Source organism: Peromyscus eremicus, chromosome 6 (genome assembly GCF_949786415.1).
Source record: "Peromyscus eremicus chromosome 6, PerEre_H2_v1, whole genome shotgun sequence".
NCBI classification, from domain to species: Eukaryota; Metazoa; Chordata; class Mammalia; order Rodentia; family Cricetidae; genus Peromyscus; species Peromyscus eremicus.
In genome coordinates this window covers 89,079,509-89,151,597 of record NC_081421.1, presented here as the reverse complement: position 1 = coordinate 89,151,597, position 72,089 = coordinate 89,079,509, and positions in this window count along the sequence as shown.

Genomic DNA, 72,089 nt, shown 5'->3' with positions numbered 1-72,089 from the left:
ACGGCAGAAAGGAAGCACCGAAGTGGAAAACGAGTCATGTTCCATGGCGGGAGGGGAGAAGCTGTTCTCAGGGAAAAGGTGAAACCGTAGGAAGAGTAGCACCTTAGGCCTTTTGAAAACTCTAAATAATGGCCCGTTATTATCGTCATGTCAGTCTTTGTCTGGTCACTTGTTGCATTTTATTTTGGCCAAAATTTAAGCCGCCTAATGTAACCAAGAAACTTCATAGTAGTTACGTGATTTCAGAGAGGGTATTTTCAGGGAATTCTGAACTGTAACGTGAATGAAGCTCAGGCAAGAATGTGAGATGAGGAGAATTATAGTAATGGGGCAAAGTTGCAGTCAGGCAGGAGAAAACTTCCAGTATTTCATCACGCAGTAGGTGAAAATATTTAATGACAGCTTATTATTCCAAATAACTAGAAGACAGGATTTTTTTAAGGCTTTTACCATCAGGAATAGATAAATGTTTTAGACAATGAATATTCTATTTACATTGATTATTCTTTGTATTAATATGTGCATAAATATGTACAATTATGCTAATTTTAAAACATTTTAAAATTGCTACCAAATGCTATTTCAAATGTTTTATAAAACTCATTAAACTTTCTTAAGAAATTCTCTGCTCTCCAAGATAACTGGAAAATGGAAAATCAATGAAAACGTGACATTTGCCTTATTACAGGTATTCACCCACAAGGTCTTAGGAAATGTCTTCAGAAAGCATGCCAAAACTGGCTGCAACTGAATGCCTCTAGCATTTTCTAGGACTCACTCTGAACCTTCAGCTTCAAAAGCTTATGTTTGGGCAAATAGCCTAAGCCTATGGGACCCAGGACCAGCTTCCTGAGCTGGAAATTTATGCAGTTTGGCTGACTTAAAACTGTCACTTTCTAAGAAATGCCCCATGTTTTGATCTGCCCTAAGCTCTACAAATTATGCAGACTATACTATAGACCTATATAAGTGAAGCTCTGAGATCTGAAAAAAAAAAGAAAGATAATGTCACCTCTTCCTTTTTGTATTATGTTTTTATTGATTTATTTCATACTGGAAATTTCTTTGCTTGCTTTTCCTCCATCATGGAATTATATTTAGAGGACACAGTCAGCAATATGCATTTCTGCCTAATGCTTCATCCTTCACCCATTGCTCCTCCTGGGGAATAGTCTGGAAAAATACATGTTTACAGAACCGATTTGTACTCGGGGTATAAAAATGGCAGAAACTGCCAATCCCAGATTAGACAAGTGAGAAGTAAACATCCACTCCACCATCATCGGTATATTTGAACAGCTGTGTTAAGAAATATCATCTCAGTGTCATTTTTAGCACTTAGTTCTACCTCCAGTTCTTAACAGCAGAACACAGGGTCCAGAGCTTTGCAATCAAGCAGAGAATAACAAAGAGAGAGTTGGGAGCTGGGAGATGGCTCCGGATAAAGTGCTTCCCATGCAAGCAGGAGGACTAGAGTTTGGAAAGCCCGAGACCAGATAAAAGCTAAGAAGTTCCAACAGCCAGTCTATAATCCCAGAGGCATGTTGATCCCGGGAGCAAGCTTGCTAGCTAGGCCAGCTGAATAGGCAAGCTCTCGGTTCAGTGAGAGACCTCACCTGAATAAATAAATTAGAGATCAATCAAGGAAAACACCTGGCATCAGTATCTGTCTTTTACACACACACACACACACACACACACACACACACACACACACATACACACACACCCCTTAGAAGAAAAAGAATTAAAGAGAGAAGCTGCTCAAGTACATACATCATCACAAACTCCCACTTCCTTATCTCCTCCAAACTCTCCTAACAGTCTCTCCAGTGGCAGGTACCACTGCCTTCATGTATGTTGACATTTAAGACACACTCAACTAAGCCTGAAAAACATCCATTTGCAATATCCATTTGATCTCTCAATTATGCCCCAGATTAGTAAACAAATGTTGCAATGATCAACTTCTCTTTGTTCATTTTTTTATGTCACCTATTAAAGAATTGTAACATAGTTAATAAATCTGCCACATGTAATATTTCCCAACCTACTGTTGTATTTCAACTTCACTAAAATAACCTCAGTGAGAGCCACAGAGACGCTCAATGGTAAGGAGCACTGGCTACTCGTCTAGAGGGTCCAGGTCCAGTTCCCAGCACCCACACAGCAGTCCATAACTACCTATAACTCCAATCCCAGAGGATCTGATGCCCTCTTCTGCCCTCAGTGGGCACTGCAAGCCCATAATGCACAGACGTACATGCAGACAAAATATCCACACACATAAAAATAACAATTAAGAAAATATTCTCAGAGTATGTTCTGTGGTGTTATAAAAAATGATTTTCAAAACACACACACACACACACACACACACACAAAAAAAAAATGAACGCCTGACAAGCTCTAATGCTGCAGTCAAATTTCAGGATAAATTGGTTGTAAAGCAGCTATAATATTGGAACATAGATGTGCTCTGTGTTATCCATTCTAGACATATTCTATGTAACCCACTCAGACTTTACAGGCATTGTGGCTTTTGTTTACAATAAAGGATTTTTCTTCTTTGCCAAAAATCTTGCTGATCTTCAAGTCTTGATCAAGAAAATTCAAAATTAGAGGACCATTGATTACAAACACACACATACACATACACACAACTGTCTATCTCCAAATAGTTATTAAACTAATCTTATGCTGTTGATAATAACAGCTCACTGTATATTTCAGCATAGGAATATTTTTAATGTAGTGGATTATAAGCTAGTAAGCTTACTTATAACATTTTTATATCATTACATTACTAATTAATAACCAATTGTGTCCTGAAAAGAAAACTGAGTTCTAGAACACCAGAAAAATCAACATTTCTAAAGTATTAAAATCATTATACGTTTGAAGATAACACTTTTTCTTAAAGATATTTTAAAATCAGAGAAAATAAACACCACTTATGTAATATGTTTGTTTGTGATTTAATTCTAGACTACGGTACCGGAACTGCTAAATCACATTCCCTAACTGCTAGAAGATTACATGGCCCTACACGAGGAAGCATATAAAATAAATGAACAGTGTACAGGTATCTTCATCTACATAAAAAGATAATTAAAGCAATATATATTTTGCCTTCGGAAATCAATACACAGGACAGAGACTTTTAAAATATGCTTAAAGAAAATGGCTGATTGCCAGGGTAGTATGATTTAAGCAATAGCATTAAACACAGAAAGAATAATCCAATTAGATGAGGGTAGGTCAGGCATTTAAATACAGTGAAACACAATGTTACATGGGGGTGTGGCAAATGTCATTCTTGTTCAAAGCAGGGGAAGAGTTTCATGAGGGTCTCAGGATTATCTTCCCCATGTAAGGGTGAAATTCCCCGATGCTGTCATGCTCAATTAAGAGGTATATAAATATGTCTGTTCTGAGTCCATGCTCATCACATAAACTCCCTGACGATCTGGCTCTCACCATCGCTTATCTGGGAGGATCGAAAACACTTATCCAATAAGTGTGAATGTCAAGTTGCTTTCCCAGGTGTTTTCATCTTAAATTGACAGAATGGGCTCCGTGAGGTGTCCTCTGTGTCAGTTAGCATCTTGGTCCCCAATCATTCTTATTAGCTGAGACACGGATGAGGCTGGTTTCTGAGCACAGGAAGCTAAATGTCTGTCTCTGGACTATAGCGGCGTCACCTGGTAAACAAATAAATACCATCCTGGGGCATTCTGACGTGACTTGACTGGCCTTCAAAAAGCAAAACTCTTCTTTCTATTCATCCTCATGACACGTTCACTTAGAGGTACTGAAATGAAGCCAGTGAAATAGTCAGATCAGTGGGTAAAAGTGCTTGCCCCCCAGCCTGACAACCTGCGTTCAATCCCCAGGACCCATGTTGTGGGAGAAAATAACTTAGTCACTCAAATTGTTCTCTGACCTCCCTGTGAGTGCCATGGCACACACACACATGCACACACATACACACACGTATGTACACATACACATGAACAAATAAATATAAAAATTTAAAGCTCTAAAATAATGGCCTATCATAGATATGAAAGCAGCATAGGAAGCTCTACCTGAAATGCCTGATGATGAATGAGAGAACAGGAGCTCACTCTTTAGCTGACATTTAGTTATAAGTGGCTGAGGGAGGAAGAACTTTCTAGAAAAAAAGAATCCATTCCAAAGATCTAGAAAATGTAAAAAAAAAAAAAAAAACCCACACAGGAAGAAGAGCAGAGTTTAGAGTGTGTCAAGTATAGACTGGGGGAGGTTGGACAGCTACCATTGGATGTGTAGAATATGACAAAGTTTTTAGAGATTTTATACATGCTTCTGGTAAATTACAAAATAAACTGAGAGCATACTGTGTGCTAGGCCCTAAGGAAGATACTTTGGGTCACACCATTAAATCAGATCTGACATTATAGTATGACAGATGGAAAGAAGGAAGTTTAATCAGAGGACTACTGACCGTGTTTTTAAAAGCCATCAGTGCCCATGATAGTGTCTAGAAGAAAGTTTGTGGATACAGAGTGAAACTTTTATGAGACCTTCTTACAAGACTTTGGACTTGTGTCTTGGAATTAGATTTGAGGAGAGTTCCAGCCACTCCTTAACAGGATGATGTCTCTACCTCCACCATTTATACCAATAAAGTATAAATGAATGCCTCCTTTCCTCTGAGAATCTAGAAATTTTGGTATGTACTAGGCAGACTGTACCTATGTGAGCAGCCACCAATAAAAAGTTGGGGTTTGAATTTCTACTATGCCTGTCTTGTGGACAACATTGTTTATGTTACCTTACTCAGTGTTTAAATAGGTGAATCCTGTGTTTCTCCATGGGGACAGCAGAAAGAACAGACCAGGATCACAAGAGCATAACTTTGCCCTTTGCTGTTTATTTTGTATCCTTCAGTTATACAAAGCTTAGCTGTGACTGCAGCCCACGTCCTCGATGCCTCTCTAAGGATATCAATGAAACTAGAAGAGATTCTGGACACACCCAGAACAGAGGTACTAGAGAAAATGAAGGCCAGACATGGCTGGAAACTGGAAGAGAAGCTCATGATCAGAAATTCAAAACTAATATTCAGAATGCTTAATAAATGGCCGAATATATGCCAACATTATTAAACAACTTTTTTAATTAAATTTGCTTCATTTATTTTACATCCCGACCGCAGTTTCTCCTCCCTCCTCCCTTTCCTTACCACCTTCCCTCTGCACCTCCACACACTCCCATCCATTCCTCCTCTGTTTCTGTTCAGAAAGGGGCAGGCCTCCCATGGGTGTCAATAAAACATGGTATATCAAGCTGCTGTAGGACTAAGCTCCTCTTCTGTGTTAAGGCTGGATGAGGCAACCCAGTGTGAGGAATAGGTTCCTTAAAGCTCAAGCATTAGGGCCAGGCCCTGATACCACTGCTAGGAGTCCCACAAATATACCAAGTTACACAACTGTCACACGTGTAGAGGCCTCAGAGGAAGTACAGAGACCTTGCTCTTGTTAACGTATCTATGAGAGTCTTAAATTAAGGAGAGTAAAACAAGTGTTAATGAAGAAAGTCTGAAGATCCAGGAGAGTCAGTAGGATGACCAAACACAGTTGTATTCTTATGAATTTTCCTAGATCTTAACTTATCAATAAAAGCAATTTAACAAATGCCTTCCGGGTCTAATGTGTGGTACATATTCACAGATGAGACACTAGGCAGGGCGTGTGCATATAGCAAAAATAATGTAGATCAGCCTGTTCCAAACTCATGCAGGAGCATGTCTACCAGTGAAATGACTACACAATCCATTGGTTTTCTCATTTGCTCTTACCCTCCCCAAATCCATTTGGTCTCAAACTCTCCACCCATATCAGTCCCTCAAGAGTGTCCTCATCAACACACAAGAACAAAAGTGAACACAAGGCTTTAACACATGTAACACATACACTGTGGAAATAGACTTATTTTATAAAACAAGAGTCTTGGAGCTAGACAGATGGCTCAGTAAGCAGGAGCCCTGGATGTTCTTGCTGAGGATCTGAGTTCAGTTCCCAGCATCCATGTTGGACAGCTGACAACTACCTATAATTCCTGTAGGAGATCTGATGCCCTCTTCAAATCTTCATAGGTACCTGCATTCACAGGCAAATACTCTACAATCACACACACACACACACACACACACACACACACACACACACATTAAAAATAAAATAAATTTTCAAAAGTGAATAATAAAAGGAATGTTTCCCTCCTCATTCTCTCATGATATCTCATATGATGTTCATCATAGAAACTAATTATAGCTTCCGAAATCTTAAGAATATTTCCATTATTTTATATCATAAATCCATTACGTATGCATGTGTGTATATGCAAGACTTCCAGAGCAGGATGTATTTTATATCTTTTTATGCTCTTTTCTACATTAAAGTTGAATGAATGTATGATTAAGTTTAGTTTTATTCTTTCTTTTTTACAAGATTACCCCTATAAATAAAGGTACAAAGATAACTGTCATATATCAAACATTGGACAGAAAATGAAATCAAAGTGCCTATAAAAATGTGTTCACCTTCAATTATGGCAGAATATGGGAAGAACAGAAGGTCAAGAAGTTAAATTGAAATTAGAATGACTTCAAGTTAAATGGCAAAAAAACGTTTAAGGATGAGTCCCATGCAGTGTCCAATGCTGGCACATGCTCTTACAGCAGGCACCCTGTGCCCTACGGCACTCTGTTATCCTTCTGTAGGGAGGAAAAACTAAAATGTCAGCAGTCATAGTCCAAGAATTGCATTATCTCCTTGTGCTCAGAGTAATAAATCCCATTAATATGCATAGATTTCTATATATCAGGCACCGTAATAACCACTTTGTAATGGCTTGTCTCATAAACTACTAAATCAACCTAATTAATTAAAATCGAGTCCTAGTTCTGTAGATTAGATGAGTGAGACTTAGAAGAAAGTAAATAAATGATCCAGTATGCCTCTGCAGTGAGCAAAGAGGTCAGGACTGAACTCAGCAGTTGCAATGTGATCTGTGCCACAGACGCCGGGACTGCAAAGTTAAAGCCTGGCAAGGAGGAGTGATATTCGTGGGACTTGGAATGGAAGCTGAATTACGTCCAGAGTGAACATTCATTCAGTGGACCTCATAATTACGTGTATAGCGCTTTATCATGTGCAAATCGTCTCATCTCCCTCATACCACATGCCGTTGCCTCACAACAACCCTGTAGACTCCATTCCACAAAGGACTCCTATAGCTTCTGCTCCTTCTTTGAAATTGCGTTTCTGAAGAGCTGACAGAACTCAAGTGTTTTATCCACAAGCCTCGGCTAGCCCCGCTTTAACACATTACCTAGATATCCGTGTGTGTATTAGTTACTTTTCAATTGCGATGATAAGACACCGTGGTCAAGGCAACTTATAAAAGAAAGTGTTTAATTTAGGCTTACAGTTTCAGAGGGTTAGAAAGAATCCATGATGGCAACGGAGCAAAAACATAATGGCAGAAACAGCTAAAGCTCGTGCCTCAGAAACAACCAGCCGGAGGCAGAAAGCACACCGAGAATTGCAGGAGTCCCATGAAACCTCAAGCCCTATCCAGTGGCACACCTCCTAATCCTTCTCAAACGGTCCACCAACTGGGTACGAAGTATCAAATATATAAGCCTGTGGGGGCCATTCTCATTCAAACCACCATAATGTATAATTAGGATAGAAGTCGGGAATCCCCTGAAAGAAAACTTATGAATCACCCCTACGGACATTTTGAAAGCTTAAAACAAATTCATCATTTGACTGTGAGAAATACCATATGTATTGATTCTTTGTCCATAATGACTTCAGTTCTAACTGAAAATCCTTGGAAGGAATCCTAACTTCCAACTACAGGAGGCCTTGAAAGAGGGGGGAATACCTACAGTATAACGCTCTGATACAAAGGGCAAAGGGCAACTTGATACTCTGAGGTAAGGGAACATGGGAGATTTTGGAGAGAAAGAAGGCTCTTGATATCAGACAAATCCCTTCCAGGGCTGACAGACAGTTATATAACATACCTGCAGACAAAGAAACAATTTCGTCAAGTGTTACAGTCCTTATCCATGCTCTAAATTAAGCCCAAATTTAAAATGTGTCTGTGAAACTGATAGCTGACTTTCTCCATCAACATTTCATTTGTAACCAAGTATATTTAGGCATGCACATATGTCAAGTTGCATTATAAAATTAAAATTAAGAAAATGGGGGAAAGGAGAAAGCTTTGAAAGAAAGCCACCCAAAAGAATTTTCAGTGAGCTATAAATAAGAAGCCCCTGAACATGGCTGAAGGAGAAAAATTATTTGCAAAAGTTGCCCTCTGACCTCCACATGTGTGTCATGTACTCGTACACACACACACACACACACACACACACACACACTGCATACACACAATGACTATATGTGTGTAGAGAGAAATTTTTAATACTAAAAGAAATGTATGAATAAAAAATGTAGGTTGCTTTTCTTGTAACCACTGGAAGATGAAAACTCTTATTTATGGAAAAGTCATCTGAATTTTTTGGTTTTATAACCAAGACTTCTGGGAAATGTGGAAAGCACAGGTAGGAAAAGAGCACAGTTAAATATTTAACTGGAACTTAGATGCCACTAAAAGTGTAACAGAAGCTGTTTTTAGTGTGCATGGCATCAGCAACCCACCATGTATATTTGGGAATGCCCACTGAGTGTCCATCCATAAAGAAATCCCCCTTAAGGATGGCTTTCCACTTGAAAGAAGATTGGTAAGCCCCCAAGTAGTCAGCTTATGTCTGTGGTTCAAGGTCTTTAGATAAGTAATTTTCAACCTTCCTGATGCTATGATCCTTTAACACAATTCTTCATGTTTCAGTGACTCCCAACTATAAAATTATTTTTGTTGCTACTTCATCACTGTATTTTCGCTACTGTTGTAAATCAGAATGTAAATATATGATATACAGATGGTCTTAGGCGACCCCTGTAAAAGGGTCATTCAATCCCCAAAGGGTCACAGCCCACAGATTGAGAACTGATGATTTAGAGGGAGTATCTAAAATTCATGAAGGGAAAAATCTACAAGTAGTGACAAGACTGAAGAGTGAACAGAAATGAAGCCATATATTTTGTTGACGAAGGAGAGCTTGTGATGTGCGGAACCACCTAAACACCTTAATGAAAAACTGGCCAGTAAGAACAAAGGCATTCTTGTGTACTTGTGTTGTTTAGAGAATGCATGCAGGTCTGGGTAACAGACACTGTGCCTTATCCTCAGCCTCTCAGAAATAGAACATGGATCTGGGGATGTCTTATATCCATAGGTAGAGGTACTCGGTGGGAAACACAAGAGTGATCCGGCAACTCTCCAAAGCAACTGAGAGCCCAGGTCCACTCTAGCCTTCCATTCCTCCATGTGCTGTTCCTCTGAATTCACGTCTGTAGGTGTTGTGTGACTTCCTGGGGAAATGTGAGCATCTCTTTGTCATAGATAAGATACACATAGACCAAAGTAACTGTTACTTCCAAGTCCTGGTATTATCTAGATCTCACTTGGCTACCTGGTACTTGTTATTTCAGTCAAAAGAATTCACAAGAAACCCACAATACAGTGTAGAAGACAGAATTTATTACAAAGTGAAGTGAGGCATCTTCAAGAGACAAGTGTGGGCAGTGCATTCACACACAAACACACATTGAATACATAGATATATATTTATTTTGTGTGTTTTATAGTGTATATTATACTTTTTATATATCTTGCATATACAAAATATTAATGTAATCCCAGCATGAGAATTTTTTTCCGTGTCTTCATAATTAGACATATCTAAACTGATCTGATTAAGGACCTTTATCACTACCCATATTTACTTTTCACTTTCTGATAACAGAAAAAAAAGAGAGAGTTTCTTCACATTCCTTTTCTTTGATGCTTTCACAAGGCCTTCTCAGGGGACATTCAATGTGGAGGAAGCACATCAAAGTTGGCAATTAGTGTTTTGATCAAGACAGTATGCCACATTTCATTATTCAATTTGTATCGGGTATTTTGACCTTTGAAGAGAATTTTCCTTTCTACTTAAAGACCAAAGGATTTTCTTTCATGTATAATAACCTTCTTACTCTTACCAATTAGAGATTTTGTTGGTGGATTTTTATAAATGCCACTTAAAAAAGTTCAACTCCATTCAACAAAGGAGTCAGTGATAGTTAAAGAAATGATAGTGAAATTTCCTGGAAGATTGTGATTGTCTTTCCATCCTGCACTTCCTGGCATGCAGATAAATAGTTTGTCCCTGAAACAAAGTTCTAAAATCTCTCTCCCTCTCTCTCCCTCCCCCTCTCTCTCCTTTTTCTGTAGGCACATGTGTGAAGTGCAAGTGTGTGTGCATGCATGTGGATGCCAGAAGACAATCTCAAGTGCTGTTTCACAGATGCTGCCCCCCTAGTTTTTTAGACAATGTCCCTCAGTGGTCTGGAGCTTAGCAGAGGAGATGAGGCTGCTGGCTAGCGAGCCCAGAGGATCTGGCTGTCTCCATCTCTCCAGAGCCACAATAACAAGCTGTGCAATATCACACCTGTTTTTTTCATATGGAGTTTGGGAATCAAAGTCAGGTAAGTTCTCACACTTGTACCATCAGCACTTAACTGACTAAGCTATCTCCCAGACCTATGTCCTTTTTCTTTTTACTTTTTTCCCCCAAATGAGTATCTTTAACTTTCATTTACAGGTGTGACAGAAAATTTTATTTCATATTAAACAGAGAACACTTGATTACCTTATAGAGTTGGTGATAAGAAAACACACTGTAGGCACTTACCTCGCCAATATCAGTCTCACTTAATTTTTTTATATTTCTTCCTTTATTTTGTGTAGCACAAATCTTAAAGTATCTTATTAATAAAAACAAACCCAGAGCCGGGTATTGGGGTGAACGCTGAAAGATCAGAGAAACAGAACCCACCACAGCTAACGTTACCTCACCAATTCCTCAGCTGATCTTGTTTCCTCAAACTGGAAGCCTCTGTGTCCTCATCCGAATGGTTCTCAGCTGAACTGCTGCTCAAAAGCCTAAAAGCTTAACCAGGCTCTAGTTTCTGGTTTTCAAGCCTTATTATATACCTTTCTGCTTCCTGCCATCACTGTTTGGGATTAAAGGCATGAATCACCATGCCTGGCTGTTTCCAGTGTGGCTTTGAACTCACAGAGATCCAGATGGATCTCTGCCTCTGGAATGCTAGGATTAAAGGTGTGAGTGCCACCATTTTCTGGCCTCTATGTCTATCTAGCTGCTGTTCTCTTCTCTGACCCCAGATAAGTTTATTAAGGTGCACAATGTATTGGGGGACACAATATCACCACAATTTTGTGTGTGAGTGCCAGCAGGAATGTAGATGCCACAGTGTGTATGCAGAGGCCAGAGGATAATTTATGAGAGTCATTTTCTCCTTGTGTGTTCCACCATGTGGACTCTGGGAACCAAACTCAGACCATGAGACTTGGTGGTAAGAACCTTTTAGACCTGCTCAGCCATCTTGCCAGTCCTGTATCTCATTTTTATTGTGGATAGAAGTCATGCATTTTTCCTTCTTTCATTATAAAATAAACAACAAAAATAAACAGGCAAATGAAACTGACCATTCTAGTGTATTCTCTTTGTGTACTCACTGTGCACGCTGGGAACACCCACAAAGAGATGCTTCTGAGGCAACATGGTGATGATTACTACTTCTTACTTCCAGATACATCGAAAGACAAAAGCTGCAATGGAATTCTAAGTTTAAAGGACAATGGATTCAATTTGCAAGTCTTGAACTAAATGACTAACTAACTAACTAATGCTGAGCTTTTCCTCCATCTTCTAAGCCTTAAGTATATCACAAAGACAATAAAGGTTAACGTTTGGCCATCCTCACACAGCCAGGACCTTCGTGCACGCCAAGTACACAGGCAAGGCCAAGAAGAAGGAACACTCTTGACAGTTGCCAGGATTCCTCTGACCAGGATGTTCTAAGTACAGTAGAATTTCCACTCAACTGTGGGGCGCCCACACACTTTTTCAAACATATGTCATATCACAAAAACTTTCCAGAATAAAATTGTTCATGGAAGCTCCTGAAGAAAATATTATGAAATAAAACAAATGGGGATTATGTTTATATTTGGATTGCTGTGTTTTGAGACTCTGTGATTCTGCAACTTATAAATCTCATTTAAAATATCAGCTTATACAAGAACAGTAATTTAAAATGCCTGCATTTCTCTAGCAAAAATTCCCCACGCTAATTATGTAAGGCTCACAGTTCAGCCAAGACCCCTTGCTTTCTTTTATCTCTTGAAGGGATGAGGTAGCCACACTTCTGTGAGTGCCTGGAATTGCAAGATAATAATAGGATGATTATGTTTTTTCTCTTAAATTTCTGTTTTATATATTTCTAAAAAAAAATGAATGAATAATATGAAACTGAAAAGGGAAACAGCTTCAACATAAAAGCCCTTCTCTTCAAAGAGGAAGGACTGGGAGAAATAAATTGATATGCGGGTTGCTAATTTAGTAATAATAATCTATTTTCAACCACCAGTGGTAATAATGTTTTAAAACAATATGAGATAAGTCTTAAGACAATGTTTTCACAAGAATTGATCTTGGTCATATAATAAAATCATTTGATGTAGCTTCATTGGTAAAAATGCTTGACTATCATGCATAAGGTCCTGGGTTCGATAAATATCACCACATAAACTAGGCTTCATGGTAAATGCCTGCAATACCAAGATTCAGAAGGTTGAAGCAGAGGTATCAAAAGTCTAAGGTTATCCTCTGTTATAAAGAGTTTGAGACCAGACTGGACTAGATGAGACCCTGTCTCCACAAATACCAAAAAAAAAAAAAAAAAAGTCAGAAGGCATCTTTGAAATGTCTTCAAATTTATCCTACAAATGAATTTTTAATTTAATTTACTTTTATGTGTATGGGTGTTTTGCCTGCATATATGTCTGTGTACCACATGTATGCCTGGTACCCAAAGAAGCCAGAAAATGGTGTCAGATCCTGTGGGACTGGAGTTACAGATAGTTGCTAGCTTCCATGTGGTGCTGGGAATTGAGCCGAGGTCCTCTGGAAGAGAAGCAAGTTTTCTTAACTACTGAGCCACCTCTCTAGCCCCCAGACTGCTTTTTAATCTCACTGTTCCTAATTGACTTTGGGTTCTGATGTTTAGAGTTAGATAAACAAATAAAACTCCTATGAAGGTCTACATATCCCCCCAGGATTATGTATCAAGGTTAGGGTTTGTATCAAGCTTTGTATCTATTATGAGAAGTTACAAAGTTACATTTCAGAAAATAAAGGATTTGGTTCAGTTTGCCACCTTGAAATAAAAATGGTTGTTTACTGTGGTGATATATTGTGTAACCCAATAAAGCTTGTCTGGGGATCAGAGGACAGAGCCAGCCACTAAATTAGACATAGAGGTCAGGCAGTGGTGACACACACCTTTAATTGTATCACTCAGGAGGCAGAGATCTGTCTGTATCTCTGAGTTCAAGGCCACATTGGAAACAAAACCAGGCATGGTGGCACACACCTTTAATCCCAGCACTTGAGATCTCATGTCTTTACTTGGGAAGGACACATGCCTTTAATCCCAGGAAGTAACATGGCAGAACACAGAAAGGTATATAAGGCGTCAGGAAACAGGAACTCTCTCTTGAGACTGAGGATTTCGTAGAGGTAAGAACTTGTGGCTGGTTTGCTCTGCTTCTCTGATCTTTCAGCTTTCACCCCAATGTCTGGCTCTTGGTTTTCTATTAATAAGACAATTTGGCAATTCATCTTACAGCCCACAAAAGTTTTCACATGGGTAAGTCTTCAGTTACTGCTGATACATTTTAGTAAAAATGGAAGCTGAATTGCTAAAGCGAAAGGATAACACATTAGACCAAGCAATGTTATCTGTGGAAATTCTCAAGGCTGTCTGTCAGGCGTGCTACTATGGGGTCCCGAATGATTTAATTAAAAAATTCACCATTTTGATGAACACATCCCATTTAGAACAACATCCAGATTAGGAAAGATAGATAATTAGCTATAACTCAAATCCTGAATGCAAGTTGAGCATGAAAGGTCTCTGCAGCTACCTGGCTTCATGAAGGCCAGGCATAACTGACCTATTTGAATCCAGATTTGAAGGCTCTGTTTCTTCAATGGTACCTGCCTTGATCCTCTCCCTTCTTTAAACCCTTCCTCCACCCCACCATGGTGCTAACTCCAGTGTTTTCTGGTTCTTGATGACGTGCTTTAGAAAACACTGACATCTGTGTAATGCTGCTGCCTGGGGTCCCTGCCCAAGATAGTACCAAAACAATAAAACAGAGCAATTCATCCATTCATGAAAACATTTAAACTCCTTCTTGTAGAAAACTAGAGTACCATTAAAGAACACAGGGTTGGAGGAAACAGATGAAAGTCAAAGTCCTTTGCTGAGGACTAGAGTTGTGCTTATCACGTGAAGGAGAGGCAATGATAACAATTTCATAGCTCATCATAAGGATAGACAAGATAATACGTATTCTTCCAATGTAGTCACTGTATCTTATAATTTATAGCAAAATTCTTCTTGAAGACTCCTTAACTTATGATCTCACATCCAAATGTAACAGGTATTATAGTTTTGCTTTTTAAGCGTTGAGTGCTATGATGTGATGGGTGATGTCATTCTGTATGCTGTGAAAATGTGTTGCTCTGATTGGTTGATAAATAAAGCTGTTTGGCCAATGGTGCGGCAGAACAAGGTTAGGCGGGACATTCTAATAAGAGAGAGAGAGAGAGAGAGAGAGAGAGAGAGAGAGAGAGAGAGAGAGAGAGAGAGAGGAAGGAAGAAGACAGAGCAGGGGAGATGCTGCCAGAAGGAGCAAGATGTAAAGGTACCGGGTAAGCCACAAGCGACGTGGCAAAGTATAGATTTATAGAAACGGGTTAATTTAAGATATAAGAACTAGATAAAGCCAGGCAGTGGTGGCACATGCCTTTGATTCCAGCACTCGGGAGGCAGAGCCAGGCGGATCTCTGTGAGTTCGAGGCCAGCCTGGGCTACAGAGTGAGTTCCAGGAAAGGCGCAAAGCTACACAGAGAAACCCTGTCTCAAAAAAAAAAAAAAAAACTAGATAATAAGAAGCCTACCATAGCCATAGTTTAAAAATAATATTAGTCTGTATGTGTTTATTTGGGTCTGAGGGGCTGTGGGACTGCTGGGTGAGAGAGATTTGTCCTGACCACCGCCAGGCAGGACAACAGGAACACTTTCAGCTGCAATGACATCTATGAACCACATCAACAAACAACACAGCACAATAACAAGGGGTCAGTAATGGCACACATACCTTGGTGGTAGCCAACAGCTCTCTTACTGGATTTAAGACCCACTCAACAAGAGGGAAATCATGCTCGGTACTAGAAACTTAGTTAATTACTCAGTGTTAGTGAAGTTAGTGGATATGGTAGGAGAACCTACAACTGACACTGCACTAAATCAGCATAATCCCTAACAACGATCTATATATTGGTCTTTATACTAACAGGTTAAGTGTGGTCTTTACCCCTCATCAAGGAAACTTCGCCTTGAAACGTAGATCCCTACAGGAAACCACAACCAATTAAAATGAAGTTGTGGAGACCAGTCCCAGTGGATACATCTACAAAATAATCCTCACATCTAGGACTCAGGGAAAATTGCAGAAGGAGGGGCAGAGAGATTGTAATAGCCTGAGGAACAGAGTTTGCTGTGAGATTGTCTTCCAGGAATGTCAGAAGCTACACCATAAAGTCTCACCAACATGGCTGCCTCAATATGAGCTGAATAAGTTCAACAATAGACATACCAAAGTGGACAGAGGAAAGACCGTGAGTCCTCTACCCTACACACACACACACACACACACACACACACACACACAAAAAAAAAAAATGTGGACAGCAAGAGAAAAATCTTTCCCAGGGAAGGACCTACCAATTAGTTATCCAATCACAATGGCCAGCCCTGAAAACATACATACAAGTAACGTTATGCAGACTGAGAAGGTTATATTTAGAAATATATTTTGTACATACACACATGTGTGGAGGGGGGAATGTGGGTGTGTTTGGTGCACACTATAACAATTAATGAAAAAAGAGGCCATGAATTTGAAAGCGAACAAAGATGGGTATATGAGATCACTTGGAGAGAAGAAAGGGAGGGAAAATGTTTGTAGTTATTATAATCTCAAAAATGATTAAAACAAATAAATAAATTGACTTGGTAGCCACAGTATGCACTTTACAGAACTGAATAGTGCAGTTGGTTTCCTCTACTTGGAACTCACTTCCCTGGACCATCTTGTCTTTCCGGAATGCAGAGTACTGGTTAGTTAGTTCCCCTGGGCTGGTCCACCTTCTTCCCAAGTAAATGATGTGACCAAACAAGGAGAAAACTGCCGTCAAAACCCATGTGTGTCATTTTCCAGAAGCTAGAACTAATTGAAATTAAAACCAATGTACATTTTAGAGTCAGGGGTTTACATCCTGACTTTGCTATTATTTTTAACTGTGTGTCCATGGACATCTATGTTCTCTGTGCCTCAGCTTTCTCCATTTTAAGTCAGGGAAGATTGTGCTATTTATGGTATGTAAAGGAATGAAGATGTGGGAAGCATTCAGAATTGAGAGTGGTACTTTGTGATAGCCCAGTGAATGTTAACTCATTCTGCTGGGGCCAGCATGAACAGTTCATTATGATGCCTTTAGAAGACATGACTCTCCACTCTCATTTCTTGTGTCTCCTAAGTTTTGAAAACATTGGAAGGTGCATTAATCATCTTCAAAGATAAGGAATCAGTTGAAAGTTTCTGAGGAATGTCCAAGTAGGTTAATATTATGTGATGTTTCACTTGGAGCCATTGCGCTGGAGGGGAATTTTCTCATTACAGGGATCAAGGGCACTATGTTCCCATGTTTAATGAGAAAAGTTTTCAAAACTGCTTCAGTGACTTGTTGGAAAGCTGAGATTTCACACTTTGAAGCGAAGAGTGGCTGTCACTAAACTAAGCAGGTCTGAGGTAGTCAAGGGACCTTGAATGGACAACTGTTGCAATATTTGTCGGTTTTGTTAACATATATTCACACATATTTAACTCTTCTTACTTATGACCAACATGACTAGCAATTTTTCATTTTGTTTTGTTGTTAGCTTGGCCATTTGGAAACTTGTGAGTCAGAAATAGCCATGTTTGTTTTAATGAGTTCTTCTGACTTATAATAATAGAAACTCATGTAGATTTTAAGTCCTGTAAATTTTCTTTAAAACCTCAATATGTAAAGCTACTCTTGACAGTGCTGTGCACAGCATCAGTACTGACTGAGTCCTGTGCTGTAGGCTTCTTTTTAAAATAACTTTTGAGATTATAATTACATCATTTTCCCCTTCCCTTTCTTATCTCTAAACCCTCCCATATAACCATATACCCCCTCCTTGCTCTCTTTCAAATTCATGGCCTCTTTAGTCACTGTTACATGTGTATGTGTATGTATGTATGTATACACACACATAAATAATATATATATATATTCCTAAATACATAAATTTATGTCCTGCAAATACAATCTGAACCCTGAAAAACTTGGAACTTAATTTTAATTTTCATCAACTCTGACTTACATTAAAACAGAGTAAATAAAATTTTGTGCTTGGTCTTTAAATAAAGATTAATACACATCAGTGTACATGTAACCACAAACCCACACATGCATTCTTAGTCTATGTAACAACTTCCAGATCATTTTTGTTCGTGGCATCTTGCTATGATACAGTGAAAGGTAAAAAGTGTTCACTTCCAGTACATTTATAAACCAACTGAATAGATGGGCAGTCAATAGATGGACTATACTTCTGACCCTGTTTATAAATAAAATATTCATAACTTCTATAACATGGGAAACAACACAACATTAAACATATTTATAGAACAATTAAAGAGGTCCATCATTTTTGAGAAGTCAAGTCTCATTTCCAGGAAGCATGAGACCACTCAGTGCCTCTCTCAACAATTTGCTCTATGATTAACTATTAAGCATTTCATGGAATTGGATCAAATTTGACCTACATTATGGATGAGTCCATCATAATGTAATTTTGGTTGCTCTGTCAAAGAAAATAATGCGTCTTCCAATGGGAAAAATAATTCTGTGTAAAGCAAACATGATTACCATTGTATATGTGAGTCTTTGTTTTGAATTACAAATGAGTAGTCTTTCCATTCTTTTTCCTTCTCTTCAACCTGTCCTTATCTCAGGTGCCAGACTGTTAGTTGTAGAAATGTAGAACAAAACACAACAAAAGAAAAACAAAAGAGATTCTTTTTGACATTTTCTCTTTGGAGGAATACACTTAAATCTATTTATAAATAAGATGATCTTTCTAACTTTTATCAGATAATATCAACTACTGAAATATCATAATTATTTTATTACATTTATTCATCTAGAGTATACATGTATGTGTGTGAGAGACAGTATGTGTAAATGTGTGTGTGAGTGTGTATGTATGTGAGGGTGTGTGTGCTTGTGTGTGTGTTTGTATGTATTGTGTGAGAGTGTGTGTGTGCATTGTGTGTGAGAGTATGAGTGTGTGTGTGTATGCATGTGAGGGTGTGTAAGAGTGTGTGTGCATGTGTGTGAGGGTGTGTGAGAGTATGTGTGAGTGTGCATCTGTGTGAGGGTATGTGACTGTGCATGTGTGTGAGTGTGTATGAGTGTGCATGTGTGAGAGTAAATGTGCTTGTGTGTGAGGGCGTGTGTGAGAGAGAGTGTTGTATGAGTGTGCATGTCAGTGTGTGTGTGTTGTACTTGTGGAAGTCAGAGGGAAACTTGATGGATAACCATGTGGGTCCTGGGGAATGAACTCGGGCTTTCAGTACTGTGACAAGTGTCTTTCTTTATCCACTGAGCTCTCTTGCTGGCCTTATTGAACATATATGCGTAGAATTAAATATAAAAGGAGGTCTGCATCTCATTTGTTATAAGTCAGCTCTTTATTTTAGTAATTTCCAACCTAATCAAACATCTACTTATTTTGCTTAGAAAAGTACAAGTAGTTCATAATATTGAAAGTACAAGAAAGAGCAACCCTTCTGTCCACACACACCAGGGGAGAGATCTTCTGGGGGAGAGGAAAAACGTTAAGTACAGATATTGGGCCCAAGGTAAAAGGCCATTCTTTGGGTTTCAGTAATTGGTCCCCAAAGAGACAAACCAAACCAAACACAAACCCAATGCCCTTGGTGGTACAGGAGTTGGGGACAGGTGGGGAGACTAAAGAAACACAAGCCAACTCTGTAAAGCTCTAGTTGAGCGATGTATCTCCTGGCGCAGGACCTCATGCCAGAGCGTCTAGGATTTCCACACACTGCAGGGTGAAAACATAGTATTTATTTTGTACCTGACAGAAGCTCTGTGGTAGTGGTCAGAGCTGTGAGACATGACAGGCAGGTAGGTAAGGTCAGATGAGCTTGGCTGTGAGTCACAGGAAGGAGCTGGCAACTGATGAAGTCTCCAACTGCCCCCGAACACCCTTTAGATCTTACAAACTCCCTCAAACAAACAGGAAAAATCCGTCCACAATCAGGAAGTAAAATTCAGTAGGAGATTTCTTTGCCCCAGAGTGAACCTGGGGACATCACACAACAGAGCTGATGCATATAGATAGCATCTCAGGGTTATGATTGCTAGAGAAGAGTGCTGTAATCTGTTAGCCGATAAAAGGCCCACCTCTTCAAGGAACAACTCAACTCTTCCTTTTGGTAATTAAACACTTCCGGACTGGAAATGAGGGAGGGGGCTTGTGATCTCTGCTCTCCCTCTGTGAGACAGACTATTTTGCTTTCACTTTAACTTTTAATAAATGTATGTTTTTGCCACTGCTTTTCTTCTTCATTCCTGTGTTCAACACACACACAATAATCATCACCACCACCACCATCATCATCACTGCACTACCGAAGACTACTGCTATTACCCTCAGGTAGCATGGTGGGGTCTTGTCAGATATGAACTAAGCAATGGTACTGTGATAAGCAAGCCCCAAGGCCTCATAGGCGGCGGGGGGTGGGGGATGGGGGGGTGGGGGGGCACTATGACGATGGGGGGGTGATGGGGGGGCGTGCAGTGAAGCAACAGAGCAACTGGATCTTTCCATGGGTAGATAAAAAGGTTAATTGAAGAACTCAAAACTGCAGGGGCAGGGCGGCGCTAGCCAGTTTTAAGGATGTGTGTTGTGGGGAGGGGGATGTGGAAGTCTGAATAGCTTGGGAACTGGAGTAGCGGGAGGAAGCCAGAACAGCCAGGGAGCTAGCTTGGGGACTTTGATCTGTGGCCGCTTGTTTGAGTTCACAGGGAACCAGATGCCCCACAGCTATAGGGACAGATAAGGGAAGTAATGACTTTTCCTGACAAACATAAACTGCCTTCACAAGATTTCCAGAGAATGCCGATTTTAGGGTTTTATTTATCTGCTAGCGAGCCTTCCATTTACCTCGTCAGAAGGATCAGGCTAAACTGAGCCCAGACCGTCATTTCGGCCATTGTCAGTGGCACTGTCATTTTGGAGGGTGCTCTTGGACCTAACAGACCTGAGGTCTAGGAATGGTGCTGGGTATCCCTGTGGATTCCAGCTGAGGTCCAGGAGTGGGGCTGGACATCCCTGTGAACTCTTACTGAGGTCCAGGAGTGATACTGAACATCCCTGTGAACTCATGATGAGGTACAGGAGTGATGCTGGCATCCCTGTGAGCTCCAACTGTGGTCCAGGAGTGATACTGAACATCCCTCTGAGCTCCAACTGTGGTCCAGGAGTGATGCTGACATCCCTGTGAGCTCCAACTGTGGTCCAGGAGTGATACTGAACATCCCTGTGAACTCATGATGAGGTACAGGAGTGATGCTGGCATCCCTGTGAGCTCCAACTGTGGTCCAGGAGTGATGCCGAGCATCCCTGTGGACTTGATAGCACGGCCAGATGTCTCCTCTCAGAATCCCAGCACACATGGCGCTGAAACTTACGTGCACTCGGAGGGATGTAGAAGGATCACAAAGTTGGCTAAGCTGAAGCTTTCACCACCTCAAAGTAGAAACTACACATAATTACAGAAAAAGAGAACAGTTTTTGTTATGCGTGAGTGCGGCGGAATATGAGAAATGCATGCCCATCATACTTGTGCTTTAAGTAGGAATTCTGCTTTGTTAAATGATACATTTCTTGTAATTTACAAAGTTACTGTATGTAAAATAAAAGGTGTAGATGTAACTCTCCACCTTCAAACCAGGAAAAAAAAAGTTGAAAGTTTCAAAGAAAGGCTGTTTACTCTTCTTTGATTTTTGTCTTCTCGAGTTTCAAAAGTGTTGTCATGGGAAAGTTCTGTTTCTGTTCTCTTTAGCCCAAAACTCAAGACTTACCTCGTGACTAAGAGTTGCTTCAGGAAAGAGTTGTTTCATGAATGTCAGGATGTAGAAAGACGGCTGCCTCTTTCCTGCCTCTCATATGCCATTTAACAGCCTCCTACTCAGCCAGAATTGGCAGAGTGGCTGAGCGGAGAACGCGCTCCATAAAGGGAATAATAAACAGGATGTATTCGCACAATAGGAAAGGGAAATGAGGCAGATTTCAGCACAATGTGAATTGATTTACTTCAGACAATGAATATCTTCCTATCAAGGCTATACAATTAAGGTCCTGCATACTTAAATTTTCTTTAAAGTGGCAAATTTTCTTTCATTAAGGAAATTAGAATAATCTGTTCACCCCCACTCTTCTGTGTGTATAATTATTACTTAAACCGTGATTACTATGCTTAAGAAATGTCAGCCTTGATTTAGCCCCACCTGGTCCCCAACTCCCACTTCATTTCAGCTTGTGTATTAACTTAGTAAATTGCTTTCCAGGTTCTCCAAAGCAGATCAATTGCACTGCAGGCCGCAATGAACAGCATCCCCATAGCCAGGCTCTTTGCAAGGTGTCTTTGCAGATTTTACCATGAAAAGGAAAGTCCATTTCCTTTCTCTTTAAACCTGGGTTGGCCCTGTGGCTTGCTGCTTTTGCTAAGATGTGGTAGTAGTGATAGCCTGTCACTTCTAAACTTAGATGGTTTGTTTTTCTCTTGAAAATATGTCACCATGCTACTACAACATGAATTAGCCTGGACTAATGTGTAGAGGCTGAAAAATCACATGAAAAGTAGTCCCATTGTTCCTGCTGATGACAAATGACCTTGAAATATGTGAATATGGTCTAGCCAAATGCAGAAAAGCCACTGATTGGACGACCCATGGCTGACTCAGGTGCATGAGAGGGTTTAACCCAGATGATAAAATAAGTAACTACTGTTTTAAACCATCCCATTTGGGGAATTGTTACACAGCAGTACTGATGGTTGCATTAAATAATTCCATTCTTAAACATTTTATTTTATCCTAAGACTTATTATTGATCATGGGACACAGGGATACAGACTTATAATACCTGTAATACTTTGGAGTTATGCTTTGAGACTTTTCATGTGAACTGGGTGTGATGTACTACTTTTACTAATTACTCATACCCAACTTGTATGACCTCTGCTTTAGTCAGCTTGGACTACCATAACAGGATATCAGCAGCTGGGTGGTATTAATGACGAAAACTTCTTTCTTGGGATACTAGAGGCTGAGAAGTCCAAGATTAAGGTAGAGACTAATTGGTTTCTTTGTGGGGACTGTCTGCTGTTGCCTTATTACTATTTCCCAGTGATGGAAGCAGGAAGAGAAGGTGATGGAGAGGGAGAGGAGGACTGAAAGAGGGAGAAGGGTGAGGCAGGAGAGAGACAGTCTGCTTTCATGTCTAATTGTAAAAAATGACCCAAATCCCCCCTGAGCAGGATCCCACTAATATGACCATGTTTAATTTTAATTACTTTCATACTCCATGTGCAGTCTCCTTGGAAATTAGAGCTTCAGTATGTGAACTTTAGAGAATATAACTCAGTTCATAACAGCACTGCTTAAAGAGGCCTTCTCTTGATATCTGGTATTTACACTTAGATTTTTCTAACAAAGGAGATTAAAAGCAAACAGACAAAAGTTGTATTTAAGATATTCTTCGTAGTGCTCATTCAAACGGCCTTCTTGCTAATAATTTTTTATATGCAGTAATTTCTTGCTATGTCCATCTACAAATTTCTAGTCAGTTAAAATGGAGCATTTTAAATTCAATTCAGCACAGTTTTTCCATAAAGTTAGGAAATAAATAATTAGTAAACTGGAAATTTTTCATAATTTGCAGGCAAAATGTTCAGGTCATTCCTTCTCTGCCTCATGTGTTTGTTATTACCTTACAATTTCCAGGACTATATTTAAGATACCAGTAATATCATCTAGGTCTCAGAGAGTTGTTTCTTTTTAATGACATTGGAACGTTTCTTAAATGGAGTAACTGATCATGTAAAGCATACTGTTCCCATGACAACCTCAAGATAATATTTAAAACTATATAAACCTCTTTCTTCACAGGGGAAAAATGTACATACAAGGAATTTATTTCAAGATAACCAAAATGACATAAGTTTTTGTTTGATACAACTAATGTTAATATTAGCATAAATGCTGCTCTGTCTTAGTTATCTTTGCGTATGATTTCAGTCACTTTCTTCAGAGTGCATTATGCATTGTGCTGATTTTTGCAGTCTACCTTGCTGCCATCTTGAATTATTTTAATTGATTCATTTAGTCTCTAAAGTAGACTTCAGTAAGGTTTTATAATGTGATAGGCACTATCCTTAGTTCTAGGGATACAGTGACAACCCAGTAAGAAAAAGGTACTACTCCTGGAAACTTACAAGCTACAAATGAATATGAAGCACACTGTCCAGCACCACAATCTGTTATGAAAAAAAGCAAATCAAGATAAATGGATAGAGTGGAGGGATCCAGGTTCTAAGATTTAAACAGCCGTGTGTGTGTGTGTGTGTGTGTGTGTGTGTGTGTGTGTGTGTGTGTGTCCTGGCCAAGAAAAAAAAAATAGCCACTGTCAGGGCCTTGAAATGGTAACAATTTTATTTTAAAATATCATACTCAAGTAGCGTTCCCTATTCTTTTGATGATATATTTCTTAGATTTTTGTTTTATAGAGACAAGGTTTTACATAAGGAGACAGAGTATGTTCTCCATGGAGGGTTCTAAGATGAATTGTTGGAGCATTTGAATCTGCCTGGCTTTATCGAGTTAGTGTTAAGTTGGAGTTTGTAAGCCTATTGGTCATTTTTGCTCCACTTCCTGTCACTAACTATTTAAAAGGATTTATCGTCACCTAAAACACCTAAGATCTTTTGCACACTGTTTTAAACATTGAGGCTAGCTCGTCAATAGGTAAACCATGGTGCTTACCATCCCAACACTGTGTATTCTTGTTTGTGCTCAGCTGTCAGGATGGTAGGTCAGAGACTCTTCAGTAGTGTACAAGCATTTAAACTCTCATGCCACCATCTACCAAGTGTAGATGTCATGCAAATGTATACATGCTTATGCTTAAAACCTCCAGGTTGCAAAATGGAGATTCATTTATTCTGAAAATAACTATTTGAACATCAATAGATGACAGATGACTACTATTATATGTGTTTGGTGATACAGTAACCAACAAAAAGACAAAATTAAAACAATGAACAGTGAACAGGAATGTTGGAAGATTTATATATGATACATATAATGCTTGGAACATCATAACAAAGAAATGTTAGCTGTATATTTCTTTCTACAGAAAACATACCTTTCACTCCAATGCTACTAATGACAGTTGATTGTTAAACTAAGGACCATGATGCTGGAATGTAACATGTTCTTGTAGGTTCAAACTTTTGATGGTCTGACACTGGCTCATTTAAATCATGCATATTTAAGCACAGCACAATTTGGAAAAAAGTTTCCTGGTGATAATTAACTCAGTCCTGTGTGCGCAATAAAGCTTAAGGCATGACTACACCAAAACTCTTTGTAAAGTACATGTAACATCTCCCATAAAGATGGGGTCTATAGATTAACTGAGAAAGCAGGCTCAAGGTATATGATAAGGGTCTGGGTGAGCATAGCACTATAGATTGATTGAGATAAGAGTCTGAAGGAGCCAGATGTGGTCTGGCCATATAGATAGCACAGAGGCTACCAGGCTATTGACCACATCCATTTCCAGTCTTCTAGGTGGAAAACAGGGATATATATATATATATATATATATATATATATATATATATATATATGAAGAGATGACCTTGCATGTTTCACATTTCTGAGTTCCTTAGTGCTTATCTCTAAGCACAAGGACCTCCATGTGCCAATGTATAAACAACTTCTTGGAGTTTTTATAGCTACAGAACAAAAGAAATCCAAAAATCAAAGCATTTTTCCAAATATATTTATTAGGTAGCTCATCAAACATCTGCAGACTTGGAGGTCATTGAGGATGAAGTCCTCCCTCAAAGTCAGGTTATTAAACCTGAGACTAAAGCTTCAGCCTTTGGACTGTTTAAAGGAATAGAATCTGAGTTGTTTATTTGGACCCAGCATGAAGACTGGACATTCTGAACTCCCCTGAAGACCACAAGTTGACTATGTAGCCAAGAGACTATTTGATAAAGAATAAAACCATACTATGGCACACACACACACACACACACACACACACACACACACACACACCATACACCTTCAACCCCACCCTTTACCCCTGCTTAAGAGTTAATGCTGATGGAGCCATCAGGAAGATACCCCCAGACAAGAACATATCACATGGACAAGAAGATACCCCTGAGAAAAGCCATTTGTTCTGAGGATTTTAAGAAACAGTATAAAACCTACCTAAAAGTATAAGTTGACACAGTGGTACCTTCGCTTGTGTACTCTCATTCCTAAAAGCGTTTTTCTCCACAGTGGTCTCTGTCCACGCTTTCTGAGAGATTGTTTCATCTGCTGTGGTCCCTTTAGCTGTGGCCCACTCTCACCCATGAGAGCCTCCTATTATTCTGTAATGAACTCTGTCTTCTACACTACATGTGTCTCATTTAATTTATTGGAAAGAGATCATGATGACAGGAAAGCTGAAGGAAGACCAGAAGAAGGCCTCACTAATATATTGCTGGAAAGCTCAAGTAGGTGGGTTATAGTAGAGCAGGGAAATCTCTGTTGTAGTTATTGAGTGCTATCTGTTGATGCTCTTAGCTTTTAGGGTGGTGAAAGCTAGTAGTCTATGAAGCTAATACATTTCAAAATATTTTACCAGATAGAAAAGGAAGAATGTTCAATCAGACACAGAGGTGGCTGATGAAAAACAGGATTCCTATGAAATTACAGGTGATCTTGCCCAAGTGTTATTGTTCAACCCAGAAAGGCATGTCTGTTGAGAAAGCTTGTCTCCTAAGACAGTCTGTCTCATCTTGGACAAACAATTTCAGGAAATAGAGACTGAAGACAAGCACTTAGTCCCCTAAGGCTGCCATAATTTCCTTACTCGCAAGCCCCTCAACCCAACTCCTATACAGAGTCTCAGTGAGCTTTTCCCTCCTACAGACCCTTCCATTTCCCTCAGGAGAGAAGCTCCCTCTCAGTGCATGTGATAATAAACATAGTCTCATCTGTTGAAGGCCAGACTCTGGTCTCCTTCTGCCTTCTGTATCTTTACACTGCCTCTGAAATCTAACTGTGACTATTAAGGGGACAAAGACAGCCCAAGGTAACTTTACCTCTAGTTTTGCAAGATTCCAACTCTTGGCAAATCACCAAAGTCTAATCAGTACATCAACCTTGTAGAAGTTGTGACATAGCTGTGGTTTTAAAAAATGTGTGACAGTCTCTGGTTTTTCATTAGATGTAGAATTATAACTTACATGTCTTTCTGCTTGCCTTTAGAGGTTAATTCTATGCAGCATAACAGTAAATGTAAGGAAAACGACTATAGCTAAAAAATTCTTTTGTAAGATACTCAACTCAGAGAAGCAAGCTGGAAAATACTATAAAGTACACGAAGAGTCTGCCATGTTTATATCCACAGAACAGAAACTGAGTTAACCACATCTTGATGTCTGGGGAGAGTATAAATTAGTTTAACTTTAGAGAGAAATTTGACAATATCAAATCATATTGTATTTAAATACCTTCCATAGTACAGCATTTATTAATAAGTTCTGGGCAAAGCAGTGCATGGATAATGTGTTGGGTTATGTATTTAATCATTGTTTCTATAAGCATGAAACTAGAAAGAACTCAGGTGTCTACCAAAAGGAGAATGATGAATTGCTGTGCGTTTGTATAACAGAATACTACAAAACAGTTAAGATTAATTAATGAAAAGTATGGAGAGATCTCAAAAATATAACCTTGAGTAAAAAGCAGGTCATGATTTTGTTGTGAAATATCAGTTTAAGATATGTTGCATTCTTTTATGCTGTGGAATATTTATTGAATGATGCAAAGATATGTTGCATTCTTTTATGTTGCATTTGTTTAACTCTGTAAGGCTGTGTTACTTTGCCTGCCTAAAACTCCTGATTAATTTAATAAAGAGCTAGCAATCAATAGTAAGTAAGAATAAGTCTCTGTGTATTTATTTGGGAGCTGGGTAGTGGGCCCCAACAAGTAAAAAAAACAGGTATACAACCTCATTCATTCCCTTAATTTTTTCAACAATATTTTATTAAGCATTTTCTATATGCCAATTACACAAGATTGCTCAAAGTTATAGGACTTCAACACAGAAGGTGAGGGATGGACAGAGACAATGGTCTCAAAGAGCCCACATTCCTGTGAAAGACAAGATCTATGAAGCAGATAAGTAAGAAATGATAGTGCAATACATCAAAGATGGAGTAGAGAAAAATATGGTTCAGTAAGGTTTGAGATTGAAGGGACTCTTTGGTATAGGATACACAGAAGAAGTTTTCTGACAAAAAATTCTCTTTAAGTGTAGAACTAAAGGAAGTGTGAGGCAGACAGATAGAGACAATCTTTTCCAGACAAAGAAAACCAGTCCAGTCAATTTTCCATATCCACAGATTCCATACCATTAGAGCCAAACAACTTTGGATCCTAAATAGTAAGGAAAATAGGTGACTATACTGATATAGTATAGCATTTCATAACATTTCATCATGATAAAGCACAGTTACATACACAACACACCTGATATTGAGTGTAATAATTGATCTAGAGATATTTTAAAGTACAAAGAAAGTCTGAGTGAATTACACACAAACTGTACCATTTTTGAGCATCCATGGACTTGGGCACCCTCTGAGTTCCTGATCCCAGTCCTCTACAGATTCTGAGCATAACTACACATGCCCTAACAAAAGACCTTACTGTATTCACAAAACAGTAAGGAGGCCAATATGACAATGGAAAGAGAGATGAGACAAAGAAGTAAAAACACACAGGCAGGTCACAGTAAAGATTTTGCTTTGGTTTGGTATAAAATTAAGAACCATTAGAGATATTTCAAAAGATGAGTTTTATAGCATTTTTTTTTTCACTCAGGTACTGGACTGAGAATCAACTATAAAAGATCAAGAACAGAAATTGGGAGACCAGTTATGAAGTTTCAGGTTGTACAAAGGGGAAAAAATGATAGCTTGGACTAAGTTTAATTCTGGATTCTATTTTTAAATTTTATTGTATTTAGTTGTATGTATGTTTTGTGTGTGTGTGTGTGTGTATGTGCGTGCGTACGTGCGTGCGTGCGTGCGCGTGTGTGTGGTATCTGTGTGTACGTATATGCCAGTGTACATGTGTAGAGGTTAGAAGGCCACTTGGAGAAGTTGGTTCTCTCTTTCCACCATGTAGATCTCAGAGATCAAACTCATTCTCAGCCTTGCTGGCAAGTGCCTTTACTTATTGAGCTCAGATTCTGGATTCTACATAGAAACAGAAGAATTAGCTCATATATTGAACATATACTGTAGAAGAAACAAATTTGGGGTGGCTCCAAGGATTTTTTTCAAACGAGAAGAAGATAATTTCTATTCACTGAGACGGGAAAAGCTGAGACAAGTACAGACTCTAATATTTGTCAAGCCAAATAATGCTCCCAAAATATTTTTGCATCATAATCCTCAGGCCTGTATATATGTTAATACATAAGGTGTGATAATCAATAACCACTGACAATTTGATTGAATTTAGAAATACTTAGGTATTAATTTTAGATATGTCTATGAGAGGATTTCCAGAGACGTTTGCCTGAGAAAGGGAAGTGTAGTCTGAATGCAGGCAAAACAATCCCATGAGCTGGGGTCCGAGAATGAACAAAAAGGAAAAACCAGATGAACCATAGTATTCTTTCCCCTTTCATTGTTTCCTAGTCCGCACTGTGGACCAAGTGACTCCCTCTGCCATGTCTTCCTCACCACGATGGACTGAATTTTTCTGAACTATGGTCAATATAACCCCTTCTTCCTTAAGGGGTGTGTGTGTGTGTGTGTGTGTGTGTGTGTGTGTGTGTGTGTGTAAGAGGCATTTGATCACAGTAATGAGAAAAAAGCTAATATGTATTGCAAAAAGGACTTCGCAAATGCGATTAAGTTAAAGATGGTGAAATAAGGATACTATTCTATTGTTACATTGTAGATTCTGCAACCATAAAGGTCCCTTTTCAAAGTGAGGAAGGTCAGTGACTACAGGAGAGGCTGATTCTGGGGTGTTGCAATGCCTTTGCCTTAGTTAGGATTACTGTTGCTATGACAGAACACCATGATCAAAAGCAAGTTGGGGAGGAAAGAAATTATTTGGCTTATATATCCACATCACTATTTATCATCAAAGGAAGTCAGGACAGGAACTCAAACAGGGCAGGACCTGGAGGCAGGAGCTGATACAGAGGCCGTGAAGGGGTACTGTTTACTGCCTTGTTACTCATGGCTTGCTCAGCCTGCTTTCTTTTAGAACCCAGGACAACCAGCTCAGGCATGGTATCACCCAAAATGGGCTGGGCCCTCTCCCATCAATCACTAACTAAGAAACTGCCCTACAGCCTGATCTTATGGAAGCATTTTCTTAATTGAGGTTCCCTCCTCTCAGATGACATTGACTTGTTGTTAAGCTGACATAAAACTAGCCAGCACACCTCTCATCATGCTAAATATATGGATGCTATCTCTCCTAATGTAGCTTCTCTCTGGGGCTGAAGTACTATTTCCCTCCATGGCTCTGCGTCTCCTATGCAGCGCCTCTTGGATTTTGAAGAGAAGATTCTTTCATCCCTTATGGCCTCATCACACTGTCTCTGCTACCATGTTGTCTCTCTCCTAATTGTTCTTCCACTTCAAGGACCCATCATGTCCCCTTCTAATAGTAGTGAGACATACCTAGTCAAGCTCCTTCTTAAGGTTATTTTCATATCAGCTCCTTTCCCAATCCTGCATTAACTTCTAACGTAAAGCACTCTGTTAAACCGACAATCAAAAATTTGGTGCCTTTGAAAAGCAATGCTACCTCAAGGACAAAATATTTCAAACTGTTCAGGAAATAATGAAAGATGTTAATTTCTAATGGTTTTACAATAACTAGCGCATAGATGAATATAACATGTAAGCATGACATTGATGACTCAGGAGGTAGAAATGCTGAGTCATGATTTGAGAGAATAGTTGAAGCTTATCTTTCTGGTTGTATTAAGAACAGTTAAAAATGAGAAGAGTCACTCTGCCACTTAATTTTAGGTCATACATATTTAAGTGGTACTATGCAAATAGGAAAATGCAAACTAAAAACTCATTGAGATACCATTACATCAAGGCTCAGTAAACTCTGTATCTCTATCTATATCTGTCTGTCTGTGTCTTTATCTCTGTCTCTGTGTCTCTCTCCAGTGTGTGTGTGTGTGTGTGTGTGTGTGTGTGTGTGTGTGTGTGTGTGTGTGATGATGATGATGATACAGACTGGACCCAGGCCCTTGAACATGCTAGACAAGTGCTCTAACACTGAGCTAAAGCCCCAGCCAGAAAAATAATTTTTTAGATAGCTGGCTCTTAAATGTTAAAAGCTCTGCAGGCCATATGCTATCTACCACAGCACTCTTGACTCAATCATTATAAAACCAATGTAGTCACAGATTGTATAAACTAGAGAATATGCCAGTTTCAGTACAATTCATTTGCAGAACAAAATGCATGGGGATATAGTTCAAGGGTACAACAAGTGCTAAGCAAAGACAAGGTCCCAGGATTCGGTCTCTAGCATCCAAGCCACCAAACACACACACGCACGCATGCACGCACGCACGCACGCACGCACGCACGCGCGTGCACACACGCACACACACATGCACGCACAAGCATTGCACATGCACACACAACAAATGGCTAAATTTGTTGAAGGTTTGGTGATCCTTACACTATAATCTCTAAAGTGCCTAAATTTAAAACACTAACTCTACCAAGTGCTGAAAATATGAAATTCTCTTAACTAGACCTGCTGGTGGGACTGTAAGCAGTACAACAACTTTAGAAAGTGCTTTAATACCTATTTTAAAGTTTACGTATACTGCTCTTACACTTCCTAGTCTGTTCCTCTTCTGGGTATTTAAAGAGAACTGGAAGTAGCCAGGCTCCGACTATAACTGTATAATCCAGACATTGGAAATGACCCAAATCTCTAGCAACAGGCAAATGGATAAACAAACTCCAATATGTCTATGCAATGAGCAAAATTTCAGCCACCAAAACAATAGGTTATTAATATTCACTCCATATGGATGCATTTCGAAATAATTTTTCAGAGTGAAAGGTGCCAAGCAATAAAAGTATAGACTTATGGATTCACTTGTATAAAATTCTAAAAGCAAAAATAAAATCTAAGGGAAGACGATGTAGATCAAGAGCTCCTTGAAGATGAGGGTGGAGGCAGGGAGGCCATGGAAACAGGATGAGGAAAGGTTACAGGGAGTCATTAGAGAAAACTGGGAATGTTCATTATCCTAAAGTGATGGTTTTCATAGATATATGTGTGTGTGTGAGATTCATAACATCTATGCCTCATTATATATAAATAACCTTTATATATAAATATGTCTGTACCAAAACTTAATAAACTGTAACAACATGTCAGATACATGTAAAAATAACCAAGAGAAAGCCAAAGAGAACACAGGAACCAGTCTTTCCTGTGCAGTCTAGAGCATACAGGGCAAGCCCGCTGCTTAAGCATCTCCACAAAACTGCCTACATATCAGTGTTTGGATTCAATTTGAAAAGTTATTAGAATCTTAAATAAAAGTGAGCTACAGAGGATGGTATAACGAATGTCTCATATGCAGCCTTGTGGAAAAAGATTCCAGCATAGCTAATGAATAAAATTTGTGCTGTAACATTTTTCTCATTTAAATGTCATCTTGGCTGTATTAATAGGTGACTTTCTGTGAGCTTTAAGCAGTGACAACAGTGACTCATAATTTAAGAGTTAAAACTAACATCACTACACTAAATGACCCAAGGGAGCCATCCTCATTAACATGATAATTCAGTCATGCAGAGTTAAGTAAACTTCAAAGAGTGGAAACAGGGATTTTATTAGGAGTATCATGTTCTGGGAGCACAGATGTTAGGATCTTCACAAAGTAAAATTCTCTCGTCCTGTGAGCACAAACATTGGCTGACATCAGATTACATTTATACCAAATGCAATAGGGTGTCCTCTCTCTGTCTCTCCCTGTCTTTCTCTGTCTCTGTCTCTCCCTCTGTCTCTCTCTGTCTCTCTCCATCTCTCTCTCTCTGTCTCCCTCTCTCTCTCTCTCCTTGAATAAAAAAATGGAACAATCAGCCTCTGTGATTTAAAACACAAACAAGGAGCCTCTGGTGACACCTGTGGAGAAAGCTTGCCGTCCCAATCCCCAGTGCCTGGCACCTAGTCTGACCACACTGAGGGAGCTCAGTAAACAGAAACAGGCTCTCCCCTACAGGGCTCACTTTCAAAATGCCAGTACTTTAGAGCAGCTTTAAAAGGATTAATGCTTAGTAAAGCAATCAGTGGATGGATAACCTTTCCAAGCTAGTAGCTTTGGTGGAAGGTCAGAAGCACTAGAAAACATAGCACTAAGATGCTACGGTAAAAGAGGCGGTGAGGTCGCTTACCTAGGCCAGGTATTGTGCAGATAAGTAACAACTTTACAGTTGTTATTTCCTTTAGACCTCACAGCAACTATGTGAGAGAAAAACTGCTGTCATCACTTTAGGCTGAACTAAGCTATTAGCTGGGTGTTTGTTAAGGAAATGGACTCCATCTTACGTGTGCGCTCCTATAGACAGAGACAAGCATGCATTCTAACACTACTAGTTCTGAGTGTGTTGCAGTTGAAGTAGGGAAATCAAGTACCTGGCTCAGGGTCTTGAGCCTTGTAAACAATGAAGTCAGGACTCATGCTTAGACCACAGCGACTAGATTCCCCCTGCTTACTACTCACTCTTTGTGCTCACAGACACTAGATCAAACCAGTCAGGTAGGGTGGTGCCCACCTGTAATCCTACACTTAGGAGGCGGAGGTAGGACAATCAGGAGTTAGGGTCCTCATCAACTACACAGAACGCTCAAGACCACATTGAGCTCCATGATATTGTCTCAAACAAGTACACTAGAGAAAATCTAAATGTCCAATGAGATGAAAGTGATTAAATACATTTGACTAGTTATTCTGTGGAGAAATATGCAACCATTAAAATGGCTAACTTAAAAAAGACCAAAGAGCTGAATGGGACAAGGCTCACGTTACTTGGAAAAAAGAAAAGAAAGAATCGTCTGTTTTTTATTATAATTGTGCAAAAATGATATATCCATATTAATAAAAATGAGAAAAAAAGAAAATATTAAGTAATATATTTTATTATAGTTATATATACTGTTTTTAATTTCCATTACTGTTATTTAATATAGCCTTCTAAGAATGACTTTGAAAGAGGAGAACAATCTGAGCACAGTGGCTCATGGCTGTAACACTGGGCAGCCAAATGGAAAAGAAGGGAAGAACCCAGTCAAAAGACTGACAACCCTCAGTTTACCTTTGTTTCCTTCAGCCAGTGCCCAGCCAGTCAGAGGGCCATATTTTTCATGGACTTCCTCACAACTGTTCTTCTCCAGTATAAAAGCCGACCTTCCTATGCTAGTTACCACATTAGACTACTACAGCCTCCACTAGGCATGTGTTACTATCAACAGAGACCTGGTGAGGATGAAGTCATGGCTCCTACTTACTAGTGTTTGAATCTCAGTTGCATTACTAATCAGCTTGAAACAAGAACTGAGTCAAACATCTGTGTTGTCGATTGTGACAGTGGTATTAACAGCCTACAAGTCACTGAGATATAAGGATTAATTAAGTGTAAATAATGTGTAGAATCCATAATCACTACTCACTAAATGTACATATCACTAAAATAATACTCATCAGTAGTATTCAGTTTCCTTATCAAAACCTTCAAGAGTCCCTGGGTGCTATACAAAGCTTTCCACGAGTCCTCATCATATTTTCATCAGCCCAATCTTTGTTTATACCTTCTTACATGTTTTTACAAGATATTTCTCTCTCACCTGGTGCTCTTTAGCAAGTTTTGGGTACTATGGAAAAATGAATCTAGTATGTTCAATCACTTTGAAATATTTTTCTCAATTAATACTTAAGAAATTGTCTATTAAAATAAAATGTTCTCTAGGTATGTTGTTTTTCTCATTGCTGTGACAAAATATCTAAAAAAAAAAAAAACTCAAGTAAGGACAGCTCTGTTTCAGCTCACAGTCTAACGAAGGCAGGGCAGTACAAGAATAATGTGACTAGCCACTTTGTCTTTGCAGTCACAGAGGTGAATGACAGTATTTAGTTGTGATTCTCCTTTTTCCCTTTTTTTCATCTTGGGATCACAGCTCCTGGGTGGATCTTCTCTCCTCAGACAAACCTCTGAAATCCCCTTATGGACACACCCAAAGGCATGCCTTATAAATGATTTAAACACTTATTAATCCAATGAAGTTAACAATCAAAATTAATCATCACAACAAGGCTAAGATTAGTGAATCAAAATATGTTTATGGATCATTTAAAACAGAGATAGGCTAATACCATGGCAAAGACTTGCAAAAGTTGGGAAGATGTCTCAGACAATGGAGTAACTGCTGTGTAAGCATAACTGATCATGACCCCAGAACTCTGATAAAGAAAGAAAAAAGGGCACAGTAGTACACACCTGTAATCTTGGCACTGGGGAGATGGAGATAAGCAGGTCTCTGGGGCTTACCAGCCTAGCCCACTCATCAAATTCTAGGTAAGTGAAAGACCCTGTCCAAGGCCAGTGCCAGAGGAAAAGCATATGAAATGTTCTCTGGCCTATACACACACACACACACACACACACACACATACATACTTAATACATATGTACATTTGCACACACATGAACACACACACATACAAAAAATAGACAAAAGGACTCAGAAAATCTTATCTCTATTTGTCATCATGTAATTCATTAGTCTAGCATGTGAAAAAGTCAAATGGATCTTGCTGGTTGCTAGTGAACTAACAGAAATATTTAATGTGATCCTGTTACAGATGTTATCCCAGGCTTGACTCTTTAGTATAGAATGTCAGTGCAGCCCCAGACATGTTACATATGCCTACTGATTTGGTGAACATATTCTAGTCCACAGCCTTAAGGAAGTAGGCTCTGAAGCAGGTCCATTCATGTGGTAAGGGTTAGTAAGCAATAGTATCACTGCAGAGTTTTTTACTGCCTTCTACCAAGACACAAAATGAAGGTTAACCAGCCATGTGGTCCCTATAGAATATCATGTTAATATACACATTGGTGACATCCCATTAACCATGACTGATGGGTGAGAGGTGGCAAGTACTTCAGATGACATAAGAAGCAGACTTCCTGGAAATGGAAATACGGGGCCTGCTATATCCATGAACTTCTTTAGAGAGCATTGGTCTGTGGCGTAACACTTCACATACAATATCAGTAGAAAACTCAATGCATAAATATCTCCCTTGTGTTTTGGAAGCAAAAATTCTATAGTTGGCAATACCAACCAACTGTCCTGGTAGTGTCGGGCTTTGTGCCACCAAACCGACGTCCAAGGAGCATCATGTAATGGGACACAGGTAAAGCCACGGAACACATGGCAATACATAGATTAACAGTTATGGGTTTAGATTAGGCCATACAGTTTGTAGATAATATAAGCCTCTGTGTGTTAACTTGAGACCAAGTGGCTGTGGGACGCGGGTGGGAGGGATTCGTCCCAACCTTGGGGCCAGGCAGGACCAGAGAAACTTCCGGCTACAGTTTTGTTTTTTGTTTTCATTTTTTGATATTTTGTTTTGTTTGTTAACTTAACACAGGCTAGAGTTATCTGGGAAGAGGAACTTAAGATGCCTCCATCAGATTGCCTGTATGCATGTCTGTAGGGCATTTTTTAAATTAATGATTGATGTAGGTTGGTACAGCCCACAGTGGACAGTGCCACTTCTGGGCAGGTGGTCGGTCCCTGAGTTGTATAATAAAGTAGGCTGAGGCAGCCAGAAGCAGCAAGCCAGAAGCAGTGTTCCTCCATGGCATCTGCTTCAGCTTCTGTCTCTAGGTAAGTTACTGCCTTGAGTTCCCACCAGGACCTCGATCAGAGATGGATGAGACTTGAGAGTGATAAGAAAAAATAAACCCATTTGCCCTCCAAGTTGATTTTAGCCATTGTGCTTTATCACAGCAATAGAGACTTGAACTAAGACACCAGCCCCTTTAACTAAGAAAAAGACTGTATTTGTTGCAATGGAGTGAAAGAGGCACATCTGTCTGTAAAGAGTATTAGAACGTAGAGGTCTTTGGAATCACTTTGCTCTCATTCAGAACTCTGTGCCACTACCTACTGGCTGTGTGCCTTGAGCAAGTCACGTTGTCTCTCTGATTGTCATCTTTCTCATCTGTAGACTGAGTACATACAGTGCTAATACCCCACAGACTGGTTACAAACATAATGTTAAAACTGCTTATAACAGATAATGTTAGCTATTATTTTTATTACATTGAAAGTGTTTCCAATATCATGTGTAGCTAGAGTTTTGCTGCCTGGCCCACAGTCAAGACAAATCTTTGTCACCCGCCAGTCCCACAGCCACTCAGACCCAACCAAGTAAACATAGAGACTTATATCGGTTACAAACTGTATGGCCATGGCAGGCTTCTTGCTAACTGTTCTTACAGCTTAAATTAATCCATTTTCATTAATCTATACCTTGTCACATGGCTCGTGGCTTACCGGGATCTTCCCATGTGGCTTGTCATGGTGGCGGCTGGCAGTGTCTCTCTATCTCAGCCTTCCACTTCCCACTATTCTCTTCTCTGCTTGTCCCGCCTATCCTTCCTTTCTGGCCACTGGGCAATCAGTGATTTATTTATTGACCAATCAGCAACACATTTGACATACAGACCATCCCACAGCACTTCCCCTTTTCTTTTCTTAAAAAGGAAGGTTTTAACCTTTACACATCTCCAAAGTCAGCTTGGTATATTTGGGAATTTGAGCGTAGCTTCTCTTACTACTTCCTGCTGGAGGGGGGCGCTGTATCTTATGGGGACACAAAGAATATTTTAGGATTATGGAGTAGTCCATGAGGGTGTATCGTCTGAGCCAGTTGCCTTGAAATGGTTCTGGATGTTGGATCATCTGGGCCATGGTGTCATGGAGACCTTTCAGGTGGTCTTGGCTGGTCAAACCTGATGTATCTTAATCTGGAACAAATCCATAGCCTCTGGCTTTCTGTGGAAACAAAAGCAGAGCCTCCTTTCCAAAGCAACATATCCTTACAACCAAATTTTGAAGTCAAGGTACCTTTAAAATATACATTTTGGCATAACTCAACAGCTTTTGTAATCAAATGTTTTTCTTCAGTTACAAATATCAAAGAGAACATAATCTAGATTCTCTGTGTGGCAGCCATCTTTACGTGGCTTATTTTTTTTATATTAGCTTGAGCCTATTGCTTTAAACTGCAGCCTTCTAAGCATGAAAAGGCGCTGGCGCTGTGGCTGTTGGCTCCGCCCACTTCAGCTTCCCAACATGGCGGTGGTACCTTTTCCGCCAGCTCTGGGAGCCATCAACTCTCAGAAATAGTGGGTCTATGCTTCTATCAAAGCAGTGCGTAGCCCAGAAACCTCTTTTTTTTTTTTTTTGTAATAGCAAAGGCTAAATCCACCACACAGCTTAATGTGCCACTTGCAGAGGCCTCATTCCCGCCATACTGCAGGTTGAGCGCACATGCCAGGAACCCACCATAGTAGCTCAAACACTCAGGCTGCCACTAACTTGAGAGAAACAACTACAGGAACTGTCTTTAGCTCCGTTTTAGAATCTTTTTTCTCAGGTTTTAGGTGGAAACTCTTGCCAACACATTGGGCTCCATTTGTAGCTAGAGTTTTCCTGCCTGGCCCACAGTCAGGACAAATCTTTGTCACCCGCCAGTCCCACAGCCACTCAGACCCAACCAAGTAAACACAGAGACTTATATCGGTTACAAACTGTATGGCCGTGGCAGGCTTCTTGCTAACTGTTCTTACAGCTTAAATTAATCCATTTTCATTAACCTATACCTTGTCACATGGCTCGTGGCTTACCGGGATCTTCCCATGCGGCTTGTCATGGTGGTGGCTGGCAGTGTCTCTCTATCTCAGCCTTCCACTTCCCACTATTCTCTTCTCTGCTTGTCCCTCCTATCCTTCCTTTCTGGCCACTGGGCAATCAGTGATTTATTTACTAACCAATCAGAGCAACACATTTGACATACAGAACATCCCACAGCAATCATGGACCGAGTAGTTTGAAAAGATGTGTCTTAGCAGAATCCCAGAAGATGGTTATATAGTTATATAGGCTCATAAATTCACTTTGGTGAATTCAATGGAAAGGATTAAGGGTTACTTTGATCAAAGAAAACATAAGGGCATATATAGCATAGCATACACAAAGCCCTGGTTTCAACTCCTAGCATTGAATAAACCCTGTGTGGGGGGGTTTATTCATTCTCAGATACATCCAAAATTCAAGGTCATCTGCTACATAGTGAGTAAGAGGCCAGCCCAGGATGTGTTAGCCTCTGTCAAAAAGAGAGAGCAAGAGCAAGCAGGAGAGAAAAGTGATTTTTTTTTCCTTCTTTATAGTATATAAATAAGTAAGGTCAGAGTCTGAAAAAAAAAAGTCTGCTAAGAAATTATTCAAAGAGAGGTAAAGGTGACTAGGAATGGGCTGAACCATGACAGAGAACAAGAATGAGTCAATAAATGTCACCTTCCTTGTGTCATTTGTTTAGGGCTTCCCTCAGGTAAGGATTCAGTAAGGACCTCCAGTTCACAGTAGGGGAAAGAAGTTTGAATGTTCATAGACAATGCAGGGTTGATTTATGTGAGACTGACTGCATCATGATCATAGGACAGTGTGGGATCTTATAAACACTGTCAGAGGGGCAACAGAGCAAGACTTCTTGTGTCAGGGCCTCATCCCCAACTGTATGTGCCACCTGGATCCTGCTCACCTACCTCCATACTCCTAAATTTCACCATCCATAAAACAAAATGTAATATTTTATATGGTTGCTATAAAATTATATGAGTAAAGGAGTAGACATATGTAGAGTGTTTAAACCAGCACCATGCACAAAGTGAACCCTGTGTAAGTACACCAGAGACACAGCCTATAAATGGGATGCCAGCTGTCTTTCAAACTCACTGACTTGATTCACTTTGTTCTTAATTAGTATGGATAATACATTTGTGAATATATACAATGCAATGTTTAAATAGCTTCAAACTTTCCCTTTCTAATGAACTAATTTCTAAGACCTATTTTTTTATTTATGGATATGGTTTTGTGTGTGTGTGTGTGTGTGTGTGTGTGTGTGTGTGTGTGTGTGTGTACCACATGAACACAGGAGCTCACAGAGGCAAAAGAGGACATCAGTTCCTCTGAAGCAGGAGTTCAGGCAGTTGTGAGCCACCTAAAATGGGTTCTGGGAACTGAACTCTAGTCCTCTGAAACAGCAGCAAGTACTTTTAACTGCTGAACCATCTCTCCACCCACCTCAAGAGCTGTTATTGTTTATGAAAATGAGAGGAGGGAAGGCAAGATGTTGAGCCATGCCAAGTATTCCCATAGGAGGTGACTGTCACCCCCTAAGTCAAGTGAAAACCGTTTACACAATCATGCATTCTATTTTCCCTAAATTAGATAAAAGACCTGAATACCTTCCTCTAAAATGCTTACATTTATGTTGGCCATTCAAGGGCTTGCACACATTAACCACATCTGAATATTTTATAATGTGAATGTGAGAGACAGCCTGGTAAAGCTCTGCTGCTGGTACCCTGCAGCAAAGTGATGAACAACAGATGAAGGTGCCATAACAGAGAGTTCTTCCCTTGGTGCAGCAGAGACTCCCAGAGGCATTTTTTTCCCAACATAACAGGGACTACATAAGCAGACTATTCTCTCCAAAGTAGTTTAAGCAATAGTACCCCAAATGGAGGTACCCTGAAGAAGCTTTCTGCCCAATGCCCTGCAAAATCATGTACCCCAGACACACACCTCTGACATTTCCAGCTGTGTTGTAGTTGTGGCTGGCATATGGTATTTCAGTAAAAGAATCTTCCCATCAACAAAAGCCCTCCAAACCCTAAAAGCCATGAAAAACTATAGGAGCAGACAGGATGCACACAAAATGTTGCCATTTGGGGCCTACAACAGTCTCAAATTTTCTGTGACAGTGAAATCATCATTTTGGATTATTCCTCTTATACAATCATTTGATAATTTTTCAGGCACTAGTCTTAGAGGAAAATCTCACCCACCCACCCATCCTCTAAAGACTTGAAATCAGCCAGATAAAGGTCAATGGCAGACCTCTATCTAGATAAGACAAAAGGCAAGAAATTGGAAGGTTCCAAAGACAAGACATAGGTCATAACATTCTAATGGTTAGGGGTTTTACTGTTGTATCACAGCATGACTGTCAGGGACATGGAGGACAGTAGGAGCAACCATTCCACCACAGCCCTTTAACTAAACTTAATATGCCAGCCCTAGGATAAAAGCTTATCAAGACATTCACAATTCCTGCACATTCTCTTTTATTTCACAGTTCCACAGCCCTGTAGTATACACAAGCCAGTGGCACCTGCTGGAATGCCCAGGCTCTTGTGTCTCTAAACAATGGTTTTGAAAGAGATAGGTGGATAGTAACAGGAAAGGAGATAGTTGATTAAAAGTGAGAAATTCTTCTGGGTTGGGCTAGTGCTGGAACCCAGGTCCAGGCCGCAAGAAAGTCTGAGCTGGAGGTGTACCCTTGACTTCTTACGGGTCATTTACATATAAAGCATCCTTTCTAACCATGCTCTATTGCATTACATGTCGCTGGCCAGTGGGGGTTCCAGTACTCATCTGCCATTGGATTCTTCCATGTGTTGACATTAATACTTCTAGAATCTCCCTTTTAGCTTTATCCCCCTTCTTAGGACTATAGCCACTATTTCTTCTGCCTCCTAGTCTGCCAGGGGTCTGATTCTCCTTTATGACTTCTGGCTTGTAAATGTTGGTGAAATACTAGAAATGCACTTCCCCTTCCTATGTGCTAGATTCCTACAGCATGCAACTGCCCACGAATAGTCCAACATAGGATTGACTCCCTGAAACAGAGGTCAGGAAGACACTGAAAACAAACACAGTAGTTTCAGAAGGTTAGATCCAGTGCCTGAGTGACAGAGCCACCTCCAGTTGGAGATGTGTGCTGTGGGATGTTCTGTATGGCAAATATGTTAATAAAAAAACACTGATTGGCCAGTGGCCAGGCAGGAAGTATAGTTGGGACAAGGAGAGAGGAGAATTCTGGGAAGTGGAAGGCTGAGTCAGAGAGACACTGCCAGCTGCCACCATGACAAGCAGCATGTGAAGATTCCAGTAAGCCACAAGCCACGTGGCAAGGTATAGATTTATAGAAATGGGTTAATTTAAGATATAAGAACAGTTAGCAAGAAGCCTGCCATGGCCGTATAGTTTGTAAATAATATAAGCGTCTACGTGTTTATTTTATAAGTGGGCTGTCAGACTACCAGGGCTTGGCGGGACCCAGAGAGAAAACTCCAGCTACAAATGGCGCCCAACGGCTCGAGTTTCCACTTTCAACCTGAGAATATTTAATAAGCAATTCTAAATAGAGCCAAAGCCAGGTTCCTGCTTCATGTCTCATACAGGCAGATAGACGCTGTAAAACACAGGTTTGAGCTACTGGCAGGTTCCTGGCATTTGCGCTTGACCTGCAGTATGGCGAGAATGAGGCATCTACAAGCGGCACATTATGCTGCTGCTGTGTGGTGGATTTAGCTTTTGCTAATACAAAACAAAAAGAGGTTTCTGGGCTACATGCTGCTTTGATAGAAGCATAGACCCACTATTTTTGAGAGTTGATGGCTCCCAGAGCTGGCAGAAAACATACCAGCACCATGTTGGGAAGCTAAAGTGGGCAGAGCCAGCAGCCACAGCACCTTTTCAGTCTTAGAATGATGCAGTGTAAAGCAATAGGTTCACAATAAGACTGATTCAGATGGAATAGTTTACAATGTATGTAAAAATGTACGTAGGCTTAAAAGAGAGAGAAAAAGGAATATATACAGTTATATAAACAAATAGTTTTTAAAAATATAGTCTTTAAAAAAACAGTAAAGGTAATAAGCCATATGAAGATGGCTATCACACAGAGAATCTGGATTATGTTGTCTTTGATATTCATAACTGAAGAAAAACATTTGATTGTAGAAGCTGTTGAGTTATGCCAAAATGTATACTTTAAAGGTACTTCAAAATTTGGATGTAAGGATATGTTGCTTTGGAAAGGAGGCTCTGCTTTTGTTTCCACAGAAAGCCAGAGGCTATGGATTTGTTCCAGATTAAGATACATCAGGTTTGACCAGCCAAGACCACCTGAAAGGTCTCCGATGACACCATGGCCCAGATGATCCAACATCCAGAACCATTTCAAGACAACTGGCTCAGACAATACACCCTCACAGACTACTCCATAATCCTAAAATTGTCTTTGTGTCCCCATAAGATACAGCGCCCCCTACAGCAGGAAGTAGTAAGAGAAGCTATGCCCAAATTCCCAAATATACCATGCTGGCTTTGGAGATGGAACTGGTTCATTCCTTCTCTAAACCCAAATATATTCCTAAAATAAAAGGTTAAAAGATTCTTATGCCCCAAATCAAAAGAGCCCTCTGGTATGGGACAGAGAAAAACCAACATTTTATTTAAATCAGGTTGATTATAAATGTGATCTCTTTCTAAAAAAAGGGGGGGATATGATATAGATATGATAAGATAAAAGGGTAGATTAATGAACCTACCTTTAAAGAGCAACTTGTTTAAAATGTTTTACATTGGTATAGATTTTAGTTTATTGATACAAACTTAAAGTTAATTTTGTTATACTGTGTGTATATGTCTACTCTTGTTTAAGGTATTATGTTTATGTAACTCATTTAGATTATAATGGATAATTAAGAAATAGATTAATAATTAGTCTTCTATGATAGTCAAACTTGTAGCATGTTAGTTAAGTTTTCTAGGTATACATAAATATATTTCAGATAGATAGGTAATCTTCAAACACTTCAAAGACCTACAGAATATGGCATTTAAAATATTTTTAAAAATTTAGACTTTCTGGACAGTGAGACATGTCTGCTCCTGGCAGCACCGAATTTACTTCAGAGAGGAGGATGGGCATCAAAGACACTCTATATGGAGTTTATCTTCCTCTTGGAAAAAATAGCCATTTGGGCAAGAAACTGTTCTTGCCTGGACTGCTTGATTGACTGGACATGCAGGACCCATAAGAAGGTAACCACTGAACTTTGCTTGGCAAAATGGTCCTTCAGGTTCCTGCTTCACAGAGGAAACTGCCAGACATTCTATAGGACAAAGAGAAAAATGACTGAGAGACTCTAGGCCTGTGGGCTGAAAACAGATGTCCCAACTTTACAAGAGAACTTTGGATGACTGTCCAGGCTGCCAGCTGTCTCTGTCCTGCAAGACTCCCGAAAGTTGCTTGCATCCTTCTCCTATTTCTCAGGTAGTATTATATCCTTCTGAGGTCTTTGATGTAGTTGAAGCTAGATAGTTACAATTTTCCTTAGTTATGATAAAAGATAAGTTAAATATAAAACCTTAAACTCACAAATATAAGATAGATAGGATATCTTCTTTAATATTGTAACTGTAATTCTTGCTCGATAATTGTTTTGTTATATGTAATTTTACTATGTTAAAGTTAAAACCTTCCTTTTTAAGAAAAAAAGAAAAGGGGAAGTGCTGTGGGATGTTCTGTATGGCAAATATGTTAATAAAAAAAACACTGATTGGCCAGTGGCCAGGCAGGAAGTATAGGTGGGACAAGGAGAGAGGAGAATTCTGGAAAGTGGAAGGCTGAGTCAGAGAGACACTGCCAGCCGCCACCATGACAGGCAGCATGTGAAGATTCTGGTAAGCCACGAGCCACATGGCAAGGTATAGATTTATAGAAATGGGTTAATTTAAGATATAAGAACAGTTAGCAAGAAGCCTGCCACAGCCATACAGTTTGTAAATAATATAAGCGTCTGTGTGTTTATTTTTAAGTGGACTGTCGGACTGTCGGGGCTTGGCGGGACCCAGAGAGAAAACTCCAGCTACAGATGTGTCAATTGTCTCTGCCCTCTAGGGCTCCAAGATGCAGTGCATTTCAAGCCATCTTCTACCAGTGTTAGTAACTGAGTTCTAAGCAACATCATTGGGTCAGAAACAAAACCTCAGACCTTTTGAAGAAGGTCTAGAAACACCCAGAAAACCGTGTGTTTATTACTTATTTATTTGGGATAAATAATAGATGGAGCAGTTAGAGTTTTCATCTGAGTTGTAGGAAGTAACTGGTCCAAGGTTAGGTGGCAAATAATGATCTAGATGGCAGTGCCTGGCATATATATCTAGCTTAGACATCCAGTGACCCTGCTCTTAGCCCTGTTGTCCTAGATCTCTCTGGAGGATCCTGGGAATATCTATTTCTTGGTGGTTCCTGAAGTCTGGTGGTAAATGATGTCAGTGATGACAATCTATCACCATGTCAGAGGAAAGCCAATCCAGTGCAGTGGAGATGGCAACAGAGACAACATGAGCTCCTTCCAATTGGTCTGCACCAAGATCTTTTTTCCTCTAGTCTAATCCTGTTTCCTCCCACTCAAGGCTCTGGTACTAAACACTGAAGTAGAGAAAGATTCTCCACACTGCCTGGCAGCTCCCATCCAGGTGTAGGATGCTGTAGGTAGAGTTGGCACTTTTGCAGTTCCCATGAAAACAAAAGTGTCTGTCTGTTTTATTATTTAGTTTAGTCAGGCAGATAGAAATCTCAAATGACTCACTGTGAGTAATGAAGAAATTTACAAACTCCTTGACAGCAGGCTGATCTTTTTGCAATTTGTCCCTGCATACATGGCCATGGGCTAAGCAAACAACATAGAAATAATAAGTGTAAAGGGTAAGATTCTTCACCTCTTGTCAACTTTTAATATTTTAACAAAGTATTTTTTTATTTCCTGTGATGACTGATAGTTTCTAATATGTCGGATGCCCTTCCAGTTTGAGTGATGTGACAGTCTTACCACCCAGGACATCCCCAAGCTCCTTCAAACCAAGACAGCTGGGTATCCCAGCAAAACTACAAAAGCCTTGGTTGTTGTTTCCCTGTACCACAAAAGTATTGTATGTTTTGGGGCACATCTGCTGATATGTCCTAACATCAGATGTGAGATAAAGCAACAGTAAGCCTATACAAAACACTCCTTTAATCTTTTTTTTTTTTCATAAAAACTTTCCAATCAAGAAATACAAGTCAAGGACTCCATTTGACTAGGACTTAAGAGCAATGATTAATGAGTGAGACCTCATAAACCAAAAAAGCTTCTGAACATCTAAAGAAACAATCAATTGAGCAAAGAACAAGCCTGCAGAATGAGAGATAAACTTTGCCAGCCATACATCTGACAGATGATTAATATTGAGAATATATGAACTCAAAAAACAAGGAGAAAAAAAGAATGATCTGTTCAAAAAGTGTGCTAAAGATCTGGACAGTGTTCTCAAAAGAAGAAAATAAAGTAATTAAGAAATATCTCAATCTTCTGGCTGGATCTGACCTACATGCCTCCTCCTTGAGGATTAGCTTTCAAGATGCTGTGCAAACTTCTAAGGAAGGGAACCAATAATTCTACCCAATTGTGATGCCTATGAACCACAACAACAACCAGCATGGTACAATAACTCTAAGGATGTAATGCTGGCACTCATATCTTGGCAGTGACCAACAACTCTTTAATTAGACTTAAGGCTTATTTAACAGAAGGAAAATCGTGCCTGGTACTGGAAACCTAGCCAACCCAGAGCAAGAGAGGTCATGGTCTTAGAGGAGAACCTACTGCTGCCACTTTGTTAAACTAACATAATTCATAACTGCATCCTAAATATCTATTCTAATACCCACAGATAAGTGTAGCTCTCTCCCATCATCAAATAATCTTCTCCTTGCAACAGAAGGAGTGCATCACAGAAAGCACACCCAGGAAAAATGAGAGAAAACGTGATTGTGAGGTACCAGCCCCAACTGATACCCTACAGCTCTTATACCTAAGGCTCAGGGCGCATTGTGGAAGAGGAAACATAAAGATTATAAGAGCCAGAGCAACAGAGACTCTGCTGTGAGATTAAAAGTGACAGAGAAGTTTCACCAGTAATACATCAAAAACATGGCTGCCTAAACAAGACTTGAACAAGTACAACATGTACAATAGACATTCTAGCATGGAAGGGGGAAATCTCATAGGGCTCCACTCCAAGACAAATTACAAGAAACTAAGAAATGCTGAGAGGGGGAGAAATAGTCTTCCCCAAGGATGACCCCTAATTGATTATCTAACACCAAATGGTCAGCCCTGAAATCACACACACACACACACACACACACACACACACACACACACACACACATACACACACACATACACACACACGTATATATGTATGTATGTATGTTTTATGTATTTAACACTAAACACAATGAGCAGGGTATATGTTATGTGTGTGTGTGTGTGCGTGTGCGTGTGTGTGTGTGTGTGTGTGTGTGTACGTGTGTGATGTGTGCATGTGTAACAGTAACAGAGGAAAAGAGGCCATGAATTCAAGAAGGAGTTGAGGATAGATGCATACATGGGAGGGACCAGAGGAAGGAAACAGAAGGAGTAAATTAATGTAATTCTGTTTTAATTAAAAATATAAAAAGAGAAATAAAATAAGCCTAACCAACAAAAGAAGATGCCAAAATCCAAAATTTACTCACTACTTTCTGTCCTTTCTTTCTTTAAAACATGGGAAGATAGTCTAAGTGTTCCAGTAACGGTTGAGCAGTTTCAAACATTTTCTTATTTCTGGAAAAATTACTTAGTATGCTCAAAATATAATTATTAGCTTTTACAAACATTTGCATCCATAAAAGGAAGGCATGTCTCTTACTCCCAGCTCCTATAGCATCACTATACCAATCAAGGGGGTAGACTAGCTAAGCAATAATTGTGGTCATAACCCAGAAATCAGGTCCACAAAAACCCTGACATTTAATCACAATATGTAAATTTTCCCCCTCCCCATACCTTAGAGGAAAAATTTGACCAGATTTACTTAAACTTTAGTCTCAAATCCTATGACCTCAGTTCCCACCACTTCCTAGAGCATTCATCCTCACCAACAACAAAAATATTTTTCTTTACAAAGTATCAAAACACTCTGAAACACAAGAAAACCACAGCAAATATAGTAACCAAATTTCAAATATGATACAGATAATTATCACATTAGAGCATTTTAAATAACTCTGATTAATATGCTAAGTGCTCTACTGGTGAAAGGAAACAGCTTTGGAGAACAGATGGGCCTAGGTAAAAATGCTATTGTGCTGCAGTAGTGTAGCCTGTTGGCATGTGGTTCTTATACAACTATGTTGTAGGGTACACTACAAAAATAGATATTGAGAGATTAAAGAAAGAATAATAGATGACAGGAGAATCTTGAGGTCAACGCCAGCCTGGACTACATGGCAAGACGTCAAACAACAACTGCAAACCACAAACAGAAGAAGAGATAGAAAATACAAACTAAAAAAGAATTAAAATCAAACCATATGGGAAAAACAAATCAAAACTATGTTAAAATTCTATCTCTCTAGTAGGGTTAGCTATCATCGAGTAAACAGACAACAGCAAATATTGGAAAGCATGAAGATGGGGAACTTATTCACTACCAGTGGGAATGCAAATGAGTTTCTTCAACAGTTGAAACATAGAACTTCCATATAATCGAGCCATATCATTTCTATGTACACACCCTGAAGAACTGAAACCAGTACATAATGGAGATATCTGTATACCCATGCTTAATTGCAGCACTGATCACATTAGATGAGATATGAAATTGGACTAGGTACACATCAAGAGAAGAATAGATAAGGAAAATTCTGTATATGTACATAATGTAGTTTGACTCAATCATAAAGAAAAATCAAGTTACATCACTTGTAGAAAAATGGATGGATTTGAAATTATTATATTTAAGTGAAATAAGCCCATCCCACAAAAATAAGTATCATGTAGGTTTTTTGTTTGTTTGTTTGGTTGGTTGGTTGGTTGGTTGGTTGGTTGGCTGGGTTGTTTGTTTTTGTTTTTGTTTTTTTCCTTTTAGGTGGAAGCTAGAAAAAAGAGGGTAGGACATCAACTACAAGAGTATCTAGAGATGTGGGAGGAGAAAGAGAAAATGGGGAGAATAGATAAATAAAGAATAAATGTGGGAGCCTTGGGCCTGTAAGGTTGTATGATGAAAAACCCACAAAGAGTAAAAGAAGACGTGAATATGGTCAAATTACATTTTATGCGTGTATGGAAATGTCATAGTAACACCATCCACTCTATACAATTAATATGTGCGGGAGGGGCAAGAACATCCCAGAACTATAAACACTTCCAGTAAATGTAACAAATAAGCCATTAGAATTTAACAGCAGTAGGGAGGTGAGGGATGGAAGGAATCAAACATGTATAGAATTAGTGGATGGTAACTCCCCCAGATTAGTGGCAGACAACAAATTACAAATCCAAGAAGCTAAAGGAACAGGAACCAGGATAAAAATGCCAAAGCAATAAAGAAATATAAAGCTCCTATTCCTAGATATGTCATTTTAAAGCTTCATCAAAACCAAAGACAACGTAAAATATTGACAGAAACATGAAAGGGGTTAGTCATTTCCTTGTACATTAAACTTCTAGTCAGAATCATGCACATCTTCACATCCCTATGAAAATGGCTGTTTTGTTAAAATGATGATGTGGATTACTGTCAGATACACAGTGCAGGAATTCTTCACTACCAATGCTTCTTCACAGCATAGCTCCCATGCAGAAATGCTCATCAGTTTCTTACTAAACGCAATCACCTATAACTTCTGGTGATCAGTCTCCTGGGTATTTAACCAGATTATTTCAAAATTCACATCTACAGAAAACCTTGTGACTGGATTCCTTCTTTTAAATCTTCAGAAAGCATAAAAAGAAAAGCGGTTACTGTGGAAGAAATGGGAAGGATGAAGTAGGTGAGGCATGAAGCTATTCCTGACACCGTCATCGTGGACATGTGAAGACACTTTTGAAGACCCACAAAACTTTATTAAACAAAGAATGGCTGCAACTGTGTGTATATCTAAGAACTTATGTCAGAGGTTGGAATCCCAGGATAGAATAGAGACTACGATCAAATGATCTGACTGATCTGCAAATGATGGAGCAACCTTACCAGAATGAGGGGGAGTTGGCAGGTTGCTGGTCACTGTATCTTTGGGAATGAGTCAGTAAGACTTATGACTAAAGGAAAAGTACACAAGCAGTATGCTCTGGGTGTTAAATTTGTCTCATACAGGGGTATTAGTCATCACATCTGACACAGCTATGCATGAATGTTGGGAATGAACAAGTCCACAAGTTTATGCTGAGATCCATTTTTCTCACTATTGGAACAGGAGTTTAGGAAAAAAAAACAAGAAGACACCAGGGTGATTTCTGTGAGTGGATAAGAGTGGAAGACATCAAAATTCGTGTTAGCAAAACATAGACCAGATGACATGGAGAAATATTTACACACATGTATAAATACAGAAATTATCATACACAAGTACATCAGCCTTCTCTCTACTGGCAAAGCCCAGAAGCAAGAGCAGCCAACAGCAGCAAGCACACTTGCCTGCAGACCTTTATTTCCAATACTATTCTAACAACACACAGAAATCTAGTTATTAAAACTGACTGCCCCTAAGATTGTGGCAGGAAATACACAAGATTGTCCTGAAGCATCTTATATGACCAGTTAGTAAGGAGTTGTCTACACACACACACACACACACACACACACTGATAACATATGTCAACCAAGGAGTTGTCAAGGATATGTCAACTAGGAGTTAACCAAGAATTCCCAATGGCCAAAGATGAGAGAATTTGACTAATGATGCAACTTGAACAGTATTGCATTATAAGCTCCAGTATGAAATAAATATTCATGAGTTCAAGTTGATATAAATAGATGATTGACTGAATAAATAAATGGAAAAGAAGCAACAGTTATTCTCTAGAGTAGAATTCCAAATAATGTATGTAGCTCCTGTAGTCCTTTCTCAGGATGGTGAAGATTAACCTATACACTCAAGTGGGAGACACATGTGAGTGTGGGCTACACATATTGACTGTTTTTCAAGAGATACCAATGAGGAAAAAAGAAATAGAAATGGAGGGAGAGCACAAAGAATAACTTTACAGTGAAGAAGCCTGGGGGGAACCCCCTTAGCCAGTGATGTAGGTTCATGTAAATGATGTCATATTTATAGTATTCACTCCCCTTCCCCAAACAAAGTCCTGCTATCTATCTCAGGCTAGTTTTGAACTTGTTTTTCTCCTGTCCCAGCCTGACACTCCAGGCATGTGCTACCACATCTTGCTGAGTCCTTTATAAGATCAGATGAAAATGAAACTTTGCTTTTGTGGTTCACCTTCCCAAAATCATAGTAAGTTTCAAATCATAAGAAAAACATCCAATTCCAATATAAGATCACATTGTTGACCTTAACTGTTTAAACTACCAAGGTCATTAAAAACAAAGAAAACTTGAAAACCTGTGACACTCAAGAGACTCTAAAGCATGGTACCGCTAAATATAATCCAGTGCCCTAGAAACAAAGTTGGAACAGAAAACAGACTGGGTAAAAACCTAAGGCAATTTCTACAAACTATGAACTTAAGCTAATAGAAATGTGTTACTATCACTTCCCTAATTTTAACAAGTATATGATACAAATACAAAGTTTACTAACAGGATAAAATTAGTATGTGGGAGTTGTCTGCACTGTGTATATTTATTTTTCCCATAAATCCAAACTCTCCCAAAATTAAAACTTTTTAATTAATGAAATAATACAGATATGATTATTTAAGCACAAGCACTCATTGATCTCTGCTTCCTAACTGTGGATACAATGTAACCACCTAGCCACACCCTTCTATTTCCATGTGGAATGTATCCCCATGAACTGTAGGCCAGAATAAACCATTACATCTTCTCAGGTAGTCTGTTACAGCAACCAGACAAGGAACTAATCCAGGTCTCACCTGATAATACTATTACAATGGCAATGAAATCTCATAGTCAAGCTACAGAGCTCCACCCATTCCTCTGATAGTTGTCCTTTTCACATACAAAATATATTCATTCCTACTTGGTACCCCCCAAAGTTCTAACTGTCTATCAGGATCAAAAGACAAAGGCTAGCCTCTCTAAATTAGATGTGGGTAACAGTCAAAGCTAAAATCCATCCTGAAACAAATCTCTCTCCAGATGTGAACTTATAAATTCAAAACTAACGACAGTATTTCCAAAATAGCATGGAGGCTGGTGTCTTAGTTACTATTCCATTGTTATGAGGAGACATCATGACCAAGGCATCTTATAAAAGAAAGCTTTTAGTTTGGGACTTACTTGTAATTTCAGAAGGTGAGTCCATGATCATTATGGCTGAGAGCATGGCAACAGCCAGGCATGGTACTAGAACAGCAGCTGAGAGATTACATCTGATCACAAGCTGGAGGCAGAGAAAAGGAGACTGACTAGGAATGGCATGTGCCTTTGAAACCTCAAATCTCACCCCTAGTGATCAACTTCCTCTAACAATGTTACACCTCCTAATCCTTCCCAAACAGTTCCACTAATTGTAGAGCAAGCATTCAAAGACAGGAGCCTATGGGAGCCATTCTCATTCCAACCACCACAGATAGTGATAGGGATCTCTTCCATTAAAAAGAAGTAGAAAAAGGAAAAACGTCTAAAATCCAACACAAGAAATTACACTGTATCCTAAGATTTAGTGGTAATCTCCTTTGGCTTCAAGCCCCAACTTTTGAGCATACGACACTGTGGTTGGGCCACCAACGCGTTAGCCAGCCCTGCCTTTACAGCTTTGCTGAGTTCATCCCATGCATAACTCTTGTAGTTATATTATCAGGCCTGCAGCTCTTAGGTTGGCAATGAATACTGGTAGCTCTAGTTCTGGGGTCTCAGGGACCACTCTGCCTGTCAATTCTTTATGATGATTCTACCCCTGGACATAGCTCTACAGCATCTTTTGAAATCTAGGTGGAGGCAGCTCTTAGGTGGTGATCTTGGCACACATGCAGCGTTTATCCTGTGGGTAAGAATCCCACTCTTAGGGGCCCCCAACTGGATCAGGCCCTCTGAATGGGTGAGACAGTTGATTGGCTTGATCTGTTTGGGAGGCATCCAGGCAGTGGGACCAGGTCCTGTGCTCATTGCATGAGTCGGCTGTTTGAAACCTGGGGCTTATGCAGGGTCTCTTGGCTCGGCCTGGGAGGAGGGGACTGGACCTGCCTGGACTGAGTCTACCAGGTTGATCTCAGTCCTCGGGGGACGCTTTGCCCTGGAGGAGGTGGGAATGGGGGGTGGGCTGGGGGGAAGGGGAGAGGGGCGGGAAGAGGGAGAACAAGAGAATCTGTGGCTGATATGTAGAACCGAACTGTATTGTAAAATAAAATAAAAAAAAAAAAAGAATCCCACTCTAGGTAATAATATTTGTATTGGAGTTTTCTCAAGAGAAAGAGCCAATAGGTGGATGTTCACATGGAGCCCTCAGCTTATAAACGTTGGACTTGAGTGTTAGTAATATACATTATTTCACTTTTTGAATTTTAATCTTTTCCCTGGCTAAAGAGATACCATAATTTAGTCTCTAGTTATTCTGAGCAGTTGAAGCCAATAAGGGTGCTCAGTCAGTCACATGATCACAATGTGTTGCTAAGCTACAGCATTCTGTAGGTTATGTGTAATAACTAAATTCTCAGCTCATAATGTTTTTTTTATTTAATAATCAGGTTATATAAGTGAAATCTTGTCATGAGTTCAGGAACACTCCTGTGGAGACTTATTTAAATAGGAGTTGATCAGAAGGGTTAGCCCACATGACTGCAGAGGCTAAGTCACACAACAGACAACCTGCAAGCTATAGACCCTGGGATACTAATAGCATGACTCAGCTCAAGCCTCAGAACCTCAGAATCAGTGAGGTTCAGTGTTATTCTCAGTCTGATGCTTAAAGGCCTCGGAAGTCAAGGAGTAAAAAAATTCCCAAAGATCAAAGGCCAGCAAATCCAGAGCTCAGGTAGGCAGGCAGTGAAAGAGTGCCCTCACCCCTGGGAAGACACTGCAGCTTCCTTCTGCCTTTCAGTCTTTTGGACTCTAGACCAATTGTATGCTGGCCTCCCACAATGAGAACAAATCTTCCTGACTCCATCTACTAACTCACACAGAGAGACAGCCAAAAATAGTGCTCTACCAAACTTTTTAATACATCATAATCCAATAAGGTTTACACCTAAATTAACTATCACAACCATGAAAACTGTAAATAAGACTTGGGGTATAAGATTATTAAGGGGACTGCATATTGGATCGCTGGAATATTTACTTTCATTATAACTTATAAGTAATGTGTTGCCCCACACCCCGGGAAACATGTGGATCCCTGGGGCTCACTTACCAAACAGCTACTGTGAGGCAATAGCAGCTAGGTAAGCTCTAGGCAACTGAGAAACCCTGTCAAAAGGATTGGGGGTCAAAAAGTACCAAATAAATACAATCCAAAGTCATCCTCTGGCCTCTACACACAAATGCACATGCTCTTGCACCTACGCACACACAACCATATCATGTGCACAGACATACAAACTGTGATACCTACGGGCTTATATACTGACAAGTCTTTCAAACACCAAAGTTACTATATGTCTACATGTAGACAGTGAAATCATTTCATGTGATAGCTAAACAGTTGGAAACAATGATCCTTTTGTTTGCAGAACATTCTACCTTTCCACATATGTAATGGCTGTGGCACCTTGTCCAATGTTGTCCAAAAGAGGATAAAACATAAAGAGAAAATGCAAACATTTACTCCTGGGGACGGGGAGTCGATAAAGTCTTCTGTAGGGGAAGTTGCTTTCACTGAATCTTCCCCAAATACCCTCAAGTTCCTACAGGAAACTGTAGAAACAAACCATCTCACTTTGGTACCCTGGTAACTCAATGATATTTTTGTTCTGTTACAATTGTATCTGCCTCTCCTGAATTTTTCATTAATTTTTCCTACTCTTCCTATGCCATCTACTTTCTAATTCTATTTTTTGCTGTGATGGCATTATCTATTAGTTACTCACCATCATGCATATTTCAAGTATTTCCTTAATGTCATTTTAAATTATTATGAACATTATAAATCAATAATGAATAAAATAATATAAACACAGAAATGAAATGTTTCTTATTCAGAGACTCATTAGTTATCATTTGGAGGCTGAATGGTTTAAATTTACATAAAAAGTTTCCATTCTGTTCAAATGACTCAATAATAAAATGAGACCCTAGTTATTTGTGGTGCCACCACCCCTTCCTCCCCACAATGGTTCACAGGCTGAAGAGACTGTTTCTCATAAAACAAACTCAATTCTAGTCTTGGAAGACAACAAGTCACTGTGTGTTGAGGGCTTGATGTAAGGATTTGGTCCTTAATTACGTCATCAGCCTTCGCCAGCGTCCAAGCCTAAAAAGCAGGTGGGCCCTCTGTGCGCTCTCTGTCTCGACCTCTCCTTTCCTCTCCTTCCTCCCATCGGTCCCTCTCTCTCCCTCCTCTCTCTCTCTCTCTCTCTCTCTCTCTCTCTCTCTCTCTCTCTCTCTCTCTCTCTCTCATCTCTCTCTCTCTCTCTCTCTCTCCCCCCTCTCTCCCAATAAAGCTCTAAAAAGGTAACCATGGCTGTGATTCTTTCAATCAGCATGCTCCTCCGCCGGCATGGCTGCGGGCAGAGACCAGCCATGAGGGGCAAGGCGCCAGCGTAAACAACACTTCCATGTCGCCTTCATTCCCTCTACTCCTTCAGTTGTCAACAAAAGAAACTTAAAGGTGGAGCACACGTCCTCTAGTGTCTGGTGTCTTCTAAACACTTGGGAAATATTTATTTGGTGAATAAGCTCACTCATGATTGAATTAATCATCAGCTGAATACTGTCAACCTTGATGAACACAGAAGACTGTGGCAGACAATATTTTTCCTAATAATCCTTCCTTCTCTTCCAGTGACAGGCTCAGAAGATCTGTGGGAATCTATTAGATTGCTACCAGTATTGAAGTCCTAAGCCCCCTCCCTAAATATTTGATCCTAAGCACTAAGGAGTAATAAAATACCTCAGCGGTGCACACTGAGGCTAGTCCCCTCACTCTTCTGACAACTGTACCAAGCTCTCATGGTCTAAATGCCAGGGTCTGTACAGCTTCTCAAACTCCATCAATAAAACTCTTGTCCCTACTGCATTGGTGCATTGAGAGATGAGTAACACCCACTCCTTCCAAAAATAACAATTCACAATGGAGATATTTGTTTCTTGGTATCTTCCCACCATTTCAAATCCTGATCCAATTTGCTAAATACACAGAAGTCGTCTACTCCAGAGGGCTCCCAGATCATGGAAAGTAAGCAAGTGAACTCAAAGAACCAATTGTGTCTAGGCCAATGGCACAAGGGGCAGTCAAACCTGTGGGACAATGTTATGTGCCAACAATCCTGAGCTCTTTGTAGAGCAGCCAGGTTCACAAGTGAACCCAGGCATCCCTGTTCCGTGGTGTCACATCAGATCTCAGACCTTGGCATAATTTCAGGTCTTGGCATAATCCTACTCTGAGAACTCCTGCCAGATGGTCATCAATCTGAGATGAGAAACACCAGAGACTGTTGAATAGAAAAAGGAAAAGACTTCACTTAAACAAAATCATTCTGTATGTTTATCCTGAATGATGAAGAATAAGGGCATATTCCCACTGACAGGGAGCCATTGTAGTGATTCAGGTAGATGATGATGTTTTGGACCCTGATGGAACTCATGAGGGGGGTGATTTTTCCAGATATATTTTAAAGAATTGGTAAGGTGGACTAGATATCACACATACGTGGGGGGGAGGTCAATATAACAGTAACATTTTAGACTGAGAAGCCAAAAGAATTGAAAGAATAGGTGTTAACTAAATGGCAGCATTTGGAGTGAAATACCAGATTGCACTTTGGGAGGCAGCGAGTGCCAAGTGCCTATTAGACGTCTAGGCAGAGATGAAAACCAACCTGGAGATATAAATTAGGGTATCCATCAACTTATAGGCAGCTAATCTGAATGAAATTCCCCTCAGAAAGAAGGTACAGGAAAAAGAGAAGAAGACTTACTCTGGGAGAATTTAGAGATTAAGGAGAAAATGCTGTAAAACATCAGAGATTGAGATAGTCTCTCTAGTAAAGGAATGCAGACATGCTAAAACATCCAGGAGGAGTGAAGGAAGAGTAACAAGGAGAGAGGTGAACCTGCCCAAACCCTGATCTCCAATTAAGCTAAAGCCTGTGATCACTGGGTTAGCCCATGGAGGTTGCTGGTGAGCATAATAACAATAAGCAACCTCCCACTCGGATTAGAACTTTGGTCTCAATATCATCCAGTGTCTTTCAAAAGAACCAAAAAATGATCTTTGAGATCAGATAACAGTAACAAGTTCCCATAGTTATAAGTGGAGTGGATATTGTGTTGGTTTGAAGAGGCTAAACATGTGATTTCCAAGTCTCACGAGTCACAAGAGTCTTTCCTCTAGCCCCGACATGCTCTGTGGATACGAAGGTCAGGAAATGTCTCCCAAGTTGTCTTCTATCTTTCAGTGACTCAGTACTTACCTCAAAAGAATAACTGTCTCTGTCCTTTTTTTTTCTGTCTCTGTCTTTCTATGTTACGAATTTGGTTTATAATGCTCCCATCACATCAAATCTGATTACTTTGTCACCACAAGCTACAATGATGTGCCCCCTTTGCCTCTGCCCACCACTTCTCATCCATAAGGGATGATCCACAGCGGACTGTGGGATTACTCAGCAAGTCCAAGCTGGATGTGTGCAGCCAGCCTGTCGGATGTCTACTGTGCTGTTTTCCGGTAAAGCGGCTTAACTTTTGTGTTTACTCTTCCAGGAATGTTCTCTGTGGTATTTTTTTCCTGGGGCTCTAAGACCTTATTGTGCATCTGAGATTATAACTCCCATACAAAGAATAATTATGTGATATCCTAGGTCATTTTGCTCTAAATGCATTCAAGAAATAATGTGGGATATCCAGAGAAGTAAGTGTGCAAATGAAAATCATCAAACTCCAAATCCAATCTTACCCCAGCCTCAGATTGACCTACTTCCTTGGAGGCATTAGGTAAAATCCATTCAACTGAAAGTATTAGAAGTAAATTCAATCCAAGAAAAAAATCTTGGCTCATTTGATTAAAAAATAAACAAAACAAAACAGATCTGCAGAGCTTGCTGGGTTCAGTTTTAAACATGCTAAATCCAGGAGCTGGAAGAGAGAGGGAGAAAAGGAGAGATAAAGAAGGAGGGGCAGAGGTGAAGAGAAGGGGAGAGAGGAAGGATGAATGTTTTAGCTTTCTGATTTTCCCCATTCATGTTCAGGGTCTCCAGAAGATAAAACGTCTTGGCCTGCACCATATACCTCTATCATACATACCTGAGCCAAAAGGCTCAACTGGATCACTTAAGCCAATCACTAGTGGAATATTCATGGGATGGTCTTAGTCTCTGATCCATCTCAAATTATAACAGCGGGTAGTTTTTTTCTTAGATGAAAATTAGGATGTTGATACTATAAGAAAAGATAATCATGACAATGGGAGTTAACTCTACTTGGGGCACCAAGTCTAAAAAGGCTTTGCTATGACAGTACTTCCCATGAAAGAGAATCGGTTTTGCAATGAAATGGGAAAGGATGAAGGGACTTAGTATTATTGAGTGTCTTATTTAATTTTTACAACTTTATGTGTTAGCTGATACTGTTCTTGTTGTACAGATGTGAAAAGTGAGGCTTGGAAAACATTTGATAGCTGACGAGCAACTTGGTGATCAAAATGAGACAGAGTCAACATTAGAACCCAGAGCCTCCAGCTCTCAATTACAAGCTCTCTTTCCTCAGTACTTTTTGCCCCAGATAGACTGTCATTAGTGAAGATGATATTTAATGTGGTATCCATTTAATGTAAATAACTCGGGGGGGGGGGGGGTTGCTGTGTTGTATGTGAATCAGAAACAGCTATGTTTCCTGTGATATATGCTACACCCTAAGCCGTGACTACAGCCAGGAGACTGTCCTAAAAGTGGTTTTTTTATTTGGCTGTGGTTTTTTACCCCCTGATTTCCTCACACTGAATTAAAGGTAGACCCCTTTTGTGATCCAAGGAGTTCACATGAGATAGTATCATGTTAGCATATTTTTTAATCACATAATTTCTCTTTGATGCCAGAAAAAAGTGACTTTGGCCACTGTGGTAGTTACTTGTTGCTGTGACAGAACATTTGAGAAATTCATCTTAAGGATGGCTGGCTCCCAGCTGGAGGGGATACAGTCCCTTGTGCTAGGGAAGGGATGTGAGATGGTTGGTCCCATTCCATCTGCATTCAGGAAGCAGAGAGAAATGAATGCTGTTGCTCAGCTTACTTTCTCATTTATCCTCAGTCTACAGCAGCAGTTCTCAACTTGTGGATCATGACCCCTTTGTGGGTTGAACCCTTTCACAGAGGTCACGTCTCTGATAACCTGCACATTAGATATTTACATTACAGTTCATAGAAGTAGCAAAATCACGTTATAAAGTAGCGACGAAAATAATTTTATAGTTGGGGGTCAGCACAACATGAGGAACTGTATTAAAGGATCAAAAAACTAGGAAGGTTGAGAACCACTGATCTACAGGATGATGCTGCCCACATTCAAGGTGTGTCTTGCCTTCCCAGTTAACCTCTTTGAAAACACCCTCACAGACATACCCAGAGGTGTATCTAAATCCAGTCAAGGTATAAATGGAAATTAACCATCATGTGCACATTAGCTCATGTTAGAATTATGTCTATAAAAGATACAAAATAAAGTGACAATCTAAAGTTGAAAAGTAATCAGGGCTGGGATGCAGTTCAATGGTAAATCACTTACCTAGCCTAAGACCCCAACTTCAATCTCTAACACTAGAAAAAAAAAATGTTTTAAAATCAAACCATTATGCTGTCTTTGGGCCTCAGCCAGCTTTCCAGAAGCTTTTCACAGAAGCATGAGGGCAGGAGAGATGGCTCAGCTGTCAAAGGCTAGGCTCACAACCAAAAGTCTAAGCATCGTAAGTGCAGACGTGTTTGTGACACAGCATTGCCTTTTCAAGATGCAAATGATTCTTGCTTTGCTTCTTTCTGTAGGTGCTCCAAAAGCACGCAGTCTCCTTTGGTACTCTGAACTCCTTCTCAGCATTAAATAATCCCCATGGTAACTGGGGCTAACAAGAACACCTGAGATCTCATTAAACCATCAGCCATTTAGACAGAATTTTAATTTGCCTTTCTCTCCCTTTTGTTAGATAATCAATAATGATCAGTGTTTATATTTCTTAATGATTCGACTCTTGGAGAAGCTTAGGAAATGAGGTCTGATTAACTCACAAAGGTTGCCTCTGGTATAAAAGGCACCTTCTGTATTTTAGAAGTGATGCTTTGTAGCACAGACAGGCAAAAAAGGGGGCGGGAGGGATCCAAATGTTTCCAAAAGTAGCTCAGCCTTCTAGCCACCGAAGGAAAACCCTGAATTCTGGGATTTTTCTTTGTCTTGGTAATCTTCCAGCCTGTGTTTTTAGTCTCCCAAATGCCACACCAGAACCACAGACGGCAGCAGGTGTACAGCAGGTTTGAGCTTCTTTAATCCAAATCTGAAATTAGTGGAAGTTGATGGGAACCTCCCAGCTTCCTCCACCTCTGTCTACCCACTTCTGTTCCCGTAGCTTTTGTCCCATTGGGCTTGCAGTTGTCTGACCCCAGCAGTGCTTTTCCCAGCCACGCCCCCCAACACACACACACACACACACACACACACACACACACACACACACACACACATAATACAGGACAGATGTACATATGAATTCAGAGACCGCAGCAGCACCCACAGGGTCTGCACAGGTTCAAGCCAGACAGGGTCCCAGGACTGAGAGGAGGATGGATGCAGACTCCCACCCCTAACCAAGAAGCTGTCTGCACTTGACACTTGCTTGCAAAAAAAAAAAAAAAAAAATCAATTTTCTCCAAGAGAAAGTTGTATTAGCCATACTTCAGTGTAGGCCCCACACCCAGCAGTAGACAGCCAACACAAAATGAATTCAATGGTATTTTGATAGACTTATTGTCTCCAATTGCTTTGTCTGTGCATTTTATATCTAATTGACCTTTTGCTTGTGTATTTTGGTTTCTGTGTGTGCATGTGTGTGCATGTGTGCGAGCGCGTGCATGTGTGCGTGCGTGCATGTGTGCGTGCGTGCATGTGTGCGCGTGCGTGTGTGTGTGCGTGCGTGCGTGCGTGCGTGCGTGTGTGTGTGTGTGTGTGTGTGTGTTTCCTGTTTTGTTTTGTTTTTTCTCATTGCTGGTGGTAGTGGTCATGGGTTGGTTGGTTACTTAGTTTGTATTTCTGTTTGTTTGCTTGCTTGCATGCTTGCTCGGTTTCTAAAGAGAGAGAAAGAAAGGGCATGAGGTTGCGTGGGTTAGGAGGTGAGGAGGATCTGGGAGGAGTTGGGGAAAAGGAAAAGCATGATCAGAATACATTGAATGAAAACAATGTTTCAATTAAAAAAAAAACAAAAATTGGGGAAAAGAGTTCATAATGCTAATTAATTAAGCATAATTGATTAGCTGAGGATATGCTTAATACCCTGTACTGTAGGAGAAAGCAGAAGGCGGCAAGTGAAACAGACATGGTTTTACTGTGTGTCTCTGGGAATAAGTTTACAGCAGTAAAGGGCCATCTTGTTCCCACAACCAGCTGAAGCTGTATAGAATCAATCTCTCTCTGTCTCTCTCTCTCTCTCTCTCTCTCTCTCTCTCTCTCTCTCTCTCTCTCTCGTTCCTTCTCTCCCTCCCTCTCCATCTCACTTCATTCCTTCTCTCAATGTGATCTAAAATGGAAACATCTCGGACATGTACTGTTCTTTTGGGGCAGGGGATACAGGAGCTTTACTGAAAGAGCAGTGAAATGTGTTAAAAGCTTAAAAGAAAGGGGATCTAAAACACCTCCCCTCGAGCCCAGGAGTTCTAGATACTGTAGTAAAAAGGTAGGTCCATCTTCTTGCTGTTTGCATCATATCACACCTTGAAATCTTTCCTTTTCAACTTTCAAATTGTCCTTTATTAACCAAATTGTGTGATGAAGAGAGATTTATGTCTGGTGGAAGATTGACAGTGTGGAGTCCCATGAGCCTTTAGTTGAGCACTATATGAGAAATCCCTTGCCCCTCAATTTTGATGTAAGCTGAAATTCACTCAATAAATAAATAAAGATGTAAAAAAAAAAAAAGCACCAGAGACTTGATGCCATTTCCCAGCACCTTTATGTGAAGCACCTAGCAAATTCCTGACCTAATAAAATATTTCCCTGCTTATGTCACTTTTTATTGTCAAATATAAACTATATGAGGTTTTCAGAACCATGTAGGTCAACTAGCTGTTTTTGCTCAATTAAAAGGATAGTTGTAATGTGGGTAGTAGGATTGGGCTCAAGTCTTTAAAATAATAATATTGTAGACTGAACTGTAGCTACATCATGCACAATATTCCTCCTAGAATTATCCTAGAATTATTTTGCTTTTTATCAAGATCCTTGGTGTGACTTAGACATGAACAAAGCCTTAACAGTGTAATACATTCATTCATTCATTAATAAATAATTAATTAATAATTAGGACATTAATGCACCACAATTCAGTAAGCATTATTAATTCTTATTTAAAAAATAGAACATGATACATTATTTTAAGCTTGGTCCTAATTTGCTTCTCTGTTGCTATGATAAAATATTGACCAAAAGGAACTTGGAGAGGAAAGGGTTTATTTCAGCTTACAGGTTACAGTCCAAGACAGAAACCCAAGGCAGGAACCTGGGGCAGGAACTGAAGCAGAGGTCACAGAGGAATACTGCTTACTGGCTTCCTTCCAGGATCATGTTCAGCTTTCTTACAGCCCGGATCCACCTGTGTAAGGGAAGTACCACTCACAGTGGGCTGGGCCCTCCCACATCAGCTAGCAATCAAGAAAATACCTCATAGATGTGCCCCAGGACAGTCTAATGGAGGCAGCTCCTCAATTGAGGTCCCGTCTTCCCAGATGTGTCAAGCTGACAACCAAGATTAGCCATCACAGACTCATAATCTGAGTTTTGGGAAATATACATTGAAAGTTATGGACATCTATTCTGTGGAAAGGTTGCTTTGAAGATTTGTGGGACATGGAGGTGAACATGAGTGGATCTATCCATCAGCTAATGTACACAACATTCTACTTAAGTGGTTGATCAAACAGATGATTATAATACAAGCTACTGTACTAGGGAAAGGCCACTGCTGTGATGTGATCAATTCACCCTGGGCTCTGCTACCATTTCCAGACCTCTGTGTGCTGTACCATGCATTTCTGGGATTGGTTTGATGAACGCATTCATTCAAGAAATACATGAATACCTACTGAGTGACAGACACTGTACGAGGCCCTGGGCGTACAAAGAAAGTCATTTCCATGCTCTTGAGATGTGAGTAGTCTCATAGACAAGATCATCCAAATAAATCTCTGTGCAAGTTAGTTTTATTGTCAACTTGACAGAACCCAGATTCACCTGGGAAGAGGAAAATTCAAATGAGAATCAACTTAAGTCAAACTGCCCTGTGGCTTTCCCTGTGAGAGAATGTTTTCATTGATAATGGATGTGGGCAACACAACCCCTAGGTAGGTAGACCTAGAATGGCTAAGAAAACTGCCTGGGTGGGTGAGTAAATCAGAGTGATCCAGCAAGTGGTATTCTTCCGTGGTTCCTGTATCCAGGTTCCTGCCTTGACTTCACTTATTAATGGATTGTGACCTGGAAGTATAAGCCAATAAAACTTTTCCTCCTCCAAATTTCTTTTGGTCGTGGTGTTTATCACAGCAATAGACAAACAAACAAAATTCCACAAACACAGTTTAGTCAAGGAAGGCCTATGGAGGCTGTGGTCTGGGAACAGAGAACTGAGACCCTGTATTTACACTTTAATATTCCTCTCTCTTCAGGTTCCAAAGTCCCAACACTGTCTTCGTCAACCATGTTCCTCTAACACAGATCTTTTAGCAGCTTAAAAGACTAACTCTTGGAAGCATCCTGTAATAAACAGACTTCAGTCTACTATTGGCAGGTTATATCATTGGACAAATTATTTTAATATCTCTGTGTCCAAATTTCTATGTGTGTCAGTTTTCCATAGCTATAACAAAATCACAAAGATGAACAGCTTAAAAATACAAAAAGCAAATATATCTTAGTTCACAATTTCAGAGGTTTCACACCAACATCACTTGGCACCCTCACATTGGAGCTGTGGTAAGGCAGAACATCAAAGCAGTGAGTGTGTGGCAGAGAAAAATATCCCAGTATATCGCAGCTAGGAAGAAAATAGAGAAGTACCAGATACCTAATATGCCCTTCATGCCAATAGTGACCAAACTTCCTCCACTAAAAGGTTGTATCACTATCCAACAGTGTCACAAGATGGAGCCAATTCTTTAACACATGGCTTTCAGGGGGACATTTAAGATTGAAACTGGAACACTTTATAACATGAATTTGGTGGTGGTTTGAATGAGAAATGTCCCACATAGGCTCATGCATTTGAACATCTGGCCCCCAGTTGGTGGTGCTGTTTGGGGAGGTTGTGGAACCTAAAGGAGGTGCAGCTTTGCTGGAAGACATGTGTCACTGAGAGCAAACTTGGAGGGTTCATAGCCTTGCCTTACTTCCTGTTATTTTTCTCTTGGCACCCTGTGTACAAATGATATATAGTCTTGTTGGGGATGTCTTTCCATATGCTGTGAATGTGTTGCTCTGATTGATTAATAAATAAAACACTGATAGGCCAGTAGCCAGGCAGGAAGTATAGTATAGACAGGCTAAGGAAAGAGGAGAATTCTGGGAAGTTGAAGGCTGAGTCAGGAGACACTGCCAACTGCCGCCACCATGAGAAGTAAGATATAAAGATACCAGTAAATCACAAGCCACATGGCAATGTATAGATTTATAGAAATGGGTTAATTTAAGATACAAAAATTAGATATCAAGAAGCCTGCCATAGCCATACAGTTTATAAGTAATGTAAGTCTCTGTGTGTTTAATTGGGTCTGAGTGGCTGCAGGAGCTGGGTGGATACAGGAAAACTCCAGCTACATAGTCCTCCTGTTTCCATGCATTCCCTACCACTGAAGTCTCTATTCCACCAGAATCAGAAGGGAAAATAAACTCTTCCTTTTTCCAGTTGCTTTCTGTCATGGTGTTTTACCAGAGCAATACGAAAATGACCAATACAGATGTGTTACTAATTTCACATATATGCAGCATGTCGTTTGAAGGGAGATAACATATAAAGTAGCTAGCAAACTACCTGACATATTGAGTGTGCTCACTTTCTGCAGTCAGCCATTATTTAAATGACCTGACTGGCCATATCTCATCTCTGGGTTTATTAACCACCCTGGACCATAATATCAGCTGACATGCATCCAGTAAACCAGGCTTCTTTGTGCATTTTCTCACCCTCACAACCTGTTGTGCTTAGGATGTAAGATGCTCCCCATACACTCACATATCTGAACACTTGATCCCCAGCTGACAGTGCTGCTTGGGATGATTATGAAACCTGAGGGAGGCAGAGCCTTGCTGATGAAAGCATGTCCCTGGAGACAGGCTTTCAGGCTTTCAGGCACCCCCACTGGATGCTCACTCTCAGTTTCCCTGAGTGCTGATGCAGTGTGATCACATGGCTTCTTGCCCCTGCATTCTGTCTTCCATGATGGATTCTATCCCTCTGGAACTGTAAACCAAAATAAACTGCTCCTCTGATAAATTGCTCTTTATCGGGGTATTTTATCACAACAGAAAAGAAACTGATACACAACCATTCATGCCACAGACACATGACCAGACCTTAGGGACCCCTTGAAAACCAACACACTTTCCCTATTCATTGCTGCTGCTGTTTACTGAGCAGTCTAGCATCTCCATCACTTGCTAGCTAATGAAGCCTGCTACATGTTTGCAGCTTGACAAAGTCACACTGTCTTCTCTGACAGCACATGGTGCCCATCTCTGCCCACTTGAAGCATTTTCTCAGCTGGTGCTACAGGCAGGAAGAGTCATCAGAAACAAGGACACAAGGAAAACCATATTGCTGGGAACAATAGGCTTCCTTGTTCATGGTCTTTTCTTCTCTCTATTAAAAAAAAAAAATCTCCCCCAACCAAATGTTTCTCCCTGCTGCAAGCAACTTTGTAAGCGAATTCTGCCCAAATGCTGCCAGCTGCGATAGGCACATAGAAATGCTTTAGCTCTTTCCTGCCTGCTATTTGAAATTTGATACTTATTCAAAATGAAGAAATGTTGTCATTTAACCTTAATGCAAAACAGAGTGAGATTAAACGTCATTAGTAGAAAACAAAGTACCTCAAAAAAACAGACCCCAAAATCTCTCAAAGCACTGTCAGATGACTTCCATCTGACAATGACTTTGAAACCTTTACCCTAATAATCTCTTATTGCTTATCTACCTTCCTGAAGGAATTGTTCTATTCCCATTTCACTTTTTTTTGAGAGAAGGTATATAATTCCATGATTACTCAATCTCTACTCAGAGATTACTCAATCTCTACCTTGCTCAGAGACAAGACAGGTGACTCAGAATTCTTCGATCCAAGGGGCACTTTGTGATATGCGAGAAACCAAGTGCCCACCTTAGCAACAAGAGATTCTGAAATACAGAGGGTAAAGAGAGACAGCTATGCAGCCCGCCACTGTCTTTACAATCCAGACTTGAAGACCCTTCTAACCACATAGTTATTCACCTGGCTCATGGCTTCTGAATGGAGATGCTTGCTGAGCATTTGTGGAAGTGTGTGGACAGAGCTATCTTCATGGCAGCTTGATGGTGTGCCCATAGTTTGTATTAATAATTTACGACCCTATTATAGGACAGGAAGGAAGAACTTAACACCTGGACAGCTAATATCAGCTACAAAGAGTTGCATTCGTCCATTCAAAACGTTTCTCCATCAGGTTCTTGGCCTCTGAAAATCAGAACAAATTTCACTGGTGTTAAAATTGATCTCTGGCTGTTTGCGGGGGGTGGGGGGGAAGATGTCAAAATATTAAGGTTGTGTATGTATGTGTATGCACACACATAGGTTTGAGGGCAATTTGCACATGAGGGTAGAAGGTTAACCTCAGATGTCATTTCTCAGGAGCCTGTTTCTCAGGGTCTTGGGCTTGACCTTGGGTCCTCATACTTACCATAGCAAGCGCTTTACTAACTGAGCTGAACCCTCAGCCTCTAAAGTTATTAATTTTTTAAATGTCAGTAGCAGTTGTTCAAATTCATTCAAATTTACTTTTAAAACTTTATTTTAATGTATCTGATGAAATAAAATAATCCACTTTTAATCCATCAGTATTAGAAAGTATAGCTATCATTATAACTACTTTAGTCTGATAAGGAATTGTCAAAATAAACATTGAACAAACTCTGCCAGTCCCTGACCAGGGAAATTTCTGTTGCCCTAAGGCAGTGATTCTCAACCTGTGGGTCACAACCCCTTGGCATCAAATGACCTTTTCATGGGGGTCACCTAACACCAACAGAAAATACAGATATTTACATTACAATTCATAACAGTAGCAAGATTACAGTTATGAAGTGGCAATGAAATGATGTTATGGTTGGGGTCACCACAACGTGATGAACTGTAGTAAAGGGTCACAGCATTAGGAAGGTTGAGAAGTGTTGCTCGAAGGCTTGCTGGAACCCCCAACCCTGTGTCGAAACTCAGTCCCTTCCACATCATCGCCATTCCCTAACTCAGTCATTCACCATCACCTGCAACCTTACATCCCTGCAAGGCAGTTTCTAAAGAGACAGCAGCCTTGTCTGGACAGCTCATAATCAAGTGCATTGTGCTAAAAAGCAAACCCAAAATATATTCAGGTTTCTTAATTCCATAATTACAGTTTGTCTGTCTCATTGCTCAAGCCAGAAACTCAGCAAGCCTTCCATCTCTTTGCACCTCTGTCCCATGCCTTCTATTATAACATTAGTCATTGGTTCTACTTCTTAAAAATATCTTTTCTGGAGGCTTCTCACCAGTCTTCCTGTTATGATCTAGTCTAACCAATTATATTTTATAAAATACACCAATGGTCTTCTAAATTCTACTTGTCGCTATTTAATTTGCTCCCCAACCTGAAGTCATAATTAACCTTAGAAAATTCCAGCCTTTATCTCACGCAATTTAAAATTCTTCAGTGTTTTTCCACCTTCCCTTATAATCATTGCTTAATGTGGGCTAATGAAGCTGACTCAATCAGAGTTTCACCTCTTCTTTGACCTCTTCTTTGACCTTTTCCCCTTGGCCACACTGGCTGGTCCAAGCCTTTCTCCATCTCAAGACATTTCTGCATAAGGTTTTCAACATACAATATTTCGTTGTTTGTTTTTGGCTCTTTTGGGGGGGGCCCACCACCAAGCTCCCAAATAAATCACACATGGAGGCACATTCTTACTTATGAATGCCTGGCCTTAGTTTAGTTTAGTTTCTAGCCAGGTTTTCTTGACTTTAAATCATCCTGTCAACCTTTTGCCTCTGGGCTTTTCCCATTCTCTTACTTCTGTAACTCTTACTCTTACTCTGTGGCTTGCTGTGTAGCTCAGTGGCTGGCCCCTGGGTCCTCCTCCTTCTCTGGCTCCTCCTTTTCAATTCCCTCTTCCCAAATTTCTCATTCTATTTATACTCTCTGCCTGCCAGCCTTTCTCCTGTCTTGCTATTGGCCAATTCTTTATTAGACCATCTATGGTGGTATTTTATTTGTACTGAAATGTAATTTTAATTGTATGTTAATAAATAAAGTTGCCCAGGGGTCAGAGCTATTAGAGCCATAGCAAGAGCATGGCGGTGGTGGCACACACCTTTAATCCCAGCACTTGGTAGACAGAGCTAGGTAGATCTCTGTGTGTTCAAGGATACAGCCAACATTGGAGACACATGCCTTTAATCTCAGTACCATAGAGGACCTGGAGGTCTGTACATACAGGCAGTGACGAAGCAGTCATGTGTTTGGGTTTACAACCAATGAGAAGGCAGAACAGCTAGACTATATAAAGACATACACACAGGAAGTAGGTCCCTTTTGGAGAGCTCTCTTGGCTGAAGCAGGAAGGGTAAAGCTCTTAGTTCTGACCTCTTGGCTTTCTTCTCTGAATCGGCTCTGTGTTTCTTATTTAATAAGATGGTTGGTTACATCTACAACCATCAGGTATTTTACACAAGCACAGTAACACAGCTTTACAGAGTTAAACAAATGCAACATAAACGAAAGTAACACACCTTAAATAATATTCCCTAACACAATATTCTCCAACATCCCTTATCTAAGTATTCTAGTTTGTTTTCTGTTGCTTTTATAAAACACAGACCAAAAGCAGATTGGAGGAGGAAAGGGGTTGTTTGTTTGTTTGTTTGTTTGTTTGTTTGTTTTTGTGTTTTTTATTTTATTTTACAATACAATTCAGTTCTACATATCAGCCACGGATTCCCTTGTTCTCCTCCCTCCCGCCCCCCTCACCTTCCCCCCAGCCTACCCCCCATTCCCACCTCCTCCAAGGCAAAGCCTCCCCCGAGGACTGAGATCAACCTGGTAGACTCAGTCCAGGCAGGTCCAGTCCCCTCCTCCCAGGCTGAGCCAAGCAACCCTGTATAAGCCCCTGGTTTCAAACAGCCAACTCATGCAATGAGCACACCAGTCCCACTGCCTGGATGCCTCCCAAACAGATCAAGCCAATCGACTATCTCACCCATTCAGAGGGCCTGATCCAGTTGGGGGCCCCTCAGCCATTGGTTCATAGTTCACGTGTTTCCATTCATTTGGCTATTTGTCCCTGTGCTTTATCCAACCTTGGTCTCAACAATTCTTGCTCATATAAACCCTCCTCTTTCTCGCTAATTGGACTCCTGGAGCTCCACCCGGGGCCTAGCCGTGGATCTCTGCATCCATTTCCCTCAGTCATTGGATGGGGTTTCTAGCACAACAATTAGGGTATTTGGCCATCCCATCACCAGAGTAGGTCAGTTCCGGCTGTCTCTCGACCATTGTTTTTGTTTTTTTAGCTTACAGGTTACAGTAACAATGGAAGGTAGGGCAGGAGTTCAAGGCAGCAACCTGGAGGTAGGAAATGAAGTAGAGACTATAGAGGAATGCTGCTTATGTCTTGCTCAGCCTGCCTTGTTACACAACCCAGTACCATGTACCCAAGAGGTTGCACTGATGTGGGCTGGGCCTTCCACATCAGTCATTAATCAAGAACATGTCCCACAGACATGCTGGGGTTACTCTAGTGTGTGTGTCTTTGACAAAAACTAACCAGCACTCAAGCTCCCTTATTCTGTGGGTAGCAGATGAAATGCCGGCTCCCTGAGGACTACTAGTTCCTTCCTTATCCATCCTGCTCACAAATGCACTCCAAACCAGCCTGCACTCTTCTATATTTCCCAAACACCCTGATTTCTCCTTTTGTAGAGTAGTAATTATTTGCTTTTAACATTTGTGCTCCTTGCTAGAATGTCAGCAGGTGGAAACCTTAATCCACATATCCAGACGTGATGTGCAAGAAATAAAACATTCTTTTGTTTCCCTTACATTAATTTCTGTCAAATCCTTGCTTAATCCATTTAAATCAAAATCCCACCAATCTGGAAAGAATTCTAATCCCAGTTATTATTAGTATCTGCTCTCCCCCTCCCTTAGTTCATAAAGAATCTAAGTGGAGAATCCTGTTCTTCCAAAGCATTGCAACGCAGAGGCTCTTTCCTCCTCAGCTCTTATCAGCTGCTTCAGAGAAGCCCATTTGCCAGGCTGTCACTGCCTCCCATGCCTCCCATGGCCTAAAACACCTTTATGTCCTGGTTGTATTCTGTGAGACTTTTTCTGGGTAGACACAACACAAAAAGCTACTTATCCCAGATAGGGAACCCATTGACAGACCAAAGTGATGATTTTACCCAAGTCCAGGATGGCAAACCAATTAGTTTATTACGGTTACTTGCAGGAGTATGCATGAGGGGTTACTTGTTGGAACAGGGTTGAATCAAATACAGCTGCATCACGGAAAAGCCCACCCCAGCATATGTGATGATATATGAAAGAGGCAATCCTGGAGCTTTCTGCGAGACTCACAGCCAGAATCGCCTCTACTTTCCCCAGCAGCTTTTACTGCTTATATAGAAATTAGGGAAAGAGTGGGGGTGCTAAAGCATGAAAGGTAAAGGGGAAGGCTTGCTAATCTGGTAAACTTCAGGGGCCTCTTGAGATTTGTGAATTCTTTACCTCTCGAGTCTTAGCAGCCTCCCTTCAGGATAGAATATTTCAATATGGAAGAAGCTGCTACACAATCAGGAATAGAAATAGAACCGAGAGTCTTCACTAGGCATGGAAATGCCATGGCTTGGGACCAGCCCATTGAGTCTTACCATTTCTAAAAAGTGTCACCAAGCAGGCCAGAGTGGTTTAACACATTCAGTCTTTTGCCCTGGCCTCAGTCTGAAGAATCCAATCCTCTCTTTATGACCCTAAAAATACTCTTTGCTCCCCATTTCCCCACTTGTTATAAATAAAATATGCAATCTGGCACAAAAGCAAAGAGTTTGATTTCAAAGAATTTCTACTTTGTTCTGCAAACATCTTTGAAGCATGAAACAAACATTTCCTGAGCTAAGACAGAACACAAAAATAAAGCAGAAAAAAAAATCAAATGCTTAAAGGTAAGTCCATAGAACATATATATTTGATTAAAAAATAATAAATTTAAATGATTAGGTTACAGGCTATTTATAAGTTTTGTATGTATTTGATGTGTTGACAAACATGTACACATACATAAAAAGATAAATAGGTAAAGATCTTGGTTGGCATGTCCAAGGACCTGAGTCTCTATCCAGGTCTATCTACACAGAAAAGGGGGGCACACACAACAAAGAACTGTACCTTATGTCTAGCAGATTAATGGGCTTCCCATTTCTTGTCTTGTCTATCGTTAACACTGTGTCCAGCTCCAACTCCATGATTAGCAAGGTGC